This window comes from Copadichromis virginalis, linkage group LG3 (genome assembly GCF_057382275.1).
Source record: "Copadichromis virginalis isolate Kocher_CV1m ecotype Utaka linkage group LG3, C_Virginalis_male_GT1.1, whole genome shotgun sequence".
Lineage (NCBI taxonomy): Eukaryota > Metazoa > Chordata > Actinopteri > Cichliformes > Cichlidae > Copadichromis > Copadichromis virginalis.
The window spans coordinates 1209895-1279707 of NC_140620.1; the positions used below are offsets into that span (position 1 = coordinate 1209895).

The 69813-nt window shown below is 47.2% G+C and overlaps 5 protein-coding genes across 7 annotated transcripts; all 5 read right to left on the minus strand.

Annotated features, from left to right (window-relative positions):
* Nucleotides 1-9852: 9852 nt before the first annotated feature.
* On the minus strand, nt 9853-17600 carry LOC146712211 (eukaryotic translation initiation factor 4E type 2-like). The gene is made up of 7 exons (XM_085451967.1): nt 17432-17600; nt 16757-16838; nt 16042-16176; nt 15753-15857; nt 14415-14567; nt 13279-13415; nt 9853-10075 (listed from the first exon to the last, which is right to left on the minus strand). The coding sequence occupies exons 1-7, from the start codon at nt 17446-17448 to the stop codon at nt 10036-10038; spliced, it is 669 nt and encodes a 222-aa protein (XP_085308093.1). The 5' UTR covers nt 17449-17600; the 3' UTR covers nt 9853-10035.
* Nucleotides 17601-18684: 1084 nt separating this feature from the next.
* On the minus strand, nt 18685-36918 carry LOC146712212 (phosphatidylinositol 4,5-bisphosphate 3-kinase catalytic subunit alpha isoform-like). The gene is made up of 28 exons (XM_085451936.1): nt 36313-36918; nt 33098-33221; nt 32763-32866; nt 32523-32685; nt 32248-32457; nt 28866-28933; nt 28653-28781; nt 28520-28573; nt 28234-28343; nt 28013-28154; nt 27620-27705; nt 27415-27520; nt 26502-26654; nt 26290-26421; nt 24575-24699; nt 24181-24262; nt 23927-24091; nt 23657-23760; nt 23472-23571; nt 23038-23109; nt 22847-22953; nt 22446-22567; nt 22284-22362; nt 22042-22212; nt 21849-21966; nt 21622-21773; nt 21399-21547; nt 18685-20088 (listed from the first exon to the last, which is right to left on the minus strand). Exons 2-28 carry the CDS (start codon nt 33180-33182, stop codon nt 19964-19966), a joined length of 3213 nt encoding a protein of 1070 aa, XP_085308062.1. The 5' UTR covers nt 33183-33221; nt 36313-36918; the 3' UTR covers nt 18685-19963.
* A 55-nt stretch (nt 36919-36973) lies between these two features.
* On the minus strand, nt 36974-49825 carry LOC146712213 (TSC22 domain family protein 4-like). The gene is made up of 5 exons (XM_085451960.1): nt 49456-49825; nt 46852-47528; nt 46023-46156; nt 39734-39785; nt 36974-39126 (listed from the first exon to the last, which is right to left on the minus strand). The coding sequence occupies exons 2-5, from the start codon at nt 47500-47502 to the stop codon at nt 38977-38979; spliced, it is 987 nt and encodes a 328-aa protein (XP_085308086.1). The 5' UTR covers nt 47503-47528; nt 49456-49825; the 3' UTR covers nt 36974-38976.
* A 1180-nt stretch (nt 49826-51005) lies between these two features.
* On the minus strand, nt 51006-56879 carry LOC146712214 (2-acylglycerol O-acyltransferase 2-A-like). Its single transcript, XM_085451959.1, has 9 exons — nt 56645-56879; nt 56000-56178; nt 55782-55842; nt 55560-55703; nt 53391-53521; nt 53123-53166; nt 52954-53044; nt 52600-52708; nt 51006-51531 (listed from the first exon to the last, which is right to left on the minus strand). The coding sequence occupies exons 1-9, from the start codon at nt 56736-56738 to the stop codon at nt 51377-51379; spliced, it is 1008 nt and encodes a 335-aa protein (XP_085308085.1). The 5' UTR covers nt 56739-56879; the 3' UTR covers nt 51006-51376.
* A 4818-nt stretch (nt 56880-61697) lies between these two features.
* On the minus strand, nt 61698-65136 carry LOC146712215 (uncharacterized). 3 transcript variants are annotated; one of them, XM_085451976.1, is made up of 7 exons: nt 65054-65136; nt 64297-64372; nt 64123-64191; nt 63929-64039; nt 63808-63844; nt 63457-63533; nt 61698-63358 (listed from the first exon to the last, which is right to left on the minus strand). In XM_085451976.1, the coding sequence occupies exons 1-7, from the start codon at nt 65066-65068 to the stop codon at nt 63342-63344; spliced, it is 402 nt and encodes a 133-aa protein (XP_085308102.1). In that variant the 5' UTR covers nt 65069-65136; the 3' UTR covers nt 61698-63341. The 3 variants fall into 3 exon arrangements, with proteins under 3 accessions (XP_085308102.1, XP_085308103.1, XP_085308101.1); XM_085451977.1 differs by lacking the exon at nt 65054-65136 and adding an exon at nt 64913-65044; XM_085451975.1 differs by lacking the exon at nt 65054-65136 and having other exon boundaries at nt 64297-65044.
* Between the last annotated feature and the right edge of the window lie 4677 nt (nt 65137-69813).

The window sequence follows — 69813 nt, forward strand, 5'->3', positions numbered from 1 at the left end:
TTGGTTCTTATATAGTGCATCTCTACTCTTTCTGAGCACTTCAGGCGCTGTACACAACTTGTACATTCACCCATTCGCACAAGCACATTTTTCCAAGTGCTTTCTAAGTAACATTCACACACATTCATACTCCGATGGATGCATCGGAGAGCAATTTGGGATCTTGACCAAGGATATTTGGCTTGCAGCCTGAGGAAGCCAGGGATCGAACCACCAAGCTTTCGCTCTACCACCTGAGCTACAGCCACCCCAGACAGTCTGATGTACTGGCGCTCCGATTTTCAGCTTCCAAAACTGGCTTGTGGCACATGGAATGTCGCCTTTCTGGTGGGAAAGGCGCCTGAGCTGGTGCATGAGGTTAAGATGTGATGACCTCAGTGCATAGCTCTGGTTCTCAACCAGTTTCCTATAGATGACCTGGACTCTGTTCCCCTCTGGAGTTACCCTCGATGTGAGGGCACGGACAGAGTGGTACTACATGTATCGCCACGGTTGGCTGCCTTTGCTGTTGGAGTTTTCCCCGGTGGTTCCCTGCGCCTTGTGGTCGTGGAATGAGTCCTAATTTTTGTTTGTGTGTATGAGCCAAATGACCCTACAGAGTTCTCCGGCACCCCATCCAGCCTTCTTAGAGTCACTGGGTGGGGGTAATAACGCTCAGTAACTCTCCAATAAGGAACTCTATTGTCCTGCTGGGGGACTGAGAAGGTGCTGAAGGTTACGTTTCTGCAGTGTTGCATTGCCTCTACATTGGCAGACCAGATGGTGGTTGCCCTGTTTAAGCAGGGGGTCTAGAGGGTGTGCTCCAACTACAGAGGGATCACACTCAACAGCTTTCCTGGGAAAGTGTGTGCCAGTGTTCTGGAAAAGAGATTTGTAGTCGACCCTCGGATTCAGGAGGAAGGCTGAATCCACTGGTTGTGGAACACTGGACTGGCTCTGGCAGTCTGTAATAAGACTTAATAATGCTGACATACAACTCAGAGGAGACAAGCATCAGAAATCTGTATGAATCACTTGTTTGTAACACTGAAAACACATTTACACTAAACATACCAGTCAAAACAGAAGAGCAAGCTATTGTTTTAAATAGATTTTGTAGACCAGCATTGCTTATGTACACTGATGCTTTTACGGGGTTTGGCTTCCTCTGGACGCAATGCAGTCACATGTCACAGTTACATGGACAGCAGAAGAACATGTAGTCAAATTCAAAGTGGAATCAAACTCAGGACTTGCTGTGAGGCAACAGTGCTAACCACTGCGTCACTGTGGGCTGTGGGTAGCCAGAATCACATGATCTGTAAGTTTATACTACAGCAGAGGTTTTAAATCCATCGACCAGCCTGCCACCTGAATGATGTAACATCTTACCTTTAACATCTGCTCCTTAACCCTTTAAGACCTACCATAGAACCAAGTCCGCCAGAGCTTATATTATATTTTTACATGCTGTAGTGCCATTTTTGGGAGCATTTCAAGTTGCTATACATCAATACAACCATTATAGCCCAGATTTTAATAATATGTATTCATTAAGTGCATAGTAATTACATAAATTGCAAAAAAGTGCAATAAACTACAAAAAGTTTTTGTTTTTTAACATATATTTCTAGTTAGAGAAATTTAAGAGGCTTATCCCTCAAAACTGTAAATACAAAAAAGTTGCACAAAATAGTTTCCCACCACAGGAAATTTATTTTGAGTGTCTTCATAGTTTTATTTTTGAAATACACCAATTTTTATATACTGCAGGAAAAACGAAAATAAGTATTATACTGCAAATTTGCAAAAAAGCAGCATGTGCATCAAAATAAACTATTTCCAGCAGTGCAATATGAGTCGTAAGCATCCCAGAAACGACACAGAAAGTCATAAAGTCAAAGAAAACTTTTAAAAAGACGAGTATAGGCTCTGAGGGCCTGATAGTAAAAAAGACTACATTTCCGCGAAAATGACGTCACTTCCGGTTTCGGGCAGGTAATGGCGGAAATGCAAAAGTTCGCGCTGACGTCTATTCAAACGTAGGAAGTGTTACAAACAGCTGATCGGATCACAAAGCGTGTTTCTGGAATATTATGTTTTTGTTCCTGCAAGCGCTTTTTATGCAGTTTTTGCAAAGCTTTATGTGGAAGGAAACTGTGACCGAGGACAAGCTGATGGCATCAGATGTAAGTACAACTCCTCCGGTTTCATATGGAAAAAAAAATTTTGCGCTAGCTTATGTGGTTGCAGAGCTACTGGGATTTAAAAATAGTTACGCAAAACAGAGCGTGCCCGCTCTGATCGGCTGTAAAGGGTTAATCTTGTGTTAGGTATTAAAGTGAATAACAGATTAAGAATTTAGAAGCTCCAAGGTGATAAGGTCACAGGGACCTGCTGGCCCCTTCACAGAGGACCACGCTCTGTTTTAAGGTGAGAATACTTCAATAAACCCTCAGAAGAAGACCTTCTGTTTGACATCACATGACTTAAGTGTCATCTCCACAGTAACTATGAATGAGATGCAGTTAACCACACGTAGGATGCTCGGTTGTATCAGCGTTTGAAAGCTGACTGTCAAAACCTCTGAAACGACCACATTTCCTCTGACCTCCTGCAGCTGTGACTATGTGGGGTTTGTGATGAGTCTCCAGGTGATGTCACAGAGATGCTTCCCTCTGGGGATAATTAATCTGAAGGTAGGTCTGAGTCCACATTAGAGACTGTGATGACTTGAAGCTGAACACTCAAACCACCAGGCACTGGAAACCTTCAACCTCCTAAGGGACTAGGACCGCTTGTGTAGGACCACTATGAACCATGACCCCCTTCAGGACTTGAGCCTCAGTGAACCGGCTTTCTGAAACAGGACCCTCAGCTGTGGCTCATTTGTGACTGGTTCTCCTCAGAGACCATAAATCCTAAAGTTTGGACCCTTAGGTACAGCAACTGGAGAGCAGGTGGAGGCTTTCACTGGTTTGTTTACACTGAATAAATGGCTCATATCAGCATGTGCTGACCACTCAGTGCACTTTATCGACAACTTTAATATTTTTTGGGAACGCAGGCATCTGTTCAAAGCAAATGGATTTAATTTTAACAAGTCAGGAGTGAAACTGTTCACCTCCAACTTGTTTTATTTCATACGTCATCCATCTGTGCTTGGTGCCAAGGCTGAGATAAACGAGGAGTTATCTCATAAAGAGGAAAAAACAGAACTCCAAGAACAGACAAAGCCCAGCAGAAACCTTGAAGAGGAGCTCCATCTGCCCCCACCCGGGAAGAGCCTCAGAAAGGAGAGACATCTGAGGCAAGAAGAGGGGTCCCTATTTGCCTCCAACTCTCTCAACAACACCAACGACCAGGACCAGGGACCACGACCTTCCCCAGTCCCCCAAACCCCTGACAGGCCATCACCCTCCTCCCCCTCCCTTTCCCCCTCCTCCCCACACCTGAAATTCACTGAGGAGATGATGGAGCGGGTCAATGCTGGGCTCAGATCTACCCCCCGTCCCAATCCCTTTTTGTCCCCCATAAACCCCCCACCAGAGCGGCCAAAGGTTCGCCATCGAGCCCCACCCTCAACAGAGCAATCGAAGTCACATTGCCCAGCCTCGCCCCCCTTAGTTCCTCTTCATGCCCTGTCTCCGCAGTCTGATGTGTGATGTGTGGAGGGTCCGGGCTGTGAGGATTATGGCAGTGGTGACTTTTCCCAGGAGAAGCTGGGACCCTGTTTACTAGAAGGTTTTAAAATCTCTGTACTTTTAGGTGACAGGAGACATGTGGCCTGGTCAAAACACAGAGAGCTGCACTCTAAAAGATCTTTAAACATAGTAAACATACCTTGTGTGCCACAGACTGCTCCCAAACACGAGGGGACAAGTAATACCTCTAAAACACTTAAGTTGGCTTTATTAAACGTTAGATCTTTAGCTGGGAAAACATTTTTAATTAATGATTTAATCACTGAGCACAGCCTTGATTTTATGTTTTTAACTGAAACTTGGTTGGACCAAAGTAACAGTGGAGCTGTTCTCATCGAGACGACCCCTCCTAACTACAGTTTTATCAGTGAGGTCAGGGTGAGCAGGAGAGGAGGAGGGGTTGCTGTCTTATTTAATGAATCATTTCAATGTAAGCAGCTATCTCCTGGAAGTTTTCAGTCTTTTGAATATGTGGCTTTACAGCTGAAGGCCCCATCCAAAGTTGTGTTTCTTAATGTTTACAGGCCTCCCAAATACTGCACAGACTTTTTTAATGACCTCAGTGAACTGCTGTCTGTGATCTGTGTTGATTTTGACTGTGTAATTATTGCTGGGGATTTTAACATTCATGTGGACAACCCTCAGGACAAAGGGACTAAAGACCTGAGTAACACTCTGGGCAACTTTGGGCTGACTCAGCATGTAACAGAGGCCACACATAATAGAGGACACACTCTTGACCTACTGATCTCCAAAGGCCTGAGCATTTCAAAGGTTACTGTGTCTGATGTGGGCCTGTCTGATCATTACTGTGTTTTCTTTGAAAGTAAAATCTCAGCCCACACAAATATATCAACAACAGTGATCACAAAACGGTGTATAACTGAATACAGTAGTGCAATTTTTAACCAGGTCTTCCCATTAACACCTGACCTGTCCAGAGGGTCAGTCAATGAGCTCGTCAATAGCTTCAATGCTAACATATTAAATGTAATGGACACTATTGCTCCCATTAAGGTGAAGGTTATCTCTGGAAGGAAAAAGTCTCCATGGAGAAACTCCACACTGGTGAAAAATGAAAAAAGAGAGTGTAGGAAAGCTGAGCGCAGATGGAGAAAAACAAACCTCCAGGTTCACTATGACATCTATAAAGAGAAACTTCACAATTTTAATTTACAACTGAGGAGTGCAAGGAGGTCCTACTTCTCTGACATCATCACTAAAAACAGCCATAATGCTCGGGTCTTATTTTCTACAGTTGACAGGCTAACAAACCCTCCTGTGTCAGTGGCAGCTGAACTTCATTCGACCATGGCCTGCAATGACTTTGCCAAATTCTTCACAGACAAAATCCAAAAGATTAGACAAGCAATCGGTACATCAACAGCAGATCCAGGATGTGTACTGTGTCCACCAAAAAACTGTTTAAACACCATGAAACAGTTTCACCCTATTAACAGCAAAGACCTGGAGGACATCTTAGGTCAACTGAACTCCTCCTCCTGCTGTTTAGATGTCCTGCCAACAAGTTTTTTCAAAAAGGTCTCAAAGACTTTAGAGTCAGACCTGTTACAGATCGTCAACTTTTCTTTATTATCAGGTGTGTTTCCAGAACCACTAAAAACTGCTGTAATAAAACCTATACTGAAAAAGGACAATCTTGACAAGACACAAATGAACAACTACAGGCCGATCTCAAATCTCCCGTTTTTAAGTAAGATCATTGAAGAAGCAGTTTCTCAACAGCTCAGTTACTTCTTAACACAGAATAACTGCTACGAGGCCTTCCAGTCAGGTTTTAGACAGAACCACAGCACTGAAACCGCTCTGACCAAAGTGTTTAATGACATATGTCTGAATACAGACAGTGGAAAAATGTCAGTCTTAGTTTTACTGGATCTCAGTGCAGCATTTGATACAGTTGACCACAACATATTACTCAAACGACTGGAGAACTGGACAGGTCTTTCAGGAACTGTACTAAACTGGTTCAAAACATACGTAGAAAACAGGAAATACTTTGTATCAATAGGTAACTTCACATCTGAGCAGACAAGTATCACATGTGGAGTTCCCCAAGGTTCCATCTTGGGACCCCTTCTGTTTAACATTTACATGCTCCCACTGGCACAGATTATAAACAACAACAAAATAAACTATCACAGCTATGCAGATGACACACAAATATATATCACAATGTCACCAGGAGACCGAGGCCCTGTACAGGCTCTTGGTAAATGCATTGAGGAAATCAATGACTGGTTGTGCCACAATTTTCTCCAGCTAAACAAAAACAAAACTGAGGTAATAGTCTTTGGCGCCAAAGAAAAACGATTACAGGTCACCAGAGAACTTCAATCTATACATCTAAAAACCACAAACCAGGCGAGAAATTTGGGTGTAGTGATGGATGCAGACCTAAACTTAGAAAAACACATTAAGACAATAACAAAGTCAGCTTACTATCACCTCAAGAATATTTCAAGGATAAAAGATCTGATGTCTCAACAGGACCTGGAAAAACTAGTCCATGCATTCATCTTTAGTAGGCTTGATTACTGTAACAGCATCTTTACAGGTCTACCTAAAAAATCAGTCAGACAACTACAGCTCATTCAGAACTCTGCTGCTCGAGTCCTCACTAAGACCAAAAAAGTGGACCACATCAGTCCAGCTCTGAGGTCTTTACACTGGCTGCCTGTCCGTCAGAGGATAGACTTTAAAGTTCTGATGCTGGTCTATAAAGCTCTGAATGGTTTAGGACCAAAATACATCAATGACCTCCTGACCCAGTATGAACCTTCCAGATCCCTCAGGTCATCTGGATCAGGTCTTTTATCAGTTCCCAGAGTCAGAACCAGACACGGAGAAGCTGCTTTTATGCTCCTTATATCTGGAACAAACTCCCAGAAAGCCTCAGATCAGCTGAAACACTCAGTTTATTTAAATCCAGGTTGAAGACTCACCTGTTCTCAGCTGCATTTGAATAAAGCACCAAATCCACACTTTAAGCTTAAATTTCAAAACTTACATTTAACTACTGATTTTATCTACTGTTCTGATTTTATCTGTTTTGATTTTATATACTGTTGTTTGTTTGTTTGTTAATTAGTTAGTTAGTTTATTTGCTTGTTTTAATCAATTTTAAATCATGCTTTTTATTTGTTCTTGTTTCTAATGTCTCTGTAAAGCACTTTGAATCACCTTGTTGTTGAATTGTGCTATACAAATAAACTTGCCTTGCCTTGCCTTTGTCTGGCTGCCACCAGAGGCTGTCCAGAGACATGCATGTTGTGCAATAACCGATGATGGTGTGTGCAAATGTGTTGCCTCAGTCATGGCATCAGGAGAGAGAGAGCAGAGTATGTAACTATGACCACACATGCTCAGGTTGAACCCACAGAGGGCACCCGCTGACACCTTTAATCCAATCATGGTAACCATGGAAACACACACACACCTGAGAGGTCAAGACTTGATCTGCAGCTCTCCGATTGGCTGGTTTTAAAGAAGATCAAGCTCATTAACAGATTTACTTAAATCACTCAGGTCCCATGCTCCCTATATTCAGGCAAAATTTAACTTTATGTATACAGCTCGGGTTTACAGCAGCAGTCAAAGAGCCTACAATATTAGAGGGGCAATCGAAGGTGGGAAGGAAGAACTCCTTTTTAACAGGGAGAGAGCTCCAACGGATCGGAAATCAGAGAGGACAAAACACAACCTGTCTGCACACACAGAGTCTAAGACTGTCTGAGCATCAGAAGCTCAAATATCAGAACAATCAATCAAGCGATCAATGATCTATTTACCTTTGTCTCAGAGCTTCATCTGTCCAAAGGAAAACCAAGCAGATGATGTCAGGGTGAACGAGGGAGGACCAGAGACCAGGAGGGAGAGCGTCAACGTCCAGTTACATCCACTTACAGTGGAGAGAGAGAGAATCATGGTCGAGCTACATCCACTTACAGTGGAGAGAGAGAGAATCATGGTCGAGCTACATCGACTTACAGTGGAGAGAGAGAGAATCATGGTCGAGCTACATCCACTTACAGTGGAGAGAGAGAGAATCATGGTCGAGATACATCCACTCACAGTGGAAAGAGAGAGAGAATCATGGTCGAGCTACATCCACTTACAGTGGAGAGAGAGAGAATCATGGTCGAGCTACATCCACTCACAGTGGAAAGAGAGAGAATCATGGTCGAGCTACATCCACTTACAGTGGAGAGAGAGAGAATCATGGTCGAGCTACATCCACTTACAGTGGAGAGAGAGAGAATCATGGTCGAGCTACATCCACTTACAGTGGAGAGAGAGAGAATCATGGTCGAGCTACATCCACTTACAGTGGAGAGAGAGAGAATCATGGTCGAGCTACATCCACTTACAGTGGAGAGAGAGAGAATCATGGTCGAGCTACATCCACTCACAGTGGAGAGAGAGAATCATGGTCGAGCTACATCCACTCACAGTGGAGAGAGAGAATCATGGTCGAGCTACATCCACTCACAGTGGAGAGAGAGAATCATGGTCGAGCTACATCCACTCACAGTGGAGAGAGAGAATCATGGTCGAGCTACATCCACTTACAGTGGAGAGAGAGAGAATCATGGTCGAGCTACATCCACTCACAGTGGAGAGAGAGAATCATGGTCGAGCTACATTCACTTACAGTGGAGAGAGAGAGAATCATGGTCGAGCTACATCCACTCACAGTGGAGAGAGAGAATCATGGTCGAGCTACATCCACTCACAGTGGAGAGAGAGAATCATGGTCGAGCTACATCCACTCACAGTGGAGAGAGAGAATCATGGTCGAGCTACATCCACTCACAGTGGAGAGAGAGAATCATGGTCGAGCTACATTCACTTACAGTGGAGAGAGAGAGAATCATGGTCGAGCTACATCCACTCACAGTGGAGAGAGAGAATCATGGTCGAGCTACATCCACTTACAGTGGAGAGAGAGAATCATGGTCGAGCTACATCCACTCACAGTGGAGAGAGAGAATCATGGTCGAGCTACATTCACTTACAGTGGAGAGAGAGAGAATCATGGTCGAGCTACATCCACTCACAGTGGAGAGAGAGAATCATGGTCGAGCTACATCCACTTACAGTGGAGAGAGAGAATCATGGTCGAGCTACATCCACTCACAGTGGAGAGAGAGAATCATGGTCGAGCTACATCCACTCACAGTGGAGAGAGAGAATCATGGTCGAGCTACATCCACTCACAGTGGAGAGAGAGAATCATGGTCGAGCTACATTCACTTACAGTGGAGAGAGAGAGAATCATGGTCGAGCTACATCCACTCACAGTGGAGAGAGAGAATCATGGTCGAGCTACATTCACTTACAGTGGAGAGAGAGAATCATGGTCGAGCTACATCCACTCACAGTGGAGAGAGAGAATCATGGTCGAGCTACATTCACTTACAGTGGAGAGAGAGAGAATCATGGTCGAGCTACATCCACTCACAGTGGAGAGAGAGAATCATGGTCGAGCTACATTCACTTACAGTGGAGAGAGAGAATCATGGTCGAGCTACATCCACTCACAGTGGAGAGAGAGAATCATGGTCGAGCTACATTCACTTACAGTGGAGAGAGAGAGAATCATGGTCGAGCTACATTCACTTACAGTGGAGAGAGAGAATCATGGTCGAGCTACATCCACTCACAGTGGAGAGAGAGAATCATGGTCGAGCTACATCCACTCACAGTGGAGAGAGAGAATCATGGTCGAGCTACATTCACTTACAGTGGAGAGAGAGAGAATCATGGTCGAGCTACATTCACTTACAGTGGAGAGAGAGGAACTTTGCATCCACCTGTGTTGTTGTCACGTCTTCACTTCCTGCTGATGATGTCAGCACCTCGCTGTAGTGTCACAGCCTGTGGTAAGAGGGCGTCTTCCTGTGTAAGGAGCAGCAGGGGAGGTGAATCATGCGATCAGACAGGTGAGCTGGATCAGGTACCGATGATGGTACCTCCGATCTGCTAATCCCGGCCTGGATCAAGTCCATCTGCTCAGCTCCCTGCTGGACTGCAGCCTGGATTAGACCCAGATTAGTCTCAGCTACCATCCTGGAATATCCTGGGACAGGTCTTTATACTGCTCTGGGACCCGGAGGTGCCAGCTGGGATTAAAGAGTCACACTCAGAGTTTAAAGAAGACTCAGTTTTATTTACACCAGCACAAACTTCAGAGATACAAACTAACACCGTCAGTCCAGTTCAGTCAGTTTATTGGTCCATGTGGCCATCCTCTGGCCAATGAGAGAGCAGAGTAACACCACGGCAGTTCCTGATTGGTCAGAGGGCCATTGGGCTGACCCCGGTGACCTCAGACAGAGATCTTGGTGTTCCTGAAGCTCGAGTTGTCCCTGAAACAGAAGACAGAAGAGGTCTCACTGCTTTATCAGCATCGTTTCCCACAATGCATTTCACCAGTCAGCAGTGACAAGCACAGCTGTTAGTTTAAACACAGAATTAGTGTCATCTGGGCAATCGTTGCTCAAGAGTTCAGTTCGTCCTGTAATCAGAAGGTTGACGGTTTGTTGTGTCTTTGAGCAAGACACCTCACCCGTTGCCTACTGGTGGTGGTCAGAGGGCCCGGTGGCGCCAGTGTCCGGCAGCCTCGCCTCTGTCAGTGCGCCCCAGGATGTCTGCATGTAGTGTAAAGCGCTTTGAGGTCCTTAGGGACTACATAAAGTGCTATACAAATACAAGCCATTTACCATCTGCTGCAATCCTCCTGCTCTCTAAACACGCTTGAGTGTTTACAGTGGGTTTACAGAGTGGACAGAGGGGTAACAGTGGGTTTACAGAGTGGACAGAGGGGTAACAGTGGGTTTACAGAGTGGACAGAGGGGTAACAGTGGCTTTACAGAGTGGACAGAGGGGTAACAGTGGGTTTACAGAGTGGACAGAGGGGTAACAGTGGCTTTACAGAGTGGACAGAGGGGTAACAGTGGGTTTACAGGGAGGACAGAGGGGTAACAGTGGGTTTACAGGGAGGACAGAGGGGTAACAGTGGGTTTACAGAGTGGACAGAGGGGTAACAGTGGGTTTACAGAGTGGACAGAGGGGTAACAGTGGGTTTACAGGGAGGACAGAGGGGTAACAGTGGGTTTACAGAGTGGACAGAGGGGTAACAGTGGGTTTACAGAGTGGACAGAGGGGTAACAGTGGGTTTACAGGGAGGACAGAGGGGTAACAGTGGGTTTACAGAGTGGACAGAGGGGTAACAGTGGGTTTACAGAGTGGACAGAGGGGTAACAGTGGGTTTACAGGGAGAACACGTACATTTGATCTCAACTTTGACCTAAAGAAAACAAAAGTCCTGATTTCCTTTCATTAGATGAAAAGTGGCTCCACCTCATGTCCCAAACATCAACAGAGGACAAACCCTGTTTAGAGGATCATGAACCCTTTAGACCTGCCATAGAACTAAGAACGAGATATTTTTACATGCTGTGGAGCAGTTTTTGGAAGCATTTCAAGTTGCTATACATCAATACAACTGTTATAGCCCATATTTTAGCATTAAGTCCATAGTAACTACATAAATTGCAAAAAAGTGCAATAAACCAGTGGTCCCCAACCCCCGGGCCTCGGACCGGTGCCGGTCCGTGAGTCGTTTGGTACCGGGCCGCGAGAGTTGAGGCTCAGGTGTGAAATGTATGGTTTTCAGGGTTTTTATCGGTTTTCAGCGTTATTTTGTTATCGTTTTTATCGTTAACTCGGTTTTCCTGGTCTTTTCACATCCATCTTCATCCGCTTTATCCGAGGCCGGGTCGCGAGGACAGCAGCCTAAGCAAAGAGGCCCAGACCTCCCTCTCCCCAGCCACCTCCTCCAGCTTATCCGGGGGAACACCAAGGCGTTCCCAGGCCAGCCAAGAGATATAATCTCTCCAGCGTGTCCTGGGTCTGCCCCGGGGCCTCCTCCCGGTGGGACATGCCTGGAACACCTCACCCAGGAGGCGCCCAGGGGACATCCTTGTCAGATGCCCGAACCACCTCAGCTGGCTCCTTTCGATGTGGAGCAGCAGCTGCTCCACTCTGAGCCCCTCCTGGAGGGCCGAACTTCTCACCCCATCTCTAAGGGAGAGGCCAGCCACCTTTCGGAGGAAGCTTATTTACGCTGCTCCCTTCTCCCATCACTCGAGAACAAGACCCCGAGATACTTGAACTCCTCCACTTGGGGCAGGAACTCATCCCCGACCCGGAGTGGGCACTCCACCCTTTTCCGGCTGAGAACCATGGCCTCAGATTTGGAGGTGCTGATCCTCATTCCCGCTGCTTCACACTCGGCTGCGAACCGTTCCAGTGCGAGCTGGAGGCCCTCACCCGATGAAGCCAACAGAACCACATCATCCGCAAAAATCAGAGATGAGATTCTGAGGCCACCAAAGCGAAAGCCCTCCGCCACTTGGCTGCGCCTAGAAATCCTGTCCATAAAAATCATGAACAGAACCGGAGACAAAGGGCAGCCCTGGCGGAGCCCATCACCCACCGGGAACGAGTCCGACTTATTGCCGGCAATGCGAACCAAGCTCTTGCAACGGTTGTATAGGGATCGAATCTTTTCACATGTGTTATGAATAAATCTTATTTTTTTCGGTACCGGTACTAGTTTTATTTTGTTGACACCTTAAAAGCCAGTCTGTGAAAATATTGTTGGGCATAAACCGGTCCGTGGCGCAAAAACGGTTGGGGACCGCTGCAATAAAGTACAAAAAATTTGAAAATCGTTTTTATTTTTTTAACATATATTTCTAAATAGAGAAATTTAAGAGGTTTATCCCTCAAAACTGTAAATCCAAAAAAGTTGCACAAACAGTTTCCCACCACAGGGAATTTATTTTGTGTCTTCATAGTTTTATTTTTGAGATACAGCAATTTTTATACACTGCAGGAAAAACGAAAAACAATCCTATAATGCAAATTTGCAGAGAAAACAGCAGGTGCGTCAAAATAAACCATTTAAAGCAGCGCGATTTGAGTCCTAAGCATCCCAGCAACTATTCAGAAAAGCATGAAGTCAAACATGACTTTTAAAAACATCGGTAAAGGCCTACAAGTAAAAAACTACATTTTCTGAGAAAATGAAGTCACTTCCGGTTTCGGGCAGGTAATGGCGGACATGCGATAGCTCATGCTGACGTCTATTCTAACGTAGGAAGTGTTACGAACAGCTGATCAGATCGGCAAAGCGTGTTTCTGGGATATTATGTTTTTGTTGCTGCAAGTGCTTTTTATGCAGTTTTTGCAAAGCTATATGTGGAAGGAAACCGTGACTGAGGACAAGCTGATGGCATAAGATGTAAGTACAACTCCTCCGGTTTCATATGCAAAAAAAATTATTGCGCTAGCTTACACGGTTCCGGTTCTACTGGGATTTAAAAATGGTTAGGCAAAACGGAGCGTGCCGCTCTAACTGGTTTTAAAGGGTTAAGTACAGATGGTTTAGAGCTGAGACAGGTGACTTTGATCACCGTCAGGTTCATATGAATACACTCAAAGCATCAACCAACCTGACAGCACAGTGTTAGCAGCAGTAACAGTGCTAGCACAGTGGTAGTACCTGAGGCTGTCGTTGTGGGTCTTGTACTCCATGATGGTGTTAGCTGGAAGGTTCAGGACTCGTCTCAAAGTGTCTCTGATTCTGGACGTCGTCGTCTGGTCGTTGGACGTCCTGTTCCAGATCGACAGGATGTCCTCCTGACAGACAGACGGGTTACAGACAGGTCAGAGGTCAGATGCTATCATAAACGTACCACAGGCCTTCAAGCTTGTTTAAACCCAGCTAATCTTAGCTAATTATAGGCCAACAGCTAACAGATCATCTGCAGAGGCTCATTGAAGAGTTTCAGTCAGGTGTCAGAGCTCAGCACAGCAACAGCTTTAGTGAAGGTTACAAATGATCTTCTTATGGCCTCTGACAGGAAATGGTGAATGGACTGGTTCTCCTATATCACTTTCCTACTCTGAGCACAGCGTGCCTGGTTCGCCCATCCACACAAGTCCTTTTTCCTATCTAATATTTACACACATACTCCGATGGATGCATCAGAGCACAACTCGGGGAACCAGTTTGGATCTGGGAGACAGACCGTCTAATTTTAAGCTCAGGCTAAAGGAGCAGACTCCTGTCAGTGGAGGAGCAGCAGCTCTCCTCTGAGCTCACTTCCAGCGCTCATATATCGGACTCACTGATTTGGTCTGTGAACACAGCTCGACAACATTGCTGCCACAGTCTTCCACACAGGACACACTGAGGCCAAACAAGACCCCACCCGTCCAGCTGAACCCACGCTACCCACTGATCAGATCACATGATCCACACTGGAAATACTTTTACTTTGAAAGATGTCGTGGGAGGTCCCTGAGCTCTGAAAGTGGAATTCAGCACTGAGCATGACGCTCAGTGTAGTTTCATTCTTATTAAAAAAAGGGGACCAGCACACCAGCACTGGGTAACCCTGGTAACAATCACAGAAGTCCTCTCTCTGCTTGACTCCACAGACTTCCACAGTCATCACTAGCTGCACTTTAGTAACACAGTTCTATTGTGTTTTACTTGGACAGCACCGAATCCCAGTTTGAGCCCTGATCTCTCAGGTAGAGAAGGTCTCCACTGTGCCTCATTCCACCTCTGAATACTCCGACTCAGAGCAGCAGCCCTGCAGTAACACAGTGCTGCAGTGGTTGTGTGGTTACCTGGAAGCGTATGGAGACCACAGCCCCACAGATCTCCTCTCCCACCATGAACTGCTCGCCCAGCATGGCCAGGATGATGTTCTCCCAGAACCGACTCGCCAGACCCTTACGCAGCCGGATGATCCACTTCCCCCCACTGCGGTTAGACTCGTCCTGCACAGGTGAGACAGACAACAGGTGACACAGGTAGGAGACACAGGGGGGAGTTTGAGTGCATCAGTCATGTGACCACACAGCTCTAACATCACTGCAGGAAGTTATCTGGGACAACTGGTACGAGCAGCACAGCAGGGGGCGGTACGGGATTGCTGCAGTATCAGTACTCCTTTAGCGCATGAGTACATCTCCAGGATTACTCCTGCAGTACTCGAGTACACTGATGAGCAGTTAATACTTTTCTGTTAAAACAGCTTTTCTGTTAAGAATTCTTAGTTGAATTATTATGTATTGTTTATTTTCACGTGTTTTATTTAATCTGTTGTATTGACTATGACCTAACGTTCATGTTACTTTTAGCCTTTTGTGTACAGCTGTGGGACCGCTCGTCTGTGAAGCGCTACCTTTCTGGACATGGGTTTAGGGACCAGACAAAGAGTTATTAAAAAACCTCCATGAGAAGCTCACCCAGGAAACAGTTCCCCCTGCCTGGGGTTACCAGGGCCACGCCCTGGAGCAAGGCCCAGGATGTGGCACAGCCAGGGAACGGGACAGGGGCCCATCGCCGTACTACGGGCCATTTAATCCTTAAGCAACCATTGCAAGAACTTGGTCCGCAGAGCCGTCAGTAGGTAGGACTAGTTCCTGGTGGGACATGGTACTCTCACCGATTCTGTTCAGAATCTTCATGTACAGAATTTACAGGCGCAGCCAAGAATCTCGTCTCTGGCTTTCGTGCAGATTGGTTCTGTTGGTTTCATCAGGTGGTGTCCTCCAGCGCGCACTGGAGCGGCTGCAGTGATGCTGCACCGGTCCACGGTGGTGAAGAGAGAGCTGAGCCTCCTGGGCAAGGTGTGCTTGTCGTGTTCTCCAGGAGGCCAGCAGGAGGGAGGTCTGGCACGCTCTGCTCAGGCTACTGCCCCGTGACCTGCCCCCCAGTGAAGGAAGATGGATGGATACCCCTCATCTTCATCAGCACTTCACTAAGAATTCATTGATGCTTCCTTCATTAGTACTTTCTTGGTGTGGGTGTGGCCTCACACAGGCGTGTCTGGTTCGTGGTGATGTCACTGCAGCCCTGCATGTGTTGTGTGTCTATGATGATTTTATTGTTGTACTTTCATTTGAGCAGCACAAATCTGTCCTACACGAGTACTGCAGGAGTACTGGGTACTTAGTTACCTCCCACATGGGTTTGATGCCCTCCTTGAACAGGTGGAAGTCGCTGTGCCCGCTCAGGTCACCTGGCCTCACCAGATGACTGTAAAACCTCCAGAACTGCTCCACCTGAACACACATTATTGGCTATCAGAACGATCGATCGCACAGACTTACTGATCCGGTCAGACTGATCATGTGACTGAATCAGAGAGAGAAGAAATAAAATCGTGTCAGACTGAAACTATCAGTAAAGCTGACGGGGTGTGGTCTCAGAGGAGGCGTGTCCTCACAGAAAGCTGTCCATACGTACCGAGGCCACGGTGCCGATCTGTCGTATGTTCTGCTCGTAGCTCAGAGAGCTGGCGGGACGACTCGGGGTCCTCCTGCTGTACCAGAAGGTGTAGTTATACTGCAGGGGGTGCTCACCTGCACCTGGACACACCGTCTGCAGGTTACAAAACACACACATCACAGCTGCTGACCAATCAGGCCCTCACAGTCTGAGGGTTTTAAGAGTGTCTAAACTCAAGGCTGTCCTTCAGAGGGCCGATTACGCCACAGTGACGTGACGAAGGCTGCTGCAAATGCGTCGTCCTTTCCCTCAGATTTCAAGGATGGGTTATGATGTGGGTTGGCACATCATATCCCAGGATTCATAGCACAGCAGAGGATAAAGTGGGGCGGCCGAAGAGTAAACATTTAAAAGTAAGTGCTGAGTTTTATGACTCTTATTTATGCGGCGATACAAAAGTTCCAACAGGAACATTAAACAACACTTTTAGCTGCCTGTCAGCAAAGTCACGTGACATTGTTTTTATGAAGCACTTATAATGTTCAGTTTAATCCTACAGAGATGTGATGATTTCATGCATAATTACAGTCAGTCATATATCCACAAACACAACTGTTGTCTGTCCTCTAACGCCACGTGTCTCAGCGAGACTTCCACCTGGGATAACATAACGTGCCTACAGACACGAGCACGGCGTGAACAGGTAACCAGGTAAAACAGAGGAACAGGTTACCTTGCGCCGGTTGTTGTTGTTGTTGTTTCCATCGGCATTGTCAACGTGACAATCTGTCTCCTGTGCGTTGTCATCTTGGGGACTGAAAGACAAACAGGAAGTACTCAGCAGGTAATCCCAGGTGTCACCTGAGGGACGTGCCCATGGTTTATGGTGGACGAACAGCTAAAATGCTTGAGTCATCTTTACGTTTGCTTTTCCACTGATATGTAGCCTGCATGTGTTATCACAGCAGGGCCGCTGTACACCGAACGACCAGCAGATGGCAGCAGTGAGCTGTTAAACGGGGCTTCGTGCGCCCGAAACCATTGGCTGGAAAGATTCGACACACCGCACCGTCACTACTCACAGGTGAAGTCGCCCCTTTATCTCACGTCCTTCCTAAACTCCATTTAAAAGACGGAGCCCTGCGCTGACGTCACACCTCCACAGGTCCTCTCACTTGTACACAACAGCGCACGCGACCGTCTCACGCTCCGAAACAAACGGACTGTTCAGGGAGGCTGTGTCAATAAAGTTTAGACCCCGACTGCCTGGATAAAAACGCTGTTGTTAACGGCTAACTCTTATTTCACGCAGTCTGTTTAAATAAAGTTTGAATGAATCACACTGGATGCTAGCTCTACGTGCTCGAGCGTTATCTGCAGTTATTTCCGGGTCAAAGGTGAGCCTTACCGCTCCAACTGATCCATCTCTCCTCCGTCTCTCGTTCTGCTCCTTATCTCCGCCTGTATCACCTGTACTTTTCTATTTTTAATCTATTGTCCCTACTCGGCTTCTACTCAACACACTGGACTGCGGTGACGGCTTCTGTCAATGCGCATGCTTACGGCGGAACAGTGGACGGAAGGCGCGAAGGGACAAATTTGATAATGGTCACTAATCGCACTTTCACGAAAGGTTATAAAAGCGAAAGATTATGTCCATAAGTATGGAGGATCAACGCGGGATAATTGACTTCATTAAAAATAATAATAAGTGATATATAAATATTATGGCGGACCCATAGTGCATAAACTACAAAATTATATTTATTAATATATGGAGGACCAACAATGCACAATCAATACATTAAAAAAACGATAAACGAAAATACACTTCTCTGCATTAATGTATGCTTCTCAAGTCAAGTGATCTTTATTTATAAAGAACATTTAAAGGGCATCAAGTGTCCGCCAAAGTGCTGAACAGAAGGATAGCATAATCAAATAAAAAGAATTAAAATAGATGAAAGATGAAAAAATAGAAAACATTGTGACATCCCATATGTTTGTAAAAATATATGTGTACATGCAAATATGCACATACATATACAAGAGTGTACACATTCACACACAAGCACACATATGTGAACATAAAATACATGTATACGTTTGTACAAGTGCAAACCCAACACATGTCTTTAGATGGTTTAATACAGGGGTCCCCAATCCCAGTCCACGAGGGCCGGTGTCCCTGCAGGTTTTAGATCTCACCCTGGGTCAACACACCTGAATCACATGATTAGTTCATTACCAGCCCTCTGGAGACAAGACAGTTATTTATCTATTTAAATCAGCTGTGATGGATCAAGGACACATCTTAAACCTGCAGGGACACCGGCCCTCATGGACTGGGATTGGGGACCCCTAATTTAATAGGATTGTGTGGTCAACAGTGTCAAATGCTGTCTAAGGAGCTTGGAAAAAAAAGATGTCATATATCATGGATTGATTAATACCCAGAGTTATTTGCATTTATTTTCCTTGAAATACGGTGAAATATCTTATTATTTTAGTTTTATTTATTTCATTTTAAAAAAAGAGCAGTTAGGACTCAAAGGTCACAGCAGCACCTGCTGGACGTCAGAGGAACTGAACATGTCTCAGGTGAGTAAAGCACACACACACATACACACACACACACACACACACACACACACACACACACACCAGTTAAACTTTTATTTTGAAACAACAAAACAACAATAATCCATAATAACACTGATCAATAAGTGCTTTAACACCTGGGCATGGTGTTATAACATCAGGCTCCGCCCTTCAGGTGACCTGCTCTCCTATGTCAGAGGGTCAAGAAGAATCAATAACATCACAAATCAATACATGAAGAAACCAATTAGTTAAAAATCATTAATACATCAGAAAACAATCAATACTGATCACATGGAAACAAACACATCACATCTCCCCGTGTGTTATCAGTCACTATAGTAACCATCACAGTCGATGATGTCAGCAATGAATGATTAGCATGCAGCAGGGGGCGGGGCTTTGATCTCTCACCTGAACAGGAAAAAACCTTCACATAAAACTATTTGAATGTAGCCCTGCCCTAGGAACTGGCAGCCAATGAGATTAGAGGGACGGGGTTTTCACTATGGTAACTAAACCTACCCACAGTTCCTTTATCCAGTGCAACAACTCAGCTATCTAATAGCTAACAGGCTAATGCTAACTATCTCAGCATGACTCATGAGCCAACAGCTAACAATGCTAAGTAGACTAGCTAAGGGCTAACGGCAGCAGCTGATTGGTTCAGATTGTCGAGTACTTTGATCCCTGATTAACGAGGATGATATGCTGATCGTAAAAATCTGTTTAAGTGGGTTCAAATCAACAAAATACTCCAAAAGATACTTCCAATAAACTCTGAAGGTATCTTAAGTCTCTAGACTGCATCATCACAATGACTCCGCCCACAGCTGGTCAGCTCTGCCTTCCTACTGGTCAGAACTGATTGTCATAATCTAAATATTGATTGGTTATTGGAAGTTTTATTGCTCTCACAGTGACCACAGTGTTCACTTTGCTGGTTTCAATAAAGTTATGTCACTCAAAAATAACATTTTATGAAGTTACAGCTGCTTGTCAATAAAATTTCACTCAATAAAGTTTGACTGTTTTTGAAAAGTACAGCAGCTAACAAGCTAACAGTAGCACCGATTGGAAGACTTTTGTGACGTCCCCTTCATCATCAGCATCGTCATTTTTTCCCAGCCTGCCTTTGGCATCATCAAAACCCCACTGACCTTTGACCCTGAGATTCATATTTCTATGACAACCGTCCAAAAGACACAAGGACAAAAAACCTCTAAAGAAAATCTATGACATCAGATGACGAGTCTGTCGTCATCATCATCATCATCATTAGTATCATAATCATCACAGTAGTGCAGTAAACAAACACACCAGTGTGGGTAGGTGTGTGTCAGTGCTCATTGGGCATGTGTCTTATGGTGTGAAAGATCCAGTCCATCTTCGTGCTCCAGCCGCCGTGGTGAGCGTCGTTCATCTGCTTGGTGAAGTACTCCAGTGCCTCCTGCTGGCTCTTCTCTGAATGACAGACAAATGGGTTAGAGACAGACTGGTTAAAGAAAAGACTTACAGGTCGTGTCCAAATTCATGGGCTGCATCCTCCTGAGGACACATTTGTAGACCGATTACGTCACAGCGACGCGCCGAAGGCTGTCCAAATTCGTAGACTCCTCTGAATGCAGCCGACAAGTGTGGCCTCCTTTTACCCGAATTTGAAGGATGGGTCAGGTGTGTCCATCGTGGTCCACCATATCCCAGAAATCATAGCGTGGCCCAGCCAAACTCCAGTTTCCGGCAATGGCGGCTGCTACTAAGTTTTAAAATTACTGGTATTAATCTAAGGAGCTTGGAAAGAAAAGCGTCTGGACTTGTTTAAGTTGCTTGAAGATGATTCACCTCTCATTTGAGAAGCTTCTTCAGTTCTAGGGTCAAATGGTGGGGAGTCCCAGATTTAAACCTAGTGGGAGTTTCCCCCCCCAAAGAGGGACAAAGGACCCCCCAAAAAATAAACTTTTAAAATATTTTCAGGCGAGAATGTGGGCGTGTAAACTTCTAATATCTGCTCAGTTTATCAAGATATCGCATATTTGCAAAAGTGCTTCGACGTTTTTGGAGACGTCTGTTACCCACCAGCTCGATAGCTAGCTGAGAGCTCGAGGGTCACTGAAGCCGCCGAGAACGACACAACTCCCGGCACATCATTTTCAGATCACCGCGGACTTTCGCTACTCAGGTTAAATGTAATATAAGAGTCATTTAGACAACCTAAAAATGTTATTGTTGGGCTTTTTCAGTGTTTTATTTGTTCGTGAGTCAATCGGTTTGGCTGAGATTAAAGTTATTAGATTAGATTAGATAAAATAACACTTTATTAATACCCTGGGTGGTTTTCACACAGCTGAATAAACGTCAAACAGAAAACTGATTAAACAGAAGTGTGAGATGGTCGAGAATTTACGCCGAGTTTATTAAACTCCACCAAGACAGCGGTGACGCTAATCTGAAGGCTAGACCGTTCAATTCCACAGCCGTTTACTTCCGGCCTACCCAACCTTCTGAGGACCCGGCCCACGTAGACCGCGAAGGCCGGGTCCTCAGGAGGATCCAACCCATGAATTGGGATATGACCTTAGACAGGCCGGTCTATGACAGATGGCTTAGAGACAGACGGGTTACAGACAGTTCCAAGTACTGAACTGTCCCTGTGATGGACAGGAGATGGTTGCTTAGAACAGGCACTCTGCTGCCACCATGGATTGGTGGAGTTCTAGACATCTACAGCATCATAATACCACCTGTCTCCTGCCCGTCCGTCACTCCAGTCTTACCCAGGGCCAGGGTTTTCCTCAGGTAGGCAATGTCATCAAAGCTCTGCAGTTCAGGCATCCCGCAACCCAGCATAAGGGAGAAGAGATTGATGAAGAGGCTGGCGTGCTGACGGATGGCGAGGTATGCTTTGTAGCACATCTCCTGGAACCTAAACAGGTAGACAGAGAGTGAGGCGGGCTCAGAGGGAGACAGGAGGAGGTGCAAAGAGGAGGGACAGGGCACCTCTCGAACTCCTTGGTCTTGGTGGATTCCTGGATGCCTTTACTAATGACGATGAGGAAGTCCTGAGTAAGGACAAAGGGTACACGCTCCCTCTTGTAGCCAAATTTCTTCTTCTTGTGATCCAGGAAGTGACCAAAGTCAATGTGGAACAGCTGGAGGAGGCAGACAAAGAGTTAGGCGGCTGCAGTCCCAGGAAGAGCTGTCAGGGCGTGGGGTCAGAGGCTCACCTGTCCATTCTCTTTCACCATAATGTTGGAGTTGTGGCGGTCTCCGATTCCCAGGATGAACGTGGCAACGCAGTAACCAGCACATGAGCGCGTGAACAGGTCGATGGCCCGATCGTACCTGTGGGACAGACAGGAAGTGAGCAGAGGGCAGACAGGTGTTCATGCAAACAGGTGTGCAGAGGGGTGTGCTCACGCTTCGCCGCGGTTCTTGTCTTTGATCCAGTGATGCAGCGTGTTGGAGTTGAACTGCAGCGCCCCCTTCAGGCCTCCCTTGCACTGAATCTGCATGATGGTGAAGCTGTTCTTCACAACCTCGATCAGACCCACGCAGTCACCGATGGAGAGGCATCCATAGGGCAACATGCTAATACACAAACACACGCTCCGTTAGCCAGGTGTCGGTGTGATGTCACAGCTAATGTCACGGGCTCTCACCGCAGGTCCAGACCCTGGTTCTGCCAGATGTTCTCCATGATTTTAATAATCTGCAACGTTAGCATATCCTGACGCAGGTCTGTAACAGAACACACTACGTTACCCACAGTGCCCTGGCACAGCTGTAAACAGCAGTAATACAGTTAGCGCCAAACTCGTTACCATCTCCGTTCTTGAAGATGATCTCGTTGTTGGTGAAGAGAAGCTCGGACATGATGTCAGGGTTTTCCCAGTTCAGCCACAGGGGGCGCTTTGCCGAGGACATGATCCTACACTCCTCCAGCCTAAAAGCACACGACACTTTTTAAACATTGTTTTACTTTGTTGTTTTTCAAGCCTGAAAACACGCTGATGCAGTCAGGAAGCTCTTTAAAGAATAAAACACTTAAAGTCGGTCAATATGCAGATGAATCACTTTTATATTTAGAAAACCCCACATTTCACTACCAAGAGCTATAAATATCCACACTGATCTTAGTCATAGTCACACACACTAAAAGATCTGGTCATGCAATGATCGGTCAGGTAGGAAGTCATGCAGTTATTTAACCAGTTATGCCTACCTGAGATTTCCCAGCTGGTGAACTGGATTCAGTGGAGAGACGAATCCCTGCAGAGCTTCCATGTAATCTGGACGAGACATGTGCTCAACCAGAAACTTCATCTGAGTCTGACAACCAATCGCAGTACAGAAACACACGTCACCGTCAGCCAATCACAAGTCAGATTTAAGTTGCTTTGTTTGTTTTCATACTTTCTGAGTCTCGTCCTTCTTCTCCTGCTTCAGTGTGTCGGTCAGATTCACCAGTTTATCCATGGCCTCTACCTGCACACACACACGCACATACAGGTGTGTTAGTAGCTCAGTTATACAAACGACCAGGTGAGAGAAGCTTCGTTAATCACTGACACTGCTGTTTCACTCTGCTGCTCTGTGTTATTTTCACGCTCTATTCTGTGTTTAACCACCTAATATTTTTCCAGCATGATACTTCCTGTGAGTATGTGTCCATGCTTCTGATTGGTCTTCCAAGGCTTCCTGGTTCCTGTGAACTATCTCACAGGTAGACTGATAAATCCTGGGCTGAGACACACTTTTGTTGTGTGGTGATGGTCTTAGGTTAAGAAAAACTAGATAAGGAGCTCATGTTGAACTGGACTCAGAAGACCAGGTGTGTCAGGGCTCACCTGTCTGTTCAGGTGCTTCAGGTACATCCCGCAGGCTCTGCAGAAAGCTTCCAGCAGCAGACCGAAGCGTCGGGAAACCGTCTTGTTGTGCATCTCTGACCTGTGAGAACACTTCCTGTTAGATTAAAAATGACCAAACAGACATGTTAGATCCCTCAGGTAAACACCAGGACATTTGCACTCACTTCAGGTGCCAGAAGAAGAAGTGCCCTATCCTCTGATTGGTCAGAGCTTTCTTTATCAGGAAACGGGCCAGAGGATTGTCCAGGTACATCTCATACTTCAACACCTGCAGAAAAGACCATGAGACAAAAGACGAAAGATAAGTGTATGTATGTGACAGTACACAGACAGGTGAGGAGTCCAGGTGTGTCTGCAGTGTGCTGCAGAGGACTGTGTGAGGCACACAGCAGCAGGTGTGCAGACCCTTTACCATTTACCATTACCACACGCACCTGTACAAGTTGCAACAGGTACTGCGACAGCTTGTCATCCGTCAGGCCCTGCACGAGGCAGCGCAGCGCAAACTCTCGGACCATTGGGTCGGGAAAGTTACAGTCCAACAACTCGAGAGCCGACTCGGGCTCCATCAGAGGCCACTCCTTCAACAGACAGTACATCTGAGGGAGGGGACAGGTGACAGAGAGACAGGTGAGTCAAAGTGAGGGTTTGAAGCATTTGTCCCTGACTGTGATGGGAAGTTCGGTACCTGAGAAACTTCGTCTCTGGAGTTCCATTTGACAGAAAGAAGCAGCTTAGGGAGAGACTCTGGGATGTTTACACAGTAATGTCTGCAGAGATACAGACAGGCAGAGACACAGGTAGACAAATGGGGAGAGACAGGTAGACAAGGCCGGTGGACAGGAACATGCACAAACAGAGAGAGTCACGTGAAGCTGCCAGACATCTAAAATCAGACAGACAGAAAGGTCCAGAAAGTTTCTGTGTCAAAGATCACGTTAGGTAAATCTGGGACTATTTAAACCTGTTCAAATATACCTGGATCGGAGGTTTAACTGTGGGTTCAGAACGTCACAGCGTTCAGAGGACATGCCTCCAAAAATACACCTGCAGGGTGTTCACTCCATTACATTGATTCTCACCTGTGTCTCCAGAGGAAGTCCTTCTCCTGCTCCGAGAGCTCGTACAGCGGATCTCTGGAGCAGAGAGAGCGAAGCTGCTCGGCATCGCCTGACGAAACACTGCTGTCACAGGCCAAACGGCTGCTCTGAGGGAGAGGTGAGAGACGGGTGAGAGACGGGTGAGAGACGGGTGAGAGACAGGTAGTCTGAGGCAATTGCTGAGTCTTCTGTATTTGGATCTGAGTCACAGGTAAACACTGACAAACTAAAACACACAACAACATCGGAAACACAAACTGCACAGGACTGCTGCTGCTCTTCGGTCGAGATGAAACCTATAAAGATTACACCACAATTCCCAAAGAGGCAAAAAGAAGCCAAAGGCAAAACAGCTGGAGAACAGCTGGAAAGCAACTGTGTTCACTTTGAGGAAGACCCCGAAGAAGAGCACTGTTAATGGAAGGAGAGCACACAGGAAACCACTACCGATAGATAGAGGATCTTTGTAGAGGACCTCTGGTAGAGGACCTCTGTAGAGGATCTATGTAGAGGACCACCTCTGGTAGTGGACCTCTTTAGAGGATCTTTGTAGAGGACCTCTGTAGAGGACCTCTGTAGAGGATCTTTGTAGAGGACCTCTGGTAGAGGACCCCTGTACAGGATCTTTGTAGAGGACCTCTGTAGAGGATCTTTGTAGAGGACCTCTGGTAGAGGACTACCTCTGGTAGTGGACCTCTTTAGAGGATCTTTGTAGAGGACCTCTGTAGAGGATCTTTGTAGAGGACTACCTCTGGTAGTGGACTACCTCTGGTAGTGGACCTTTTTAGAGGATCTTTGTAGAGGACCTCTGTAGAGGATCTTTGTAGAGGACCTCTGGTAGAGGACTACCTCTGGTAGTGGACCTCTTTAGAGGATCTTTGTAGAGGACCTCAGTAGAGGACTACCTCTGGTAGTGGACCTTTTTAGAGGATCTTTGTAGAGGACCTCTGTAGAGGACTACCTCTGGTAGTGGACCTTTTTAGAGGATCTTTGTAGAGGACCTCTGTAGAGGACCTCTGTAGAGGACTACCTCTGGTAGTGGACCTTTTTAGAGGATCTTTGTAGAGGACCTCTGTAGAGGATCTTTGTAGAGGACCTCTGGTAGAGGACTACCTCTGGTAGTGGACCTCTTTAGAGGATCTTTGTAGAGGACCTCTGTAGAGGACCTCTGGTAGAAGACCTCTGGTAGAAGACCTCTGTAGAGGACCTCTGGTAGAAGACCTTTGTAGAGGACCTCTGTAGAGGACCTCTGTAGAAGACCTCTGTAGAGGACTACCTCTGGTAGTGGACCTTTTTAGAGGATCTTTGTAGAGGACCTCTGTAGAGGATCTTTGTAGAGGACCTCTGGTAGAGGACTACCTCTGGTAGTGGACCTCTTTAGAGGACCTCTGTAGAGGACCTCTGGTAGAGGACCTCTGGTAGAAGACCTTTGTAGAGGACCTCTGTAGAAGACCTCTGGTAGAAGACCTCTGTAGAGGACCTCTGTAGAGGACCTCTGTAGAAGACCTCTGGTAGAAGACCTCTGTAGAGGACCTCTTGTAGAGGACCTCTGTAGAGGACCTCTGGTAGAAGACCTCTGGTAGAAGACCTCTGTAGAGGATCTTTGTATAGGACCTCTTTAGAGGACGTGGTCTGAGGATTTCACACACACACCAAACCTCAGGGGGCAGAGAGGGAGTTTTTAATGTTGTAGTTACCAGGCCGTGGCAGTAGTTGTAGCCCAGCTCTCTGCTGATGGTCCAGTTGGCGTGCTCTTCAATCTGCTGCTCGTCAGGAAAAACAACGATCTGATTGAACCAGGAGAACTCCAGCTCCACGCAGGGGGTCTCCTGCAGACCACAACACCATCATTAAATACTTACTTCAGGATCAGACACATTTCTACTGTCTGAGAGAACTTGTTGGGTACCTTGTTGGGATTTGAACCCGCGGCTCCAATGGGGTTGAGCAGGTCCTCTAGGCCATGGGGAACAGGCCACAGGCTGAGAGCCACCTTACCACAGACCAGGATGTCCTTGTAGTCAAACAGGTTTACATTCCCCCAGGCCAGAGGGCAGTGCTCCTGTGAGACAGGTGAGACAGAGGATGTGTCTTGGCTCCTCCCCTTCTATCGAGCATGCATCGATGGTCATTTCACCTGATGTAAAATGTGCTGTTCTTATTTAAACAGCTGACTCTGAATTGAATCTAACAATAAAAATAATTAAATCCAGGAGGAAACAAAAACAGCATGTTGATACGAGGAGATCCTGACGGCTGCTCCAACAATGATCTGATTATATTTGGAGTATTAGTTCAGTTCTCTTCCAAACCCCAGCAGCTGTCTGTGGTAGGTTTTAGTATCTACTAAAATAAAATAAAAGCTTTCTAACCTCTTTGTTTCTATTAAATAAGCAGCATGAACTGTGCATACATGTGTACAGTTTTTAGCTGTTCACATCTGACTGTGAAGCAGATGGTATGTAAAAGGGCATTTTGCAAAATACTTTAAAAAGATTTTTTCCTTAAAGAAATCTATTACTTTGTGCAGTTTTTTATGTCATGTGTAATTTCCATTGCGCATATCAATCACAGTTAAATTAAAGGGTGGTGACAGTGGAAACAATGGAGCTGAGCTGTGATGTCATCAAGTACACGCCCGTTCCAACATTAGAACGATCGCCGCGTCCTCCAGTTCTCAGGAACTCCAGATTCCCGTGGGAACTTCAGAAGCACGAGTGGGACGAGTGCGGACTTGCGTACTTGAGTACTGAGAAACGACCTGGGACAGGTTCAACCAGCAGTCTTACTACACAGATCACTTGTACTCCCTTCTTTCCTACCTCCTTAGCTCCTTTCCTTCCCTTCACAGAGCAGATAGACAGGCAGAGTCTGGCTGAACGAGGGAGGTCAGCCAGGTAGATGTCATAGGTCAGCCACTCATTCCACCTGAAGACAGACAGGTAAGAGTTAGCTGCAGACAGGCAGGTAAAAGGAGCGACAGGAGGGGGGCCGATGTTTTAACGTGTGTGTTTGGGTGTGTCGTACCTGGGGTTGGAGCAGGGCACTCTCTGGGTGTTGACGTTGTCACAGAGCGGCTCTCCTCCGTGATAGATCCCTGTCCTCACATAGATCTACACACACACAACAAAATCCTATCTGATGTTTTGGATTCATATCACATGCAAGGGTGGGACTGATCCAACCATCCACCCAAACATCCAGACATCTAATCCAGTCCAGTGAACCGGCCCCCAGTGCTCAGAACCTCTGCAGAGTCCTGGGTCTCCTCCTGCTACGACCCTGTGAGTCCTTCTTTGAACATTAAAGCTTCTCAAAGCACGTAATAATTACTGGAGTCAGGGCTGATGCTTGATCATGATAACACCTGTTAGACCCCACATGTGATGCGGCAGGTCCAGGCAGCGAGTACCGACTCACCTTATCGATGTCTCTGATGTTCACGTTCACGTACGTGGCGCAGAGCAGCCGGACTCTCAGCAGAGTGTTGAAGGCCCACAAGGAGCGAGGAGGAGAACCGTCGCCTCCTCCTGGACAGGGAGACGGCTGAGGAGTCCGACGGCTGAAACACACACAGCTCAAGTCACCTCCTGTCCTGTGTCCTGTGATACCTGCAGGTGTGACACCTGTGACGGCCATACCTGTAGGAAGGCGTGACGAAGCCTGAGGCGGGAAGCTGAGAGTAGAGGCTGTCTTTGGACACGAGCATCAGGTGAGGAAGACGTCCCACGATGATGCAGGAGCGGATGTACTGCAGACACACAGGTGAGGAACTGAAGATCACCTAATCCTGGATGACACTTTAAGCTCACGTTGGACAGTCTCACCTGTCCTGTACGTGACATTAATGTGAACTATGGGCAGCAGGTAGGTCAGGTGTAGGACAAACTGTGACAGGTGCAGTGAAGCCACAGGATCAGCTGTTACCTTATACTGACTGAGAGGAAACTTCTCCAGCAGGTACTCATCGCAGCCACACACCTGAGAGGCACACAGGGAGGGAGACAGGTGAGTCGACAGGTGTGGGGCCAGACAGGTAGACACAGACAGACAGGCGTACCTTAAGGATGTACTGGCCCTGGTACTCCTGAACGCAGAGGCGGAGCTGCTGAGGTGAAAGGTGCATCGATCGGCTTTTCTTCCTGATGGACTCGGCGATCAGCTGCTCAGGTAAACTGTCGTGACTAACCTGCACACACACACACACACACCTGGTGACTACCTCACTTCCTGTTCTGATTGTTTCAGGAACCAGCTCAGTGTCCAGGTTTACCTTCAAGGTGTACTTCTGTTTGGAGTTTGATGGAGACACGATCACCCAGATGGTCACAATCAGGCGCCCTGCACAGACAGGTACAGCAAGTCAGACAGGTATACAGTACCGCTACCAAAAAACAGATTTATTCATAACATCGGGAAAAGACCCAGGGAAACCGAGCTAACAATATAAACGATATAAAAACGATAAAAACCCTGAAAGCCTCGACTCTTGCGACCCAAACGACTCACAGACCGGTACTGGTCCAGGACCTGGGGGTGGGGACGGCTGTGCTTGTAGCCTAAGTGAAGCAGATGTATTACTTAACAATACTGTAGCTTCCTTGAATGGATTCAAGGTGCAACAGGGAATTCGGCAAGCATGTCCTGTTTCCCCTAAGCTTTTTATATTGGCAACTCAGTTGTTAACATGACATACAAGGAATATCAATTTTTAATAAAGACTTCAAAATAAGTCAATTCACAGATGATACATCTATTTTTTTGAAAGATAAATGCGAGGTAGAGAAAACTAAATTTTCTCCAAAGCTTCTCGTCCCTACCCTCACCTATGGCCACGAGCTGTGGGTAGTGACCGAAAGAACGAGATCGCGGATACAAGCGGCAGAAATGAGCTTCCTCCGAAGGGTGGCTGGCCTCTCCCTTAGAGATAGGGTGAGAAGTTCTGCCATCCGGGAGGGGCTCAGAGTAGAGCAGCTGCTCCACATTGAAAGGAGGCAGCTGAGGTGGTTCGGGCATCTGACAAGGATGCCCCCTGGGTGAGGTGTTCCAGGCATGTCCCACCGGGAGGAGGCCCCGGGGCAGACCCAGGACATGCTGGAGAGATTATGGCTACGTTCACACTGCAGGCGAAAGCGCATCAAATCCGATCTGGGTCACCGTCGTATGTGGTGCTGAATCCGATACATATCCGATGTTTTAGAAAGCGACTGCTGTTTGATGGTCATGTCGCATTAAATCTGTCTTTTACGTCACTGACACAAGACAGACGCCAATTATCAGTGCCAGAGAAGACATTGTGAACGCTTCCTGGCCATCCCGTGTAGATGTCAGTGAAACTGTTGGGAAGACAGCATTGGAGAAACGTGAACATTTTATTTGTCCTGTATAATCTGCAGATTCTGACAGAAATCTATCCTTTGAAGCACCTCTCCTCTAAAACGGCAATAAGGATCATTATTAGGTTATTTACATTATTATGTAAATAACAAAATAACTTAAAGCAAAACTTGGGAAACATAAAGTCCGAAGTCTTTATATTAAGGGCCATCAGTCAAACATACTGTTGCTCTGGGTCTAAACAGAGCGCGTTGTGTGTGACGTCTTCTTTTGCGCATGCGGCGCTTTGAGCGTTCACACTAGAGCGCGTTTGCTGTCGCATTTTATTTGTGGTGTGAACGAGCAGACAAAAAAATCGGATTTGATCAAAAAATCTGAATTGAGCATCAAGACCTGCAGCGTGAACGTAGCCTATATCTCTCGGCTGGCCTGGGAACGCCTTGGTGTTCCCCTGGATAAGCTGGAGCAGGTGGCTGTGGAGAGGGAGGTCTGGGCTCGTTTATCTCTCAGTATCAAAAAATGTGAACCCGATTCATACAAGCTCTGACTCCTCAAGTTAAATATATAGGGCTGATAATATCTAAAAAACCCAATTAGCAGAGAAGACACTAATATTTCTAACTGTATCATGGAGATAAAGACATCACTCAGCCACTGGTTAACCAGAGACTCGCTACTTTTGGCAGAAACATCCTATCTAAAGCTGGAGGCATCTCCAAATTGATTTATCCTTGTCCCTCTCTACATATCTCCTCTAAAAGCATTAACACAGAAAAATGTTGTTATTTTATTTATTTATTTTTTTCTAGTCATGTGTGTTTGTCTTATTTTTGTGTTGTATTTGCAATGGTTTTTTTGTATTTTTTATTTTTGTGTGTGTTTGTTTGTTGTTTGTTTTTTCTTTTTTCTTGCTTTGTTTGTTTTTTTCTTTTGTTTTATTTGTTTTCCTACCTGGCCTGAGGGATAGGGGTTCTAAGTGGTATGGGTAGGGGGTAAACTGGTGTAAGCAATTACTAGACATGTGAGTGTGTCATTAATCTGTGTTCTAATATTTCAGTCCAAACAGTCACTGTGAAACTTGTCTGTTGTTGAACAATTCTGTGTGTACCTGTTTTTCTTTGTTGCTTTAAATCAATAAAAATATCTTTGAGAAAAAACATTAACACAGTTATTTTCCAATTTTTGTGGAGGAAAAAAACCCATGACATAGAAAGATCTCAGCTTGTGAAGGGATACAATAAATGAGCGACCCACAACTTCTCCCCATAATTCAGCCTTATGGAATCATAGGGTAATAACACTTAATCAAAAATCAATTTTCAACAGTGACTGGTTAAACAAAAAGATTATATTCATGACAGATTTGTGGATGATAGCGGTGTCATTCTCAGTTACACGGACCTTTCAGAAAAATATTGTCTAAACTCAAAGAGAATATAACACATTCAGTGCACTGGTCCCGCTGCCTCGGCTTCATTTGATTAAAAGTTTATGATATACAATAATTTCTCATCAGTGCTCCCAAATTTATTGCCAGGGCAATGTCAGCTGTTTGATAAAAATGCAATAAGAGTATAATTAGTAGATTCTTCAAAGACAAAATATGTCATAGTTACAACAGGATGGTTACATGGTTCTAATGTAGTTGTTTCATATACACTGGATAAAGCGTACTGAAAATTATGAAATAGCCTATTCTACCTGAAGTTACAGAAACACACTTTAATCCTGTGGCAGAATTTCTAATAAAGAAAGTTAAGAAATTGGATTTCCCTAAATATTAATGATGTGCCACTATTTGAATTACATCATAATTTTTTATATGGATCATCTGCATTGGGTGTCTCAGACATTATTCACATCATCATACTTTTGAGTAAACATCATTGTGCTACATGGAGGAGCGCTGAACTTCTCTCCCTGGTTTTATTGATGATTTTAAGATTGTCTTTGCTAAAAAAGACAAAAAGCACACATGCCAAATAAATAACCAGGATAATGCCCGTCTGTTATTCTAAATTTGACTTATGCTGGGGCTAATATAGTGTTAAGTAATGCAGCTGCTTCACTTAGGCAGGTTGCTGAGTAGACATCTGTGCAGTGGTTTGTTTGAAATCTACCACTTTTTCCTTCAGTTTCCTTGTCAAGAAACAACTTCCTGTTCAACTGAAACAACTTCCTGTTCAACTGAAACAACTTCCTGTTCAACTGAAAGGTTTTTCAGTAGTGACAGTGTTTCAGTAATAATGTCCCTCACGGCACCTCACACAGGAGAGACAGGTACAGGGTGGTTCTGGGCCCAGCAGGTGTGGGAGTACCTTTGTCCAGCTTGCTATAGATGTGCTGGGGCAGCTGGGGACTGGACTCCACGTTGGGGGGGTAAACGTAGAGCGCCTGGCTGTGGGCCCCCCCTCCTTCCCGTTCCTCCATGGCCTCTCTGCACACGCTCAGTATGGAACGGCGGAAGTCCTGGACCTCCGGGTCCTTCATCATCTCAAACTCGCAGACCGGCATCCCGATGGCGAAACCTGTGGGGGGAGGAGTCTGACTATGAGGTCATAGTGTGATTACATGTGATGGGGCGTTCCCTTACCGATCTCACGGTTCAGGATTTTCTCCTCACGGTTGCCGAGGGGCTCGATGACCTTAAGGATGGGGTGGAACAGGCGCAGGTCGCACAGCCGCCTCGTCTCATCGTAAAACTCCTCCCTCTCAGCCTCCTGGGTCACGCCCACAAAGATGTAGCACGACTCCTCCTGGCCAATCGGAGACCGGAATTTATAGTTGGACTGAGATAGAAGGAAGGGGCGGGGTCAAAGTTAAGAGCGTATACCTGCAGCAGGTGGTACAGGGGGTACTTCCTGGCCTCGGAGAAGAGCTGCTGCTTGATACTGATGAGAGGAGTTTCCCTCAGACACTCCAGGCTAACCATCATACCTGAGGAATGTCATGGAAACAGCATGAAAACGCCATGGAAACGCCACGGAAATACAATCCAACAGAAACACAAATATTACAGGTGAGCTGAAAGAGGACGAAGGTAAGCCTGTACGAGTGATGCTTGTGTTCAGCCTTAAAAACAAAGCTGTGACGTCATGATGTCATCTGTTGTCCGACATTATGACGTCACAGAGCTACACCCAAGCTTACATCCGCCCGTGGCTGTACCGTTAGGCAGGCAGCAGTCCACCAGGATCCGGGGGGGCATCAGGTGGAGCCCCCATAGTTCCCCTGACGATGGCCTGGGCACCATGGCAACCAACAGTCACACCTCACCTCAGTGCTGGGCTACCTGTGAAGAGAGAGAGAGCTGCAGCTCAGCACAGGGCAAACAGCAGGGGTCAGAGGTCACTCTGGAACAATTCCACAGGTGCAGCTGTTGGGTGAGGCCCGTACCTGTGGGCGGAGTCCTGTAACCTGAAACTAGACTTGATAAAACAAGAAAGTGAGACTAATTTTGATCACGTCTTGGCCTCCTCTTTAGCCCCGCCCCCTCTCCTTTGCTCCCCCGCCTTTGTACTTTGTTTGGGTTTGTTTGTCCTCTTTGATAACAGGAGGTTTGTCAGAGACACAGGTGTCCTCCTACGAGCCGTAACGATGTTCAGAGGACGGTTTGTCTATGAACAGCTGCAGTTAGAAGAAATAGCATCCTCCTAAAAATCTGTATGAGTTTCTATGGTAACATGTTACATGCATCATAATGAAAGTGTCACATTACAGGCCACGCCCATATGAGAACACCTGGAAAAGAACAGGTGCTACAGCTGCTGGGTCACATGATTCTCAGCTAAAGTGAACAGATGCTGAATGAACAGAGCAGCTTCACTGACGGAGCGTTTGTATTGGTCCACAGGTAAAGTGGGAGGGCTAATGTGTGTTAGCTGAGCACAGGTGATCTGATGTTCGCTGAAAACAGGGAGACGGTTTATCAGTGAAGCAGACAACGAGACGCTTTATGGCTGCAGATCGTGCAGCAGACAGAGGAGGCTGGGTTCAACCAAAAGCAAGAGGTTTATTATGGCTAAAGGCAAAATAAACACACGGAAAAACAGCTGGAACGAATTCGACTAAATGAGACGGGGAGGCAAAAACCACAGCGCTGAACGTGGGACGCAAGACTGTCAAAATAAAACAGGAAACCCTGAGAGGCAGACTTAAGACACACACAGGCTTGACACATCACAAGATGGACAAACAGGGAGTCAAGGATGAGACACAAGGAGAGGAACAGAGGAAACACAGTGACACGACTAAGACACAAAGGGACGAGGGAGCGAGACACAAAGACACGATGGACTCTACACACACTGAAGACACAGCTCAAGCACACTTGGTCCACGCTGAGAGTGGGGTCGTCCTGTAATCTCTTACGAACTACGCTTCCCTAACTGGGATGCAAGTGGAGACAGATGTAACGTGGTACGAGACCATCATGACACCTCTCACCTCAGGGTGTGGTGTTCAGAGCCCAGCAGCAGGTTGACCGAAGCCAGAAGGTGACTGAGCTGATCACACAGAAAGCTTGTCTTAGAGGTGCACCCTGTTAAAATATCTCGATCACGCTCAGTCATCACGTAAGTACATCCTGCAACGCTGTGAGGTCAGTGTGTGATCAACTCTCTGTGAATGGTTCTCATAGCTGTGGTCAGTTTGCAGATGAACGATCACAAGCTGACCTCCCAGCTCCTTCAGTGGGCTGGTTCCAGTCATTGTGCAAACGTCCTGTTTAAAGGTAACCTGCAGTCAGCTGAGATTGAAGAAGTCAGCTGATGATGATGATGATGAAAGGTTTCTCCCACTGAAACGTCCTGATGAACAGAATCACCCTTTGAGGTCGCTCAGATTATTCACTGTTAGATTAGACGTCTTCAATCGTCATCTGATAACATCTGCGGAGCAGTGACACCTCTGTGAAAGAAGAGTCACGTGATCCATGAAACGCTCCTTTTAGATTGGTCAGATGCTGCCGGCCCCGCCTCTTCATGCAAGTGCGCAGCTAGAACCATGATTTAACTTAAGAGCCACCCTGGGTGACCGAGAGCCTTCACAGACATCCTCATGTGCTGTTGTTGTTGTTCTCCCAACCAGGCCGTCAAACAAAGGAAATAGGACACGCACACACACACGCACACACACACACACGCACACACACGCGCACACACACACACACACACACACACGCACACACACACACATGCACACGCACACACACGCACGCACGCACGCACACACACACACACACGCACACACACACGCACACACACGCACACACACACGCGCGCGCGCGCGCGCGCGCACGCGCACGCACGCACGCACGCACACACACACACACACACACACACAGTCAGGACAAAGCAGGGGTGTGTGTGTGTGTGTGTGAGGAAGCAGACTTCCTGGGGTTGTTTTCCTGTTGACCGGCTGCTTTAATGCAACAGCAGTTATTTCTCTCAGAGTCTCAGAGCATGACGAGGCGGTCAGAGGTCAGAGGTCAGCTCCTGCTGTGAGGAGCTCACACTGTCTGTGTCACAGACTCCTGCAGAGGAGAAGATGGAGGAGCTGATCAGCTGTTTGAGGCCAGCCAGACGCAGAGGAAGTGACCTGTGAACCAGGGCTGCTGGTTTGAATCCCATAGGTCACCGTGGGCAGAAACACGACAATGAATGAAGCGCTGAGAGGTCAGAGGTCAAAGTATCACTGAGGATAAAAACAAACCAGCCAAAGATTCTGAACGACCAACCTGAGGAGGTCCACACACACATCCCAGACTGTGATCTTACGGACAGGAGAGCATTTCTGACAGAACCAGCAGCACTTAGAGAGATGCAGAGGGACCCCAGAGAACCCCAGAGAACCTCAGAGAACCTCAGAGAACCTCAGAGAGAGCTACGTCCACCCCAACCACAGGTCTAAACAGAGAACCTCAGACAGCTGTAAACAGGTTTTAACAATCTGAACAAGAACTCTGCTGTTGTTGTTCCACAGTGATGTCTGATTTCAGAATAAAATAAACATTTTTTTATATTTTACAAACAGGTTTGAGGAATTTTCACAATAAAGTTCTAAAAAGATTAAAAGCTGTAAATGAGTCAGGATGCTTTATCATGTAAGTGTGGACGTTCATCGATCACGAGGCTTCTGTCAGCAGGAAGCTGATTATACTGTTTGTTTATTGTGAAAATCTCAGCTGCAGCTGAAACAAACAAAAGCTCTACAGTCACGTGACCCGCAGACGTCTGATGACATCACGCAGGTAAAAACAGGAAGCGCCGGCTGATGTAACAAACCGGCCCTCCTCCTCTCCGTGACCTCAGACTGGGAAATGGTTACCATGACAACAGGAGCAGGAGCATCCATGAAAAAAGGAGGAGAGTCTTTGTTCCTACCTGGGGGCGAGCCCGAGGGTCCAGCGGTGCCGCATCCTGTCAGTCCATTCGTCCAGTCTGTTCGTCTGTCTGCGAGTCTTTGTCTGTGCTCGCGTGTCCGCCCCCCTCAGCTGATCCCGTCGGACACACAGACAGACGCCGTCTCTCCGTCGGAGGCACTGAAACTGTCTGTCTGTCCGTTTGCAGCGGGCTGAGCAGCAGCAGCAGCAGGAGGAAGTGGCTTCTCCCGGAGCCACAGAACAATGTGCAGCTGAGGAGGAGGAGGGTGTGTGTGTGTGTGTGTGTGTGTGTGTGAGGGGGGGGCTCATCCTGTGCTCTTCCTCTCTTAAAGGGCCAGCAGCTTCACAGGGAGGAGGAGCTGACTGCTGAGCTGCAGGTCAAAGGTCAGCTTTAGAGGAGAGGCGCAAGCTGTGAACCAAAGTCCATTCAAATTTTGACCGATTTAAAGATCATCAGTTAATCCTAATCCTGTGTTTGTTTCCACGATTGTGTGTGTGTGTGTGCAGGGGGAGGGGCTCGCTGGATTAAGGATTAGATATCCTCCTTTCTCTGATTTGGCTGTTTTCTCTCCATCTGTCAGCCTGACCCAGTATCCCAGCATGCACTGTGTGTGACGTCATACCCCACAGAGAGACAGCAAACACAGAGGGACCACACAAACATCAGTCTGTAAGGCTTTATTAATTTATTAGACTCTACTCTTCATCATCAGCATCAGCATCTGGACGGCTAATACAAACAGTCCCAGGTGCGACCGTTAGGCCACGCCCACACCGTCAGGTGAGGTCAGTAAGGCACATTCTGGGTTACTGTGTTACAGGATGCGTGTGTGTGTGTGTGTGTCTGTGTGTGTGAGTGATCAGGGGTCACAGTGGGTCCAGCCTGACCCATGGTGAGGGCGGAGCCCGCTGATCCTGAGCTACAGTTCAAATTGATGAAGCAACTCCTTCCTCAGCAGCCACACTGAAACACATCATCGGGACACCTTGGACGATTACTTTGCAGCACAAATCACAACAGTCGCCTCCGAGTGCTTCACACGGTGGGACAGTGGGGAGGAAAAACTCCCTTTAAACAGGAAGTAACCTCCTCGGGGTGGGAGGGGCTCTCAAAGAAGGAGTTTCAAACCATCAGCTCTGACTCGTCCATCGGTTTCTGACAACACCTCTGCTGCCTGGAGCTGAGCTGCTGACTCCACCCATCATCCTCACTGTCCTCCACACCTACACACAGACACACACACACACACACACAGACACAGACACACACACACACACACACACACAGACACACACACTCGCACACAGACACACACACACACACACACACACAGACACACACACACACACTCGCACACACAGACACACACACACACACACAGACACACTCGCACACAGACACACTCGCACACACAGACACACACACACACACAGACACACACACTCGCACACACAGACACACACACACACACAGACACACACACTCGCACACAGACACACTCGCACACAGACACACACACTCGCACACAGACACACACACTCGCACACACAGAAACACACACTCGCACACAGACACACACACACACACACACGCACACAGACACACACAGACACACTCACTCACACACACACAGACACACACTCGCACACAGAGCACAGCCTCACATTTTTGGAGATATTTCGTTACATCTTTTCACAGGACACACTGTCAATCTGACACGTTGATACAATGTAAAGTAAGCAGCTTGTACAACAGTGCACATTTGGTGTCACCTCTAAATAACTCCACCCACAGCCATTAGTGACTGAATCCCTGGGAAACAAAAGTGAGTACAGCCATAGGTGAAGATGTCCAAACTGAGCCCGATTAGCCATTTTCCCTCCCTGGTGTCACGTGACTCGCCAACACTCTGAAACTGAGCTGCAGCACGGTGGTCGAGACCATCCAGCAGTTTAACAGGACATGGTCGACAAAAGAAGCTGAGTGCACGTGCTCAGTGTCATATCCAGAGGTTGTCTTTGAAAACAGGTATGAGTGCTGCCAGCATTGGTGCAGAGGCGTGGAGGGTCAGCCTGTCAGTGCTCAGACCAACCATGTCTCCAAACCCTACTGAGCATCTGTGGGGCATCCTCAAATGGAAGGTGGAGGAGTGCAAGGTCTAACATCCACCAGCTCCATGATGTCATCGGAGTGGGAGAGGATTCAGCGGCACTCTGTGGAGCTCCAGTGAACTCCATGACCAACAGAGTTGAGGCAGTGTTGGAAAATAATGGTGGCCAAACATAATACTTTTGGCCACAGTTTGGACATTTTCACCTCGGGTCTTCTCTCTTTTGTTACCTACAACGTTGTCCCATGAAAGGAGCTAACACAACATTTACAGAAATGTCAGGGTGTGCTCACTTTTGTCAGATGCTGTAAGTACTTGCACACACACACACACACACACACACAGAAACACACACCTTTCATCAGTACACAGTACCACAAATACTGCAGTTCAACAGTACTACAGGTACATGAAGGAGGACGAGCAGGAGGGCACAGCGAGTGTCTCTGAAGCATCAGCTGATCAGAAAACGCAGGAGCCGGAACGCCGTGCTGTTAACCCTGACATGACGGCACGTGTGAGTGTGTTAGTGTGTGTGTGTGTTAGTGTGTGTGTTATTGAGTGTGCATGCTGTGGGTCAGCGCCCTCAGCGTGTGGTTCTCTCTCTCCAGTTGCCGGTTCCTCTCCTGCAGCTCTCTGATTTGTTCTCTCAGAAGCTCCACCTCCTCCCTCACCGCCAGCATCAGGTGACTCTTCACCAGGTCCTACACACACACACACGTGATGTGCATAAATAAACTAGCCAATCATAAAGCCCGTCCTACAGAGGGAGCATTGTGTGATTAACAGCATCATCAGCATAGAGGAGACCTCCTGCTCATATGTCCTCACTGAGAGACGTTTGTAACCACAGAACGGTGTCACATTTATGGTCGTCAGCAGCAGGGACAGATCTGAACAGCTCTACATGCATACTTGGAATGTATGCATTCAACCTCAGATTGAGGACAAACTGAGCCAGGACCGACCTGACGGAGGACCACCATCAGAGTTGGCTCAGAAACCTTTACAGCTGTTGTTTAACCACTGCTGACTGTCTCTCAGTCAGGACCCTCTCACACAACAGATCCTTAACCTCAGGAGTCAGGTTATCCTCGTTTAAATCAAGGTGAAATCAAATAACTACAGAACTGAAATATCTACACAGGAACAGAGTCACAGACAAACTCTCTCTCACTGCAAAGAGTAAATATACAACTAGAAAAACAACAGACGACTTGATGTCTTCATGACAGAATCTACCAGCAACAGATACAAAGGTTTATAGATCGACGCCTGATAGACGACTAGAAACGTAGAAACAGGACTCACCATGGCCTGCTCAATTTTGTTGTCGATGGCGATCAAACTGGTACTGGAACTACTGCAAGACACAGAGAGACAGACAGGTGAGAGACAGGCAGGTGAGACAGACAGGTGAGACAGACAGGTGAGAGACAGGCAGGTGAGAGACAGGCAGGTGAGACAGGCAGGTGAGACATACAGGTGAGAGACAGGCAGGTGAGAGACAGGCAGGTGAGACAGGCAGGTGAGACATACAGGTGAGAGACAGGAAGGTGAGACATACAGGTGAGAGACAGGCAGGTGAGAGACAGGCAGGTGAGACAGGCAGGTGAGACATACAGGTGAGAGACAGGAAGGTGAGACATACAGGTGAGAGACAGGAAGGTGAGAGACAGACAGGTGAGACATACAGGTGACAGACAGGCAGGTGAGAGACAGGCAGGTGAGAGACAGGCAGGTGAGACATACAGGTGAGAGACAGGCAGGTGAGACAGACAGGTGAGACAGACAGGTGAGAAACAGGCAGGTGAGAGACAGCTGAGAGACAGGCAGGCGAGAGACAGGCAGGTGAGACACAGGCAGGTGAGAAAGACAGGTGAAACATACAGGTGAGAGACATGCAGGTGAGACAGACAGGTGAGACAGACAGGCAGGTGAGATAGACAGGTGAGAAAGACAGGCAGGTGAGACAGACAGGTGAGAGACAGGCATGTGAGACAGACAGGTGAGACAGACAGGCAGGTGAGACAGACAGGTGAGACAGACAGGCAGGTGAGACAGACAGGTGATAAACAGGCAAGTGAGACAGACAGGTGAGAGACAGGCAGGTGAGACAGACACGTGAGAGAGAGACAGACAGACAGTTGAGAGACTGACAGGTGAGAGACAGGCAGGTGAGGCAGACAGGTGAGAGACAGGCAGGTGATAGACAGGCAAGTGAGAGACAGGCAGGTGAGACAGACACGTGAGAGAGAGACAGACAGACAGTTGAGAGACTGACAGGTGAGAGACAGGCATGTGAGACAGACAGGTGATAAACAGGCAAGTGAGACAGGCAGGTGAGAGACAGGCAGGTGAGAGAAAGGCAGGTGAGACAGACAGGTGAGAGACACACAGGTGAGAGACAGGCAGGTGAGACACACAGGTGAGAGACAGGCAGGTGAGAAAGACAGGCAGGTGAGATAGACAGGTGATAGACAGGCAAGTGAGACAGACAGGTGAAAGACAGGCAGGTGAGAGACAGGCATGTGAGACAGACAGGCATGTGAGAGACGGGCCTGTGAGACAGACAGGTGAGAGACAGGCAGGTGAAGCAGACAGGTGACAGACAGGCAGGTGACAGACAGGCAAATGAGAGACAGGCAGGTGAGAGACAGACAGGCAGGTGAGACAGGCAGGTGAGAGAAAGGCAGGTGAGACAGACAGGTGAGAGACACACAGGTGAGAGAGACAGGCAGGTGAGACACACAGGTGAGAGGCAGACAGCTGAGAAAGACAGACAGGTGAGATAGACAGGTGATAGACAGGCAGGTGAGAGAGACACGTGAGAGAGAGACAGGTGAGAGAGAGGCATGTGAGACAGACAGGCAGGTGAGAGACAGGCCTGTGAGACAGACAGGTGAGAGACAGGCAGGTGAGGCAGGCAAGTGAGAGACAGGCAGGTGAGAGACAGACAGGTGAGAAAGACAGGTGAGAGACAGACAGGTGAGAAAGACAGGTGAGAGACAGGCAGGTGAGAGACTGACAGGTGAGAGACAGGCAGGTGAAAGACAGACAGGTGAGAGACAGACAGGTGAGAGACAGGCAAGTGAGGCAGACAGGTGAGAGACAGGCAGGTGAGAGACAGACAGGTGAGAGACAGGCAGGTGAGAGACAGACAGGTGAGAAATAGGCAGGTGAGACAGACAGGTGATAGACAGGCAGGTGGGAGACAGGCAGGTGAGAGACAGACAGGTGAGAGACAGGCAGGTGAGAGACAGGCAGGTGAGAGACAGGCCTGTGAGACAGACAGGTGAGAGACAGGCAGGTGAGAGACAGGCAGGTGAGACAGACAGGTGAGAGACAGGCAGGCAAGACAGACAAGTGAAAGACAGAAAGGTGAGAGACAAGCATGTGAGACAGACAGGTGAGAGACAGACAGGTGATAGACAGGAAGGTGAGACAGACAGGTGATAGACAGAAAGGTGAGAGACAGGCAGGTGAGACAGACAGGTGAGAGACAGACAGGTGATAGACAGGCAAGTGAGACAGACAGGTGACAGACAGGCGAGAGACAGGCAGGTGAGAGACAGGCAGGCGAGACAGACAAGTGAAAGACAGAAAGGTGAGAGACAAGCATGTGAGACAGACAGGTGAGAGACAGACAGGTGATAGACAGGAAGGTGAGACAGACAGGTGATAGACAGAAAGGTGAGAGACAGGCAGGTGAGACAGACAGGTGAGAGACAGACAGGTGATAGACAGGCAAGTGAGACAGACAGGTGACAGACAGGCGAGAGACAGACAGGTGAGAGACAGGCAGGTGAGACAGACATGTGAGAGACAGACAGGTGATAGACAGGCAAGTGAGACAGACAGGTGAGAGACAGGCAGGTGAGAGACAGGCCTGTGAGACAGACAGGTGAGAGACATACAGGTGAGAGACAGGCAGGTGAGACAGACAGGTGAGAGACATACAGGTGAGAGACAGGCAGGTGAGACAGACAGGTGAGAGACAGGCAGCTGAGACAGGCAGGTGAGAAAGGCAGGTGACTCTCTGATAGGTGACTTTGAGACAGGTGAATGACCGTTATCAGCACCTTTATCCACATCTGCACTAGAGATGGCACGATACCACTTTTTTATGTCCGATACCGATATCATAAATTTGGATATCTGTCGATACCGATATGAATCCGATATAGTGTTTTTTAATCAACAAAACTGTTTTTTAAATATCTTGCTGCATTTTGTATAAGTTCATACTCAAGTTTAAAACAACAACTACACTAAAGCTATTCTGTTATACCTGTATGCAAAAAAAAATATTTCATAGTTCAGCAATACTGATCAATCTAATAAACTTAGACCTACACCATCCTCCCTATTCTGGTATTTTAAAGAGTACTTAGCGTAAATATTAAGCAACCTAACTAATAGGGTTCCAACTCCCAGCAACAAAAATAAATAAATAAAAAATAGGGAACCACCCCTCACGCGCCACCTCATGATGCTTAATCGACGTAATCAACCTTAATTTGATGCAGTGTGAAAAAAATGCACAGAAATCAATTATTTTTCAAGAAATATTAAATAGATTCAACATCTTTCTTCAACAAAATTGCAGACTGCACAGATGGTACCTTCCCAAAGTAAAAAGTACTATAGCTTACTAGGGTATATATATTAGACTTAATAGTTACTATATACAGTAATTGACTTCTATTCATTTTACATCAAATTAAAACTTTGGGTGTCAGATAATTATTTATTAAAAGCTCGACATTTTAAATGAGAATAAGAAAGAAAAGTATGTCCATCGAAAGCATACTAACGTACTGCATAGGCATATGGTACGCTAGCTGCACAGTGGCTCAGAGGAAAGCACTCCAGGGAGTAATCAACGCTGCCCAAAGGACAATCGGCTGCCCTCTCCTCAAACTGAAAGACCTACACAGTTCCCGCTGCCTCAAAAGAGCCCATAACATCATAAAGGACACCTCACACCCTGGACACTCCATGTTCGAACTGCTGCCTTCAGGTAAACGGTATAGAACAACATACACAAGGACTAACAGACTCAAACACAGTTTCTACCCAATTGCAATATCATGTCTCAATGCTACTAAAAGTAGATGACTCTCATTGCCCCTGTTGTCATTTGTGCCCTTGATGTTGGAATGCTTTCAGACATGTTTTGTTGGATGCGCTAACAAATTGACTGAGTGATTGATTGTTTGAGTGATATATCAACTAGGTCGTATGTTGAGTGTCTGTATGGGGCCTTAGGCCTGGATTGCTTGGGTGTATTTACTGTATGAGAATACTGTATTTTATATGTATTTCTATCTTTTATATCATATCTATTATAGTTTTTAAGTATTTATCTTTCGTGATGTTGCACTGACCGGAGACATCTTTCAATTTCATTGTACTTGTGACAATGACAATAAAGAATATTCATTCATTCATTCATTATTCATTCATTAATGCCCTATCGGCCCCCCTGGCTAAACTTTGCTAGATCCACCCCTGCACAGTTACCAGCGTCAGCTACGTAGAAAAAGATCCTCGAGTAGAAAGTAATATTAAATACATTCTAACAACAGCTGATCAAGCTTAAACGTGCTGCTGTTGTTCAGCCGCTGGTTTCCTCTTTCTGGTGCAAAGTGGGCCAAAAACAAACCAGAGACACGGACTCGCGACAGAAAAGCCGATCAGCTGATCATTAAGCAGTTTCATGATTGAAGCAGCAGCAGGAGAGGCAGTCGCTCCATATATCAGTTGTTAAGCTTAACGTGGGAATGCTTTACAAACATTCAGAGATGGACTTACACACTTGCTTTACTTCTCTCGGGATAACTTTGTCGGAGATGAAATGCCAGGTTGCTAGCGAAGCTCCACATGCTATCCAGACCACCGACAGGTCCCGCATGCCACAGCCGCTCTATCACGTGATGCATACTGCTCCGACATGCTAACGTTCTGAGGTGAGTTACGGCGTGTTGCAAGTTTTGTGAGGTACTTTCGTGATATTTAATGGATCGGATTACATTTTTTATTTTTCTCCGATATCCGATCCAGTAATTTAGGTCAGTATCGGACCGATACCGATACGTAATATCGGATCGGTCCATCTCTAATCTGCACAGATGTTCTTCTCACCTGTTATTACTTTATCTAACCATGAACAAACCCACTGAAATGATAAATCTCCATTACGACGGTGCCCTGGACAGGTACTATCACATATTTATTATTTTGCAGGTGAATCTGAACCCCGCCCGGGTTACCGTGGTTACCTGTTGCAGAACAGCAGCAGAGCCATCATAGTGGCCTCAGAGCCCTGCCCGGTGGGTGAAGCCCTGGCAGGAACTGACCAATGAGGATGCGGGGCAGTGTGACGCAGAGGATTCTGGGGTCGCTGGGATGGCTGTGGTTGATTGGTGGATCGGTGGCGGGCCTCTGTGACAGGCTGAGCTCTGGAGGGAGGGGTCAGGGACCTCTGAGTCACCCGTGGTTTGAGTTCTTGGATCGATGTCCTAGAACTTGGCCAGGACTCCCTGACAGCTGAGCCACGACCTTTGACCTTTGTATGATCCCGTAAGACAACTGGAGGCTCCAGTTGCTTAGCAACAAGCTGCAGAGTCCTGGGAGGAAGGGGCGGAGTCGAAGGGAGACGGCGCTGAGGACGTGTTTGACAGGTCCTCTTCTTCTCACCTACAAACATCTTCAGCTGATGGAGGCCCACTGAAACACCAGCCAATCAGAACTCAGCTACATATTTTACAGTCCAATCACAGCACTCTGAAAAAAAAACCCAGTCCAATCACAGCACAGCACAACAGGAAACATCCAGTGAGAACTTCACCACAGAGCACCAACTAATCACAGCACACCATCAGAGCAAACTCCAATCAGCTTAATGTAATCGTAATACCTCTGACTCCGCCTTCCCAGGTGGCCCCTGATTGGCTGCCTCCTTGTGAGCTCACAGGTGTGTAAATGTCAGCAGCTGTATCCAGATGTTGTCTTCAGACTAAGGTGCGTCCAGACTTCAGATCTTCATGTTCTCTGTCACTCCCACACATCTCTGCTCTCTGATTGGCTGCTGCCTGCCAGCTCCTGCCCACTCACGGTCTCAGCCAATGGCAAGGCAGCAGCAGCATTCTTCTCCCGCCCACTCGCAGACAGAGGCCCATTGATTCAGACGGAGGGACCATGGAAACGACCAACTGCCTGCTCATTACTGGAACTAATCAGTAATCACTCACTGGTATTGATCAGTAATTAATTCCTGATTACTGATATTGATCGCTGACATTTCTGTGGTTGGTTTCCAGGCGTTTTGGTCCATTAGTTGTCTTTAATGTCAGTTTGACTCTCAGGTGTTTTATTGGCTGTTACCTGAAACTGTATGACATCACCGCCCTCTAAGACGCACGCAGTTCAAACAGGGTGGACTTTTATTGTGAAAGTCCGGGTTCATCATTCAATCAATCAACCTGATCAATCACAAACAAACCAAACACTGAAAACTAATCAGCTGACCTCTGAGAAGCATCCTGACTCCTCCCACTGAGCAGTGACATCACAAACACCTGTTAAACACACTCACCTGGCGTCCCCCGGCAGGTCGAACATGGTGCGGTCCAGGCTGAAGCCTGACGGCGTCTGAGCGGGGGTCAGAGGGGGTTGGTACAGTCCAGCAGGGGGGGAGCCAGGCTGAGAGTGAGACAGCCTGAGGACAGACTGACAGGTGAGACACAGGTGTGAGTGACTGTCGTAAAAACAACGAGCAATGTTCTAACATTAAAGATTCATTTTATATACCAGCGGGTTTCCTCAGTGATGTCATGATGATGTCACATGTTGCGCTGATGTCACTGCTGCACGTACATGTTTTTATTATTCCAATGACCTGATCAACAATCAGCTCGATCAGCTGCAGCTGTGACATCACAAGCAGCTGACGCCCTAGCCCCACCTCTGTTAGCAGCTGCACCGCCCCCTAGTGTGTCAGGGGTGAAACTGCAGAGCAGAACAGGTGCTGCTAACTCAGCTACGTCGCAAACGAGAAGGCGTGCAGCTAACAGCCTCCACCTGTGCAGAGATCACGCCTGAGTCAGGCAGTAGGACACGTGTGTGTGCGTGTATACTTGTCTAAATGTCTTTGTGGGAACCAAATGCTTCACAAAGGAGTAGGGATATGGCTGCTGATTGGTGGGTTTTCTCTTTACATTTGAACATAAAGCCCACTGTGGTTGTGCTTTGGAGTTAAATGAGGTTCTGGTCAGGCCCGGGTTAGTCCAGATTAGGTCTGGGCTAGTCCGGGTTAGTCCAGATTAGGTCGTTTCTGAGGGTTAGGGTAAGAGGCTAGCAAAAATATTATGTCAGATTGATGTCCTCACTAAGGCATTAAAACGAGTGTCTGTGTGTGTGTTTACCCGTCCTGAGGCGTCCACATCCAGCCGCAGAGGAGTTGGGGCGAAGCGTGGGCGGGGTGAAGGTGGTGGAGGGGTGGAGCCTAAGCCCTGCTCGACCACAAGGCGTGACTCCTTGTGGTCGAGCAGCCGGACATTAGCTGGCGTTTGGTGCGTGGGTGAAGGCGGGCCGCTGTGCAGCACGTGCTGAGCCAGCATATGGGTGTTGTCCTGAGAGTGGACTCCACCCCACTCGCTTTCCCGGCCAATCATCTCCAGGGACTCCAAGGAGTGGGCGTGTCTCATGCTGTCCATTACCCGCCTGAACCCCGGGCCTTCCTGCCGCTCTGTGAACTCTGTGCACATCCATCGCCCGCGACGATACGATTCACCCCGGCCTCCGCCGCCGGCTCCGCTCACTAGTCTCACCACCCTGAACCTGGAGGAAGACCCCGCCCCCTGCCCGCCATCGAGGGAGACGTACTTCCTCTTCAGAGAGGGTGTGGTTGGCTGGGAGGAGCTTCCCTGAGGGCTGCAGAGGGGGGACTGCAGAGAGACCTCTGATTGGATGATGGGCAGGACAGCGCTAGGAGACAATTGGTCTGCTGGACTCTGGTTCACCTCTGAAGTCACGCTGGTGATCTGAAAGCCACTCCTCTTTTTACCACCACTCATTCTCACGCACACACTCCACAGGCTCACTGACACACAGCAGAGTACACCAGTTAATGTGGTTTATGGGGACATTTCAGAGACACAAGCTTAAAAAATTAAACACAATTAAGAATAAACATGGATTTTTGATCTACAGAGGAGGAGCTTAGGGGTCAAAGTTCAGCTTTAACCACAGTCCAGTGTGAAGACACCTGACAGGTACGCCTCCTAACATTCACTGCTGTTTATGTCCAAACAGGACACACTGAGCATGTGCACGTGTGTTGATCCGCATCCTGGGGACGTAGCCTCACAATAAACGCAGGTGGTCTACATCAGTGGACTAAGTCGTCAGATGCACAGACCTCTGGTACGTCCACATAAAGCACAAAAACTAACACACACAATACACTCGAAGTCCTCAGAGAAGCATGTACACACCCAGGTCCCCGTAGAGCACAAAAACCAACACAGTGTGTGGAGGCAGAGGTCCGAGTAAAAGCAGTAACGTGTCTCACCCCTCGTGCAGTCTGTCTGTCCAGAAGAGTGCACCGCCCTGCAGATCCCACTCTGCTTCTTCTCTATTTCCTGTTCACTCCACCCTGCTCAGCTGTGTTGCTTCAGACTGTTGCACAACATGACTGTGTGTGTGTGTGTGTGTGTGTGTGTGTGTGTGTGTGTGTGTGTGTGTGTGTGTTTTTTTTTAGGTTCTGCAGGGTTTAACCCTTCACTCTCCGGGTCAGGTGAGGCACTCGGAGTTCTCAGAGCTGTGCTGTGATTGGCTAGCTGAGTTAAGGTGGACCACGTGATAATGATGATGTTGGTTTCTGAACATGAAGGTGTGTCCACAGACTTTTGGTCACTTTGCTAACTGACCCTCAAAGCCTGAAACACCGCTTCAACAAAACTTTGAGCTTTAATAAAACTGTAATAAAACATAAATTACAGCTTTTGTAAACAAAGTTATTTATTTTTGGTTGTATGTAAGAAACAGTGAGACCAGCTCCCACCTGTTTTGTTTTGATTGCACTTCCTGTGTTTCACTTACATTTTTACTTCATAACATAAAGCCATATTTGTTTTTGCTGAGCAGTCTAATTCTGCTGTTGTGTCGTCAGAATCTGACTGTACTCCAGATGATACTAGTTACTGGAGATCTCAGCATACGAGTATCTCATGGTGCAGACGGTTCTGCAGGGACGATAACTTAAAAAACAGCTTTAATGGTGATGTTCACCCTGCCTGGGATAAAGTTACCGAGGCCCCGACCTGGAGCCAGACCTGCGAGGGTGCCCGAGTGCGAGAGTCTGGGGGTCGGGCCTTAGTCCGTTAGGGCCCGGCCGGGCACAGCCAAAAAAGGTAAAAAGAGGCCCACCACCCGCAGGAGGCATCGTAGGGGTCGGGTGCAACGTGTGTCAGGCAGCCCTGGTGGGCCGAACCCCGGCTACCAAGACTAGTAACTGGGACGTGGAATGTCACCTCCCTGGTGGGAAGCAGTTAAGTGTGACTGTCGTCTGCACTTATTCGCGGGACAACGGTTCTGAGTACCCAGCTTTCCTTGAGTCCCCGGGTGGGGCGCTGGAGGGTTCCCCACCTGGGGACCCTGTTGTCCTGCTGGGAGACGTCAGCGCTCATATGGACAACGACAGCGAGACCTGGAGGGGTGTGGTTAGGAGGAACGGCCTCCTGGATCTGAACCCGAGCGGTGCTGAGTTGTTGGTCTTCTGTGGAAACCACAGCGTGTCCATAACGAACACCGTGTCCGAACCTAAAGGTGTCCTGTAGCACCAGCGCACCCTGAGCCACAGGTCGATGAAGGTCAACGACGACCTGTGTCAGCAGAGCTGCATGTTCTGGACACGGTGGAGGGAGGAGCTGACGTGTGTCTTTGTGTGTCTGTCAAACGTGTGTTTGTAAAACATGTTTGGATTTTAACAAAAGTTACGTAAAGTTTACTTCTCAGTAAACACTCACGGTCACGCGCTGAGCCGAGGCGCGCTCCCGCCGCCGTCACTGGTTCAGATCCGGATAAGCAACCGGTGACGTCACAATCGGTCCATTGTGTTCCGATGGGGTGAAAACTTCAGGGCGCATGCGCGGTAGCACGGCCCGACCGTGGAGCGTGCAGGAAGTTTACGGAGTCAGAAGTTGGGGACTCTTCCTCCTCTTCCTCCTCCTCTCCTCGCGCTGTTTCAGGAGCGAGACTCTTCTGAGGTGCAGCTTCACCTCTTCCTCCTCTTCTTCTGTAAACAAACACCCTGCGCTCCGTCACTGCACGCTCCTCCTCTTCCTCTCCATCCTAACAGCGTGCGCGTCTCTGTACCAGCTCGTGAACGCGCAGCCAGGTCCGGGTCCGATCCGGATCACGTCCGAGCACCGACGTGCGCGTGCACGACAGACTCTGACAGAGTTAGCGCCTGCGCAGTGGGGAGAGAGGAGGGGTCTTTACCGTAAACGTGTTGTCAATAAAGTTTGGTTCAAAGTGCACACACGTGTGTCTTTAAAGGTGAAAGCGAGCGTTACTGAGCAGCCTGCGTGTCGGCACTGACCTCTGACCGGATTCAGCTCAGCTCATAAATATTATAATGAACAATAATATAAATCATACAAGTATTAGAGTTCAGATCAGCGTGCTGTCGAAGGAACCCTCTGAAGCTCCTGCGTTCAAATTATTTCACTATTCCTCTGCAATCACAGCCTCACTGTACACATGCATTTAGCCAAAGCTGGCGCTGTGAGCAGATGTCTTTGTGTAGCTGAGGAGGAAACAGACAAAGCAGATTTTCCTGGCCTGGCGTTTTATAGCAGATACCTGCTTGCAGTCGATCAAACAGGAAGGGTGGAGATAATTAGGTAGGACTGCTGGGTCCACAGACGTTACCGTCACGGTTTAACGACTGGGAGCCTGAAGGCCTGCAGCACATAGCTGATTATTGGTACTGAAAGCTGTAGATAAAGAACTCATGATGATGTTCTTCCAACGTGAAGCGTTGTTTTCTTTTTCTGCTGCTTCAGTGAATTTTTGTCCGGAGGGATGAAACCTGTGATACCTCTGCTCTCAGCAGCATGTGCGTGCACGTGCCGTCGGACCTCTGCTTTCTGTTGACACGCTTTCGTGGAATCCAATTACCAGAATTTATTGAATATTGCATCATTCAAATCAGATCAATGTGAATCGTGAAGTGTATTTATTTATGTCTCCGGTAACCTCGGCTCTCTGGGGGAAATTCACAGGTCAGAAGATCCCCATGAGCGTCCCCTCTCAACATAACCTGCTGCCGAGCAGACGCTCAGCATCAGTCACAGCTCATGGCTGTAGCTCAGGTTAGAGCAGAGCTACTAACCGGAGGGCTCGTGGTTCGACCCTCGTCTGCTCCAGCCCGCATGCAAAACATCCTCGAGTAAGACTGTAACCTCATGTTGCTCTCTGACGCATCCATCGGAGTATGACTGTGGGTGAATTGTGTAAATCGCTAGGAGTGCTCGAAGCAGGAAAGTGCAAAATAAGAACCAGTCCATTTACCTGTGATCCTATTACATGATTTATTGCACATAAACCCACGAGAGTAGTCTTTATGACACCCTTAAACGTACCATGAAAGCTCCATTAGCATTAACGTTAGCAAAGCCCATTACAGGCAGATTCCTGCAAGTGTTTCCTTATGACCTGAATGCTTCCCACTGTGTGTTAGCTCCTATTTAAATGCATGGCTCCTCCCAGCACTGTTAGCTTTTGCTATTGTAATCAGTGCTTCCTGATAGCAGCTTTGGAATTTCCAATTTAAGTCAACAGGCTCTGCAAGCAGATCCAACTCATAGTGAAATCACATGCAAGTCACACACAGGTCAGGTGTTTACATGAATGTAGTTCATAGTTCAATGTTCACGCGCTCCATCAGATGAAGGCGAGGTGCTGGTCGTCAGCAAGGCCGTAGCTGCGTTTGTGTTGCTCGAAGAGCTCAGCGAGATTCTGCAGGTAGACTTTATGAAGACTCTCGATGTCCTCGCTGCTGGGACTCGGAGTCTGGACCACTGGGATGGGCTTCCCCACTGAGGGCAGAGGCAGAGAGAGGCATGAGGCTGACAGCAGTGTTGGAATTGATTTTTTATATCGTCCTTTATGCTTAGAAACATACATCACTCGTATGCTGATAACAATCAGATCCTTGTTAGGTCTGATGAGATTCTGTGTGCACTTGTGTACCACGAGACGAGGAAGCAGCCTCGACGTTATCATTTCCATCAGAGCTTTAGAAACTGTCCTGACCTTTAGATGCTCATCTGACACATGACCTATTGCAACCTCCTGTTCTGATCATTTAGCGAGACGCCTACTCTGCTGTCCTGCAGACACACAGTTTAAGTGCATTGAAAGGTCGCATGTCTATCTATGGAACAGCTGCACCCACGCACACAGACTGCAGACACTGATGTTGTTCAGGTATACCTGCTTAACAATGCCACATGTATTTGTAATTGCATATTCAATTAGGACAGGTGAAGGCCTGGGCTGACGTCCCTCGCTAACAAGGACAAAGAGCTCCGTCTTGTCGGTTTGGTTGTGCAGTTTGGGCTTGTGTTCCAGCAGCTTTGTGCCTAGATAAACCCAACAAGCAGCCAACGGGGCTGACACAGGCTGACACTGGGCCAGAGATAAAGGGTAGAGGGTGTTTAAAAACTGAGATAGGAACGGGAGCTGATACGGACTCAAAGGGACTAAAGCAGACCAACACCATCCCCTCCTAGTGCTCAGTGTGGTGTACACTTGGTTAGCTGTGGTTTAGCATTAGATGAACACCATAAAGGTCAGCAAGTCAAGTGAAGAGGCTTGATGGTCCTTTTAACCATACAGTACACAGTGAAACGACACAGTGTTCAACACAATCAACACAGGACGACATAAAGGACAAGTGTGCAACAATGGCAGGACGCGCCAGGCGCAGGACGGTGCAATAGCATCAAGTTAGCATTGAGTCAACACGGGACACAGATGGAGTTACCATTAGGCTAGCTCTGAGTCTATATTAGAGGAACGACAGTGCAACAGCATCAGGTTAGCATTATATTAGGCTGGGATAAACACTGAGTCAGGGTCGGGTTGAAGCTGTGTGCTCGTACCGATGGTGCGTATGGGCTTCCTGTAGGGTATCAGGCCGAAGCTGTACTGGAAAACTCCTCGGGCATGAAACAAAGGCATGGCTATTCCCATGATGCTCTGCAGTCGGTTCTGTAGACACAGGATAACACACTGGTATCCCATAATAGCCACACAGTCATTTCAAGCAGCTGTAAAAGTGCAGCGATGAATAGATTATATTCAGTGTATCAGCTTTGTGGCCGCTGAGAGGCTGCTATAGGGTCAATCAGAGCTGTGGTAAATGATTGTAGAAGGTTGTGAGGGCCCCCCTGTGGTTCCTTTATCTAGCAGGTTACCCTGAAGCGTCTACGGTGATGTGGGGTGTGACCTCTGACCTGCAGCCTCCTCAGAGGGGAGCCGGTCGGGTTCTCAATCTGATCAAACAGCTCGTTCTCTCCAAAGGAGAAGACGGGAACCAGCTGAGCTCTGCACACAGACAAACACAGTCAGTCAGGTGATAGTCCTGCCCCTCTCGGCCCCGCCCTCTTTACAGGCTCCACCCACCCATGTTTCAGAGCCAGTTTGATGAAGCCCTTCCTGTTTTGAACCTGAAAAACAGACGGAGACGGCGCTCGGTGAGGAAAAGCAAAATTTAAAATTTAAAATGTGGTTAGTCCAGCCTGTGACCTCTGACCTCATGTTTCACTGTGCTAATAACCCGATGATGTCACTGAGTGCGGTGTGTTTCCACACAGCTTCCTCTTTCTACATCAGTGATGTAACCGCGATGGGGCGGAGCTGCGAGTCGCGGTCACAGCAGGACTACACGTACCTGTAAGGTGAGAGCTCCGGGCCGAGCGTCCAAAGCCTCGGAAGCTCCACCCACTGCGACGACGGCCACGTTCCCTCCTTCGGGACGGCTCACCAGGTACGAGAGACTGGACTTGGAGCTGGACACCAGACCTGACAGAGACACGGGTGACAAGTGACTCCTCCCCTCACCTGTTACCATGGTTACCACAAGGCATAGAGGCCATGTAGACACCAGCGACCTACAGACTGATGAAACTGAGCTCAGACCACTCCCCCCACACCACCGTTAAAGCGCTCCGCCAAAAACCTTCCACCTGACAATCAGATCGACTTTCACCACGTTCATCGTCCAGGACAGGGCTGGGGAACTCCAGGCTTCGAGGGCCGGTGGGTCTCCACACCTGACTGGCATGAGTAGTTCATTCCCAGCCTCTGGAGAGCTTCAGTACGTGTTGAAGTCATTTAGCCTTTAAATCAGCCGTGTTTAGGGCTGCTCAATTAATCGAATTTTCAACGATCATTAAAAATGACTGAGCCAATAGCCCCTCCCTCCCGCTTTACTCTCGCGCTGCTCCGTGTGGCAAATCGAGCGCACCTCTCTGCATTTCGAACACGTGTCACAACAATTAAGAGCAGCGGTCTCCAACCTTTTTTGCGCCACGGACCGGTTTATGCCCGATAATATTTTCATGGACCGGCCTTTAAGGTGTCGCAGATAAATACAACAAAATAAAACTAGTACCGAATAAAAGATTTATTCATAACACACTTGAAAAGACCCAGGAAAACAGAGTTAACGATAAAAACGATAACAAAATAACGCTGAAAATCGATAAAAACCATACATTTCACACCTGAGCCTCAACTCTCGCGGCCCGGAACCAAACGACTTACGGACCGGTCCGAGGCCCGGGGGTTGGGGACCGCTGATTAAGAGGACCCGAGGGAAGCTCGGAAAGCTGAGCAGAAGTTATTTGGAGAGGAGAGTGACTGCTGTTGGTTGAAAAGAGAGGTAAAAACCTTCAGTGGTGTGGAAACATTGTGGGTTCAGTCAGACGTGGATCAAGTGGACACAGTGTGTAAACTTTGCTACGGTGTCGTAGCTGCAGCACAGAGCAACACTGCAAAGCTCACTAAACATAGATGTTTACATTTTTCATTCATTTTTATATTGCAAACATTTGCACTGTTATCAGTATTTGCACTATTTTATATTATTTTTTGACAATCTTTAAAGTCATTATTCAACACGTTGTTATTGTTAAATAAATATCGTCACATAATCGAGATCTCAATGTCAGTGAAAATAATCGTGATAATCATTTTTGCCATAATCGAGGAGCCCTAGCTGTGTTGGATCAAGGACACATCTAAAACCTGCAGGACCCCGGCCCTCGAGGCCTGGAGTCCCCATCGGCCCGTCATCGCTAACACTGACCTCGGGCTGGTACGGGTGTCGGCTGAAAAGGACCAAAACCATCACCCGCCCTGTCAGACTAAAGGCAGATGTTTGTTTCTTACAAGAAGAAAAAAGTACAACCAGATATCAAACAACAGAAACAGTTTACTTAGAGATAAAAACACTGACTGAATCCCTGCTGCAGCTCTTACTGATCCAGATGGAATCAACCTTCGGTCCAGAGAATACACAGGTTCACAGGTGAGACCCTGACACACCAGCTCCACCCATCACTCCATCAACACTGCGCTCGTCACACCCTCACGACGATGTTCTAAATCTCCATCCTGCAGTTCCTCATTAGACCACCAGGTGTCACATGACCCCGCTTCCTCCCTCAGGTGAGTCTGACCCGAGGTGACACAGGTGCACGCACCGAGGGGGCAACAGGAGCCGAGCCGGAGTCACACGACCAGGTGCTCGATAGCTGGGACACATCGACCCATGTGACCCTGCGTGTGGTCAGGCAGCCAATCAGAGAGCCTGTGTCAGCCTCCTCCCTGCTGACCTGCAGCCCAGAGTCCAAAGGGCTGATGGAGCAACTGAAGCCCGATGGAGACGCTGTGATGAAAGCACAGCTGGATTACAACAGCTGGAGGAGGTCACAGCGACAAAGAGTCCAAGGAGCGTAGAGTTTAAAGGAGCGTCATTAACAGAGCATGACTGTCCTCCAATCAGCACACAGACCGCTGTCACATGACCAGCACAGTTGAGCTCACAGGTCCTTACCTCCACACATGATGTATTCTCTGAAGAACGGCACTCGGAACCAGAACGGCAGCATCAGCAGGTGAGGCTTGAGTCCAGGAAACAGGTGAGAGAAACCCGTCGCCTCCGTGCAGAAGTTCCCAAACGCCCCCGCCACCAGCACACCTGAGGACAGGCACATGCATGGAGACACACACCAGGGGGCGGGACTAAAAAGGGCAGGTGTACAGGTGTGTTTGTTACCATGTGGGTGGAATCCAAAGATGTAGTTCTTCTTCGGGTCCAGGTCGACCGTCTTCAGCAGCTGCAGACAAACCAGCAGTGATCAATCACCGATCAGTGATCGATCACCGATTGATTGATCACTGATCGGTAATCAATCAGCGAACAGCAGCGCTGATCGATCGCTGATCAGTAGTGATTGATGAATGATCAGTAACCAATATTCAGGGATCGCTCACCGTCAGCGGGAAGTAGTCTCTGAAGTGCTCCCACACACTCCACCTCCTCATCCACTGTGACCTTCGACCCCCATTGGTGGGTGTGTCCCAGTCCAGCCACAGCCAGCCAGCGTAGAGCAGAGCCACCATCCACCAATCAGAGAGGGCGAGGAGGACGAAGGCCGCCAAACAGCACTGAGCTGGGAGACAGGTGAGGCAGACAGGTGAGCTGAGGCGTTCAGGTGCTCTCTGAGTGACCAGGCTGATCTACACCTAACAGGTGTGTGTGTCTAAGCTCCGCCTCTTTAAACCTTTTACCAGGTGAAAATAAAAATGAGTGTGTAACATCAGATAAACTCAAACATCACATAAAACATCCGAATACAAATGAACAGGTAGAAGTGGGAGGATCCTTTTTAACACCTGAAGCCGTGAAATCCTTCAGTTTTCCTGTGATGTGCCTCTGATTGGACAGTGAAGCCAAACGCAAACACCTGCGGAGCACAGCAGGGTCCACCTGCAGGGTCCACCTACAGGCTGCTGAGGACTCGCCTGAGAGTGACTGCAGATCAATACTACTGCACGCTGTGCTGATTAATCAACGACCCTGATCACACTGATCAATCACTGTCTCTACGTGTGTCTCGGCAGGTCACGTGACTGTACCTAGCGCCAGGAAGGAGAAGATCCACTGCACGACGGCGGCGGTCTGCAGCCTCCTCCGCAGCGGGACGTTCAGCGGGGCGAACTCGATCCTCATGCCGACTGTGGAGCTCCTCGGCCGGGTCTGCAGCTGTGCGTGCTCCCGGTGTCTGTGGAGGTGTGCGTGTGTCAGCCGTACGCGTGCTGTTGCTGCAAGCAGTAAGCGCCACTGAACTCAAAACTCTGAGGTCTCCTATCCTGCTACACTGCGCATGCGTGCTGTACACTGGGTGGTGTCCTTTTAGCCAATCGCAGCACGTGACGACACACGGCGAGAACGAGCATGTGCGGAGGCGCGTGCACGCCAGGGGGACGCTCAAAAACTTTAAATAAAGTTTATTTAAAACATGAAACGCCCTAATAATAAGTCTTTTTCTTTTTTATAACTTTACAGGGAGAAAATAAACGTTTCTAGGGTAAAGAAATAAGGAACATAGACCTTTTGACTAGTGATGGGCAGATGAAGCCCCATGAAGCACTGAAGCTTTTCATCCAATTGGTTCACCCCAACGCGAAGCTTCATGAAGCTTCATTTGCTCTAGCAGAACACCTACTGGACGTAAAAATAATAGCTGGCATGAATTTGAAGAGTGTGGCATTTTGCACACAGCCTGTAAATGTCAACAACAAAAGGAGTGTGTAAAACATGTATATTGTAGTGATGGCAGTATACTGTGTATATTTATACTGGCAGTATGGAAAATGATTATTTGGAAATGCCTAAAATGGAAATGATCATATACTGTGAGGTGAGGTGTGGACAGTGGTTGTGCTTTTGTAACATTGAGGCAAGGACAGTGATTAGTGTTTAGGGGACACATCATTGGTTTTTATTTAAAAATAACAGTTTCTCCACTGTGGCAGGTCGTAGGCGATTTCTTTTTTTTCCAAACTGTCTCTAACTCTCCATCAAACGCCCACATTTTGAATGGGGTCTGAGGGGTTTATATCTGTCATAGCTCGCGGCAAAGTTCGAACCGCTTCCTGAACCAGTCACGTGGTACAGCCGGGCAGCGAGGCTTCGGACGTCATCATTTTCAGCTCCTCCCATAAATGAAGCATGCCTCGATACGCGCTTCGCGGAAACGCCCCCTCCATTGACACACGCTTCGAAGCCTCGATACAGAACGTCACATCACTACTTTTGACACAGGCAGGAAAATTAGAATAGCAAGTATTTATAGTACAGCAGTTTTTTGGTTCATATTTGGAATAAGCTTAAGTGACTTAAAATATTGACAAAAGTAATTCAAGAAGACGGCAAACATAGGAGACGCATTCTTCCACTTACATAAATGAATAAAAACTTACGTAGCACTATTACAAAATGACAACATCTGAGATGTCAGAATCCAGATTGTCCATAAAGTAAAGAACATCCTTAGATGTGAAGGCGGGTACATTGTAGTATTAGAGGTATTAGAGATGAACTTATTATTAAATTGTTTGTCCTTTATTGCGGTGTTACCTATCGTAATGTTCTTATTAGTGAATACTTTAAGTCCTAATAATAAGTCTCTGACATCGGTGATCAATGAGGTTCATCCGGGTGAGTCAGACACGTGACCTCTCACCTCTGCACACAGGGCTGATGACGCGCACGTCAGCAGAAACTCTCCGAGTGACGTTGCTGTTACCACGGTAACGCTATTTGTTTGGTTGCCGCAACAACGCCTCCTGCTGCTGCTTCGTTTCGTTATTAGTCTTTACTGAGAGTTGTTGGTGGTTACAGATGTTTATCAATTCGCTCAGTAAACTGAAACTGGAGGATGTGACGCTTACAACAGTCTAACATGGAACGTGAACTAAGTGATTTCACGTTTCTATGGTGATCGTATCAGTTAGTGTCTTAGTGTTTGGACTCCCGATGTTACAAGATCACACGCGAGGAGAATCACTGTGAGAGGCAGACACCCGCACACACCACGTGCATGCTGCTGGTGGTTGCTGTGTTCAACCTGTCAACACAAAGAAGAAGCAGTACCGAGCTGTAATCATACTTTTCCTAGTTTCTTAAAGTCTGGGTCGACAGCTCGGTGGTGCTGTGGTTAGCACTGCTGCCCCACAGCAAGAAGGTCCTGGTTCAGACCCACAGTCCGGCTGCGTTTGCAGTGGCTACTCTGGTTTTCTCCCACAGTTAGTGGGCTTGGTTAGTTGGTTTATATTACCCGTGAGCAGTGTTCCCTGTAATGTTTCACGTGTCTGCGCGAACACACAAACTCCCTGAGCGGCCCTTGGACCACTGTGAGCAACAGCAGACGTGTGCACTGTGGTCACGCCAGCATCCAATCCATCCAAGTTACATGTTTATTAAAGTAATCAAATTACAGCATTCACGTTACACTACTTTTAATTAAGTGCTTTAGCCCACTTACAACGAAAAATAAAATCTTGTCCATGACCTGTAGCATGTTAACACTATTGGAAGTAAAAAAAAAAATATATATTTTCTTAATAAAGCTCTGACTTGTATTCTGAGTCTGTGGTCTGGGAGAGAGTCTGTAACTCTGTCTGCAACATACAGTAAATAATGACCAATGTTGGGATATTAATTATATAGTTACTTCTTCAAAAAAGTAACTGAGTTATGCAAACAACAAAGTGTTTTGCAGCTGTTTACCTAAAAATGCAGCCAAGGTGTTTTTAAACAAACATTTCAAACTATTTACAGAACAATCAGCTGTTCTGCATCTAATCTGATGCCACACAAATTATTTGTGCCGCTCCAAAAATAATTTGTGTCCACTATGAGATGAAGGAGAACAACAGCCTGATACCTGCAGGCCTGACAGCAGCAGATGTGTCACTGCTGTAACACCTGTAACACTCAGCAGGCGCCTCATTGTTCTGACACACACAACAAAACTACTGACTACACACTAACTACACACTAACTACACACTAACTACACACTAACTACACTCTAACTACACACTAACTACACAAGATTTGCGCTAAACGTCTCAAGTCTCTCACATCTCAAAACACGCCGTCACTCCTAAAACTTCCCCCCTTCCTAAACGACTAAATGCCATGTCTGGACTGTGGGATAAGGTGGCATCGTTCTGATCCCATACGGGAGCAGCCAGTCACTGACTAACACTGCAAAACTGAATTGTTAACGTATTTACTTTAATTTCAATTCAGGTTAGATTTTTTTTTTTTGTGCGCGACGCAGATTTTCTGTGTGCAGAGACCGTGCCGGCAGTGCGCAGCTTAGAGGGAACATTGCCATGCAGATGGTTGTCTGTCTCACTGTTTGTCCTGTGATAGGCTGGTGAGCTGTCCATGGTCTACCTCACCTCTCGCCCTATCACACCTGGGATAGCCCCCCTCCAACCCTGATGAAGATAAGAGAATGGATGGAGTGGATGTTGTTTTAAATCCATTGTCTTTATTAAAGCAGTGGAAGTCTTGATCTCCTCCCCCGACTCAGCTTGAATCATGGGGATGTTCACCGTCTTAATCTTATGGAGCCTGTAAAATGCAATGTTTTAACAGCTTGACAGAAGAAGTCACCAGAGCCAACATTTTCAATGCTTTGAAATATAAAGTTCTAACATATCAAAGACCTTCTAAAAGTCCAGGCAAAGGATTAGGTTATCACCAGGGCATAGAAATGTTGATTACAGTGAGTTTTTCATGAAACCAGATTGGGTTTCATCAATGATCGGCTCCAGAAAAGCCAGTGTTGAGGCAAAAATGTTGTCGTCTGCATTCAATTAGGTCTCCAGTTATCAATAACCACATTAGGTGTGGGGATTATGTCTTCTGTTAGTGCAGGAGATAAAGAGCCTTTTCCAATCCTCTCTAATATAATGTCTAGCAGTAATGGAGCTAGCTCTTCAGAGAAAGGTTGCTAACCATCAGTTCCAGGAGATTTATTAGTTTTAAGATGATCAATCGAGGAGATGATAACTGATAAGCTATCACCTCATCATAAAAAACCTTCAATCATCTTGATTTTTCTGCTTGACCTTGTTAAGAGAGTTCATAAAAGATGGTTGCTGAGAATTAAGAAGCAGAAAGTTAGCAGCCATCCAGGTCTTTATGTCTTTAAGACATTCCTGCAGTTTAACTAATTGGTGTGTGTTATCTGGCTTCATGCACAGATAGAGCTGGGTGTCATCTGCATAGCAGTGTAAATGTATGCTATGTCTTCTAATGATGCTGCCTAAGGGAAGCATGTATAATGTAAACAGAATTGGTCCTAGCACTGAACCCTGTGGAACTCCATAATTAACCTCAGTGTGTGAAGAGGACTCTCCATTTACATGCACAAACTGGAGTCTATTAGATAGATATGATACAAACCACTGCAGCACAGTACCTGTAATACCTACAGCATGTTCTAATCGCTCTAATAGGATATTATGATCAACAGTATCGAACGCTGCACTGAGGTCTAGCAGGACAAGCACAGAGATGAGTCCACTGTCAGAGGCCATAAGAAGATCATTTGTAACCTTCACTAAAGCTGTTTCTGTGCTGTGATGAGCTCTGAAACCTGACTGAAACTCTTCAAATAAACCTCTGCAGATGATCTGTTAGCTGTTTGACAACTACTCTTTCAAGGATGTTTGATATGAAAGGAAGGTTGGAGATTGGCCTATAATTAGCTAAGACTGCTGGGTCTAGAGATGCTTTTTGAGTAAAGGTTTAACTACAGCCAGCTTGAAGGCCTGTGGTACATAGCCGATCATTAGAGATAGGTTGATCATATTTAAGATCGAAGAATTAATTAATGGCAGGACTTCTTTGAGCAGTTTTGTAGGAATGGGGTCTAAAAGACACGTTGAAGGTTTGGAGGAAGTAATTATTGAAGTTAACTCAGAAAGATCAATTGGAGAAAAAGAGTCTAACTTAACATCAATGGTACTAAGAGTAGCTGTAGATAATATTACATCTGTGGGAGTAAATTAATCCTGGAAACAGTAAATCTTCTTCTGTGAGCCTGTACCGTCACATTACAACCTCCTAGCTTACAATAAAACAGATGAATCCATGGCGAGAGTCATTATGTTTTTAGTTTAGAGTTTATTATGTGATACAAACACACACTCTGTTCATACAGCAGATTATCTAATACACACCTGAAGTACCAAAGAAAGTTTAAAGTATAAAACTGTCACAGATTTCTGAATAAACAGGAGCACACAAGTACATAATGACTTCAACATTTAAAAGAGATTTAGGTTTACAACACGTTCAGTTTACAGAGGTGATCAGATTTATTGATCCAGAATCAATAAATAAGCATCACTACTGACTGAAATAGCTCATCCAGACATCTCACACTCACAGTGAAAGGGTTAAAGGTCATTCCACTGATTTTACACACGTTACTCTCAGCTTGTCGCCTCTGCAGAGGTAAAGTTGCATTATGGGACATATAGGAAATGAAACAGCTGATCGGGAGGATGCTGGGGTGGGGGTGGGGGGGTTCTGGGTGAGCTGTGACAAATTACAGACTTATTTTATAGACCCAAGCTACACCTGGTCTATGTGTGAGCTACACCCGAGCTGCACTTTCTCTACACCTGAGCTACACCTGGTCTATGTGTGAGCTACACCCGAGCTGCACTTTCTCTACACCTGAGCTACACCTGGTCTATGTGTGAGCTACACCCGAGCTGCACTTTCTCTACACCTGAGCTACACCTGGTCTATGTGTGAGCTACATCCGAGCTGCACTTTCTCTACACCTGAGCTACACCTGGTCTATGTGTGAGCTACACCCGAGCTACACTTTCTCTACACCTGAGCTACACCTGGTCTATGTGTGAGCTACACCCGAGCTACACTTTCTCTACACCTGAGCTACACCTGGTCTATGTGTGAGCTACACCCGAGCTACACTTTCTCTACACCTGAGCTACACCTGGTCTACGTGTGAGCTACATCCGAGCTGCACTTTCTCTACACCTGAGCTACACCTGGTCTATGTGTGAGCTACATCCGAGCTGCACTTTCTCTACACCTGAGCTACACCTGGTCTATGTGTGAGCTACACCCGAGCTACACTTTCTCTACACCTGAGCTACACCTGGTCTATGTGTGAGCTACATCCGAGCTACACTTTCTCTACACCTGAGCTACACCTGGTCTATGTGTGAGCTACATCTGAGCTACACCTGGGCTACGTGTTAATGAAGTGGACCCAGACTTCACCTGAAATTAAATTCTTCCTAGGACTTGGACTACGTCTAGTCTACAGTTACGCCACATCTGGCTACAACTAGTCTACACCTGTCTTACACCTGGAATCTAACCTTACTTCACACCTGAACTACACCTAGTCTACACCTGGTCTACATTTGTATTCTTATAGGGTGGCCTGGATGTGAAGTATAATGGGTGGATCAAACCAGTCTACAGGTGGACTCTGACCCCGGACAGGACCTGGACTTTAATCCCACCCAGGACCTGGACTCTGATCCACTCAGGACCTGGAATGATGAGCTCGACCTGGACCTGGACTCATGAGCCCGGCCTGGACCTGGTCTTTAATCCACCCAGGACCTGGACTCTAAACCTGCCCTGGACCTGGACTCCACGTTTCTGGTTTCTGAGAGCTGGATCTGCTGCTTTGGCCATCATGGACAGTGGCTTGTCCCTAAGACGTTGGTGCTGAGAGGCATTCAGAATGACTTGCTTTCATTCAGGGCAGGTACAAAGCTGCAGAAGAAACAAGCAGGTGAGTCACATGGTCAGAGGGCCTGTTACCTGAGGGGCAGGTGGATGTTTGAGGGGGTGGAGATTGTGGAGATTGTTACCTTTCTTTTGCTTGTACCGCTGGGATAGCATTGAGAGAACCAGAGCGAGCACCAGAACCAGGAACACAGACACTGATCTGCAGATATAGAAACACAGTTAGCTCCACCCCTTCAAAAAAGAACCAATTGTAATGCAGATAAAACTAAGTCCAGCTAAACATCCAATCAGAAGCCTTCATCCGTTTAATACAAAAACACAAACAGGAAGAGAAAACACTGAGCACTAGTAGGTTAAAAGGATCAGATGAAGAAAGGAATCAATAACAGATGAACAGCTCATCACAGAGTGTTGACTGATTGATTAAAAAGTGATTAGAGGCCACTTAATAATTACAGGAGAGTTATCCTTACATCACACTTAGGATGATCCACATTTCACCAGGGAAGACTGTGGACGAGAAAAAGGACAGTGATAAGAACTTCAGGTTCCTCTCAAGCCGTGTGAAGAAGAAGGATGAACAGGTGAGCCTACCAGGAGGTCCAGCAGTGGTCACCGTGGTGACTGTCACCGTGGTCACAGTTTGGTTCCCGCACACAGCATCAGTCCACTGCGTGCACTCAGATAGAGTGTCCCGATGTAAAGCTGGAGGACACATAGGAGGACAAATCAAGCAGTGACTGATTGCAAATAGGTAAGTCCAGCCCTTTTACTGAAAGTGTTCTTACCCGAGCAATCAGTACAGTCTTTGCACCCGATCCCTACAGTCTTGGAGCAGTTCTTCACTAGGAAGAAACCTGAGAGACACACACATGAGCTAAGAGACATGCGCAGGTGTGCACAGGTAGATCTGTTTGAGTCAAAGCTTCAGCTGCAGGAGAACACACATTAGGACTCCTTACCTGGTGCACAGGTGGGACAGCTCCCTGCAACCCCTTGTACAAAGGTCATCTTCACCAGCAGACATGCAATGCTCACCTGGGATAAGACACATAGACAGTTGGACAACAAAGTGTCAGGTAAGAAGGGCATAACTATAGCGCACCTGCCTGAGCTATACTGAAGCTATACCCTGAGTATACCTGAAGCTAAAGTCCTTTCTATTAGCCCAATCTGCTCTGTCCTGTAAGGTAACAAACACACCTGGACAGAAACCAGATTCAGCGATCCAACTTTAGACACATGTTCACCTAATCTTAATCTGTAAACAATCAGTTCAAACCCTGTTGCTAGGAGACAGAAACAAAGTTCAACAAATGTGGATTCCTGAGAATGAGGCTCCACCCCTCTGCACGTATCAGCAAAAAACGAGCCAGAACAAGCTGATCTGATCTGAGGAGTCACAAATACTCACAGACCATATCAGACCAGCGCAGAGCAAAAACCACAGACCAGGCACCTCCTGTCATGGACTTCCAGAGAGTGAAGAAGTCTGAACTGCATTAAACGTGTTTAAATCTGCAGTCAGTCGTAAAATCAGAGAAAAGTCTTCATCTCAGGACTCCTTTAACCCTTCACCTTCCTCCTCCTCTGACTTCATGTATCTTCAGTGAGCTGGCACTCCTCTCTTAAAGCTGTACATGCTTGTCCTTGTGTGCGCTTTCTTCTGCTCTCAGACTTATTCAGGCTTCCTGCCATCGTCACCTGCCCAGCACTCACCTGCAGACCGTCCATGTTGTCGTCTCCTTGCTGTCACGGTGTGAAGTGATCGAATGAGTGACCCTGCACGCTATGACCTCTTTTATACTTTTGCGCTCCACTTTAAGATGAGGAACACTCCTGAGTCATCACATTACATCAGCAAAGTGGGAGGGGCAAAGAGTTCCTTGGAAGGACTGTTATTGTCTGGGCAGAGCTCTGGCACTAACAGATGCAGTGTGACTGTTTAACTGAAGCTTTATTGTCATTAAAGGTGTAAATTGTTGTCTCTGAGAGACCTTTAATGACAGGAAGGAGACAACATGGGCCAACTCTACCTGTGTCCAGCTGTCCAGGTGCTCCTAGCAGTGGGGACTAAAGGTGATGCTGACTGAAGAGAGTGTTTTGTTACACACTCAGGTAAAGGTGCAAACCTGTCAGGAATAACTAGTTTCACCTGTTCAGACTGAGATCACACAGAAATTCTTAGACTCCTTTTATATCAAAACAAACATGTTGGTCCAAGACTTCTGCAGGATGCCACAAACGGTAGAGCGCCAAGATGAGGTCACTTCCTGTGAAGTATGAGTGAGCCTATCACCATTACTGATGGATGGCTAGTTTGTGTTGGTCTGTTTCAAAAAGTGCTTAAAGATGTATTTAGACTCTTAAAGTTGCTAAAAGTGCTTTGTGGCGGTGAATGAGCCGACAACAGCACGTTTTTCATTGGCTGGCTTTCCACCTGCCCTGCTTCTGTAGCACACACACCACACCCTCTCCTCAGGTCGCAGCGACATCTTTATCAGGCGACACATGAATAGATAATGGGGCCACGCGTGCGAGTCCGCCTCCCTGACATCACACCCTACCCACTGCTCCACCCCTGCCCTGCAGCTGAGCCACACCGCGCCACACCTTACCCTGAATGAGCCAGCGCTCTTTCACAGAGTTAAAAATATCAGTGAGTGACTTTGCCCTTTCAGTGGACATTTAGCCCACTGCAGTAAAGAGAAAGTTTTGTGTTGATGGATCTGTCATCATTAGTCAGATAAAAGCTGCGTCTTGTAAAGCAGCGAGGAGTCAGAATCACTGTGAACTCTACAGACGCGCTAAAGGTCACAGACACAGGCTCTGAGTGGACCCGAGGTCTGGTTTCCTGATGAGTGTACCTTACAGCAGCAGATGGTTTGGATCTGCTCACTGTGTCAGTGCAAACATCTGGATGTGATAAATATTTACACACAGTTTCCATGGTGTCTGTTTGCAGACGTGCTCTTTGTTTCATCACACTGTGTGTGTTTGTCCGGCTAGACCCCAGTGGAGCCTTCAGTGCAATCATATCTATCTAACATCTATCATGTGAAAGGAGAGTCCTCTTCACACGCTGAGGTTACTTATGGAGCTCTGCAGGGTTCAGTGGCAGGACCAATTCTGTTTACATTATCACATATGATGTGTTTCTGGTGGCTTCACACGGGAACGGTTTGCAGCCGAGTGTGAAGCGCTGGGAATGAGAATCAGCAGCTCCAAATCTGAGGCCATGGTCCTCAGCTGGAAAAGAGTGGAGTGCCCAGTCCGGGCCGGGGACGAGTTCCTGTCCCAAGCGCGGGTGTTTAAGTATCCGTCTTGTTCACGAGTGACGGGAGACTGACAGACAGATTGGTGCTGCAGCTGGAGTGATGCAGATGCTCTACCTTAGAGATAGAAGTGAGGAGTTCGGGCGTCCAGCAGGGGCTCAGAGTAGAGCCGCTGTTCCTCCACATTGGAAGGAGCCAGCTGAGGTGGTTCGGGCATCTGACAAGGATGCCTCCTGGGCGCCTCCTGGGTGAGGTGTTCTGGGCATGTCCCACCGGGACGAGGCCCCGGGGCAGACCCAGGACACGCTGGAGAGATTATATCTCTCGGCTGGCCTGGGAACGCCTTGGTGTTCCCCCAGATAAGCTGGAGGAGGTGGCTGGGGAGAGAGAGGTCTGGGCCTCTCTGCTTGGGCTGCTGCCCCCGCGACCCGGCCCCGGATAAGCAGAAGTGGATGGATGAACTGAATATTTTTGCTCCTGGAGCATTCGCTGGTGTTCATGAAGAATGGAGGAAGCTCGTTTCTCTGTGTGTGACTGAGCAGTTCTGAACCACAAAAACACAACGACTGAAGATATGAGCTGTTGTACAGCTCACTGAAACGTGTCCTCTCTCTGTGGACAACATCTGGATCTCTGACTCTGCAGCTCATCACGTGGAGCTGGAGAGAAGGTGTGACAACAAACAGCTTGCAGTAAATACAGATCCTGGTCACAGCTGACATTGTGTGTGTTAAGACTGATCCCTGATGAGGCTCCATTGCACTTAAAGTACTTAAAGCACTTAAAGTTCTTAAAGTTCTTTTGCTCCGAGAGCTTTTAGGCTTTACTTCCCTTTTTGTAACGTTTCCTGCTGAGCCTCTGTGGATAAAGGGGGAATTAAAAATGTGTGAGGTGACTCTCAGTGTGCTGAACAGGTTGTTTTTACAGCATTCATGTGTGTGCGTGAGAGATGCAGTGTGAGTGAAACTGTGGGATAAAAGCTGCTCGTTTAGAGCTGAAAATAGTTCAGGACGAGTCCTGACAGGTGCAGGACGGCTGCAGGCGTCAGTGAGAGCAACAAAGAGTTTGGCACCTCGACTGGGAGAAACCTGCTAGGTGAGGACCAGCTTTACCCTGGCTTCTGCAACAGGGCTAATTGTAAACAACGATCTGTTACCAGAAACAAAGCAGGTGTTTCTAGGTGTCACAGGCTGGGCCTTTTGAATTTTATTTTGGATTGCTGAGCTTCTCGTGTTAGGTTTGTGATTGAGGGTTATTCTTATTTAGGTTTTAGTTGAGGTCAAGTTGTTTTTGTCATCTGTCTCCTTGTTTTTCTGTTTGGTTTCTTGTCATGTGTTTCACGTCTGGTTTAAGTCTCCATGTTTCCTGTTTTATTTTGAAGAGCTCATTGTTTTGTTTCTACTTTCTCCTGTGGTGTGATCATGTTAATTTGTGTCAGCTGTGTCCCCTCCTCACCTCCTGTGTATTTATTCTGAGTGTTTCCATTCGTTCCTCATCACGTCCAGTGTGTATCGTTCCCCATCATCGAAATCATAGTTAATCTATAGTTTCATAGTCAGTCCATAGCAGTCTAGTCACAGTGCAATAGTTTTGATTTATCAGCTCAAAACAAACGCTCGCCTTTGGTTAGAATTAGCTCCGCCTCCCGCCTGTGTCCACACCTGGGTCCTCCACACCGTCTGCCCCCCCACAGACCGTGACACTAGGAGGCTTTGTAAAAATGTGAATACAAACAGAATACAGTGATTTATAAATCATCAAAGCCACATTTTATTCACAGTAGAACAGAAAATATGTCAAATATTTAAACTGTGAGCTCATTTTGAACTTGATGGAAGCAGCATTGCTGATAAAAGGCTGTAAAAGTCAGTGGTACTGAACAGAAACAGCTAGAGGAACGTTTATAGCCAATCAGAGAGAGGCCAGGTTTCTCAGAGGTAAGGATGGGCACCAGTCTGCAACAAGCTGTGGATTTCCCACTAGAGGACTCTTGTGATGACACCCTACGATCAGCGTTCGACCAAGTGACGTAGAGCTGACATTTGCACTGATTAGAGACAGGCTGTATCAGGTGAGTCATGACACCACACTGACATCAGCATTTCACCAGAGCACATGGGAGATACTGCTGTTTATTACTTTATATATTTTTTGCACATAGAAAAAGTGAATGGCGTTGTCACTTGGTGTTGAGTATCACTTCCTGTTCCCACGAACAGTGGTGTTTTTGCTGATCTGTGTAGCAACTTTAATTGAAAACTCATCACTTCTTGTTCCCTTGTGTGATCTCCACTCGCTTCAGCCAAACCACACTCTCTGTGTATTTGGGGATTGGCCAGCTTAGCTTAGCTCGTAGCTGATTCGCTCTGTGTCAGGTGTTAATCAGACACACCCTTGACACACGCTCCAGTGCTAACAATGATTTCTTTAGATAAAACATGATTCATACAAACTTTCTGTGGACGATCAGTAATAAATCTGATCCAGTGAATCAGCCCTGGAGTTAGCCTCGTCTTAATTAAGTGCTGCAATAAAACCTGTGTCCTCATTGTCCTCAAAGCTGAAGTCAAACCAACAAATACAACTCTTACCTGAGCATCTGTTTGTCGTAACTGATGTGCAACGGTATCAACTGAAAGCAGCGCTGCATCTTCTTTCATTTCACCCCCTTTGTGGCTTAGATGCCAACTGCGTAGGGTCCACCTGATCCAGCAGAGGTAAGATGTTTACTGACCACTCGCTACGTAAATTCAGTAACCTGTCAAAGCGTGACTATCCAGAGTTGGGACGGTGAAGAAGAGTTGCAGTCCTACATGCCTCTCTGCAGCTCGCCTGTCAAGGCGGGCCCAGAGGCCAGCACGTGCACGTGGACCTATGAAATGCAGTTTTTAACGTGTACACAGACTTTATTCACAAAATACAGATGAGGAGAGTTTATGTGGGGAGATGTGCACAGAATGTCACAGCTACTAACTATTCACAGGGGACTAATCGAGGTGTGGGAAACTCGAGCGTGGCTCTCTGGAACAGACAGAGATGGTTGATTAGCTGAGAAACCGAGGATGTGGACAAACAAAGCAGTCTCATCTGATGTGGCTTACTCTGCAGGCAGTGTAACGGCAGTCTGGCAAGGAAGGAGTGGCTAGCAGGTCCCGCGGGCATGTGGTGTGGATGTTAGCCGGACAACTTGGAGACCAGGCAGTT

Bases quoted from the DNA above. Each gene is read 5' to 3' on its own strand.
- LOC146712211 (XM_085451967.1), bottom strand. The intron at 14,568-15,752 runs GTAACTAAGTAC...TCACCTGTGCAG, and splicing joins GCATCAAACCCATGTGGGAG to GACGAGTCTAACCGCAGTGG. The intron at 10,076-13,278 runs GTACTACCACTG...CTTCTGTTTCAG, and splicing joins ACCCACAACGACAGCCTCAG to GGACAACTCGAGCTTCAGGA.
- LOC146712215 (XM_085451975.1), bottom strand. From the start codon at position 64,426: ATGCCCTTCTTACCTGACACTTTGTTGTCCAACTGTCTATGTGTCTTA. The intron at 64,192-64,296 runs GTAAGGAGTCCT...TGTGTCTCTCAG, and splicing joins CTGTCCCACCTGTGCACCAG to GTTTCTTCCTAGTGAAGAAC. The intron at 63,845-63,928 runs GTAGGCTCACCT...TCTCGTCCACAG, and splicing joins GACCACTGCTGGACCTCCTG to TCTTCCCTGGTGAAATGTGG.
- LOC146712212 (XM_085451936.1), bottom strand. From the start codon at position 33,182: ATGGTGCCCAGGCCATCGTCAGGGGAACTATGGGGGCTCCACCTGATG. The intron at 28,155-28,233 runs GTATGGCCGTCA...TGTGTGTTTCAG, and splicing joins TTCGTCACGCCTTCCTACAG to CCGTCGGACTCCTCAGCCGT. The intron at 23,761-23,926 runs GTGCGTGTGGTA...TCTTTTCTGCAG, and splicing joins ACCTGTTGCAACTTGTACAG to GTGTTGAAGTATGAGATGTA.
- LOC146712214 (XM_085451959.1), bottom strand. From the start codon at position 56,738: ATGAGGATCGAGTTCGCCCCGCTGAACGTCCCGCTGCGGAGGAGGCTG. The intron at 55,704-55,781 runs GTAACAAACACA...GCCTGTCCTCAG, and splicing joins CTTTGGATTCCACCCACATG to GTGTGCTGGTGGCGGGGGCG. The intron at 51,532-52,599 runs GTACGAGCACAC...CTCTGCCCTCAG, and splicing joins GAAGCCCATACGCACCATCG to TGGGGAAGCCCATCCCAGTG.
- LOC146712213 (XM_085451960.1), bottom strand. From the start codon at position 47,502: ATGAGTGGTGGTAAAAAGAGGAGTGGCTTTCAGATCACCAGCGTGACT. The intron at 39,786-46,022 runs GTGAGTGTGTTT...TGTGTCTTGCAG, and splicing joins GACCTGCCGGGGGACGCCAG to TAGTTCCAGTACCAGTTTGA. The intron at 39,127-39,733 runs GTGAGTCCTGTT...GTGTGTGTGTAG, and splicing joins ACAAAATTGAGCAGGCCATG to GACCTGGTGAAGAGTCACCT.